General features: G+C 49.4%; 1 pseudogene across 1 annotated transcript; it reads right to left on the reverse strand.

The window, feature by feature from the left end:
* Nucleotides 1-13,396: 13,396 nt before the first annotated feature.
* Nucleotides 13,397-60,641, reverse strand: LOC147081975 (uncharacterized; annotated as a pseudogene). Its single transcript, XR_015076345.1, has 4 exons — nucleotides 60,407-60,641; nucleotides 54,587-54,753; nucleotides 31,816-33,088; nucleotides 13,397-15,092 (listed from the first exon to the last, which is right to left on the reverse strand). The product of XR_015076345.1 is annotated as an uncharacterized LOC147081975 (transcript).
* Between the last annotated feature and the right edge of the window lie 2,155 nt (nucleotides 60,642-62,796).

The following is a 62,796-nucleotide window of genomic DNA, read 5'->3' on the forward strand; positions in this document are numbered from 1 at the left end:
AGTCTTAAATGGCCGGCCCCTTATCCTGAGATTATGCCCATTCGTTCTACACACTCCAGCCAAGGGAAACAACCTCTCAGCATCTACCCTGTCAATACCCCTCAAAATCTTGTATGTTTCAACTTAAAATGTACATTTGCCCTAATTTTTCCTCCAAAAATGTATCACTTCACATATCTCTACATTAAATTTCATCTGACCTCTACCTGTTCAATCTACTAGCCCATGTATATCACATTGAAATCACTCTTCACAGTTTCCCACACTCCCTATTGTAGTCTCAGCTAGATATTTTGATCTTGTGCTCCATAAACCCAAGCCCAGATCATTTGTCTATATTGAGAAGAGCAATGGTCCCAACACTGACCCTGGGGGACACCACTGTTTACATCCCTCCAGTCTGAACATCCATTAACCACTACTATCTGTCCTTTACAAAACTTCCTATCCATGCTGCCCCACTCCCTTTAATACCGCGAGCCTTAACTTGTCCTCCCACTTTTAAAGGTTTGTGTATCTGAGCCGCTTGTTTCCTACAATACAACACTGTCAGTGACTACACTTCCAAAGTACTTCATTGGCTGTGAAGCACATTGCGACGTCCTGAGGTGGTGAAAGGTGCTATATAAATGCAAGTCTTTCTTTCTTGTAGGTTTTAGAGATATTAACATAACAAGGCTAAAATTCATTGACATCAAATGTCGTCTGTAATATGCATTATGGGAAAGAGACGTTTAGTCTGAGTTAGAAACTCAAACAGCTGTTTCACTGCAGACAGGTCGCTATGGCAACACTGATAAGACATTCCATTCACTGAATCGACTGGTTGGAATCTGTAATCAGATCAGGGGAAAGAAGAGAGTTTGTCTGTTATTAAACACAATATAAGCTCAAAGCAGAGTGAGTAGTAGAATAGATTAAATTATAATCTGTGCTGTTCATACGTATAATTGTGAAACTATAAGAAATAACATAATTAACAGCAGGCATGGTCCCACCCGACCGTCCCCTGACCCCAGCCCCACCCGATAGCCCCACTGACCCCGACCCAAACTGGCCCTCCACAGAGCCCGACCCCACCCGACCCAACCCGACCCTGACCCCACCCGACCGTCCATTGAACCCGCCCGACCCTCCATCGACCCCGGCCCACCCAACCCTCCACCGACCCCACCCGACCCTCCACCGACCCCGGCCCACCCGACCCTCCACCGACCCCACCCGACCCTCCACCGACCCCGGCCCCACCTGACCCTCCACCTACCCCGGCCCCACCCGACCCTCCACCGACCTGGTCCCACCCAACCCTCCACCGACCCCACCCGACCCTCCACATACCCCGACCCCACCCAACCCTCCACCAACCCCACCCGACCCTCCACCGACCCCGGCCCCACCTGACCCTCCACTGACCCCGGCCCCGCCCAATCAACCACTGACCCCATCCCCACCCGACCCTCCACTGACACCACCCAAACTTCCACCGACACCAACCCCACCCGACCCACCACCTACCCCGGCCCCACCCGACCCTCCACCGACCCTGGCCCCACCCGACCCTCCACCAACCCCTCCTGACCCTCCACATACCCTGACCCCACCCAAACCTCCACCGACCCCGGCTCCACCGACCCCACCCGACCCTCCGCCGACCCTCCACTGACCCAGGCCCCATCCGACCCTCCACCGACGCCACCCGACCCTCCACCTACCCCGACCCCACCCAACCCTCCACCAACCCCGGCACCACCCAACCCTCCACCTACCCCGACCCCACCCGACCCTCCACCAACCCCACCCGACCCTCCACCGCCCCCGGCCCCAACCGACCCTCCCCCGACCCCACCTGACCCTCCTCCGACCCCAGCCCGACCTGACACTCCACCGGCCCCACCCACCACCGACCCTGGGCCCACCTGACCCTCCACCGTCCCCAGCCCCACCGACCCCGACCACACCCGACCCTCCACCGACCCCACCCGACCCTCCACCTACCCCGACCCCACTCGACCCTCCACCGACCCCACACGACCCTCCACTGACCCCGGCCCCACGCGACCCTCCACCGACCCCACCTGACCCTCCAGTGACCCCACCCGACGCTCCACCGACCCCACCCGACCATCCACCAACCCCGGCCCCACCCAACTCTCCATCTACCCTGAACCCACCCGACCCTCCACCGACCCCACCCGACCCTCCACCAACCCCATCCCCACCCGACCCTCCACCGACCCCACCCGACGCTCCACCGACCCCACCCGAACCTCCACCTACCCCGAACCCACCCGACCCTCCACCGACTGCACCCGACCCTCCACCGACCCCAGCCCCACCCAACCCTCCACCTACCCTGACCCCACCCGACCCTCCACCGACCCCACCCGACACTCCACCGACCCCGGCTCCACCCGACCTTCCCGCCCCCGGCCCCAACTGACCCGACCCCGACCCCGTCCCCACCCGACCCTCCACCAACCCCAGCCCGACCCGACCCTCCACCGACCCCCGCCCCACCCGACACTCCTCCGACCCCGGCCCCACCTGACCCTCCACCGACCCCAGCCCCACCCGACGCTCCACCGACCCCGACCCCACCCGACACTACACCGACCCTGGCCCCACCCGACCCCCACCTGACCCTCCACCGACCCACACAACCCTCCACCGACCCCGACCCCACCTGACCCTCTGCTGACCCCGGCCCCACCTGACCCTCCACCGACCGTGGCCCCACCCGACCCTCCACCGACCCCGGCCCCACCCGACCCCACCCGACACTCCACCGACCCCACCCAACGCTCCACCGACCCCAACCACACCCGACCCTCCACCGACCCCGGCCCCACCCGACCCTCCACTGACCCCAGCCCCAGCTGACCCTCCACCGACCTCACCCGACCCTCCACCTACCCCGACCCCACCCGACCCTCCACCGACCCCACCTGACCCTCCACCGACCCCGGCCCCACCCGGCCCTCCACCAACCCGTGCCCCACCCGACCCTCCACCAACCCCGGCCCCAACCGACCCTCCACCAACCCCACCGACCCCGGCCCCACCCAACCCTCCACCGACCCCGACCACACCCGACCCTCCACCAACCCCGTCCCCACCCGACCCTCCACTGACCCCGGCCCCACCCGACCCTCCACCGACCCCAGCCCCACCTGACGCTCCACCGGCCCTGGCCCCACCCGACCCTCCACTGACCCCGACCCTACACCGACCCTGGCCCCACCCAACCCCACCTGACCCTCCACCAACCCCAGCCGACCCTCCACCGACCTCGGACCCACCTGACCCTCCACCGACCCTGGCCCCACCCGACCCTCCACCAACCCCGGCCCCACCCGACCCTCCACCGACCCCGGCCCCACCCGACCCTCCACCGACCCCGACCACACCCGACCCTCCACCGACCCCGCCCCCACCCGACCCTCCACCGACCCCGGCCCCACCCGACCCTCCACCGACCCCGGCCCCACCTGACCCTCCACTGACCCCGGCCCCACCCGACCCTCCACCGACCCCGGCCCCACCCGACCCTCCACTGACCCCGACCCTCCACTGACCCCGGCACCACCCGCCACCGACTCTGGCCCCACCCGACCCTCCACCGACCTCGGCCCCACCCGACCCTCCACCGACCCCGACCCTCCACCGACCCTGGCCCCACCCACCACCAACCCCGGCCCCACCCGACCCAACCTTGCCCCCAGCCCAACCCGACCCGGCCCACGACCGACGGGGAAAACCGAGTTATTAATTTCCTGAAATACTTTGTGATTGCTGTAATATTCAAGAGAGAAAATTATCTCAGCTCCGGACTTTGATTCAGTTTGTTTCTCTCTCTGTTTGTGTTTAGACTAAGCGACAATAAACTGGGAGATTCAGGAGTGAAATCACTGTCTGCGGCTCTGAGGAACCTGGACTGTAAAATACAGAGACTGGAGTAAGTACCAGACTGTGTGAGATTGTGTTTATAATAACTGGATGTCTGACACTGTACATTATTATTAGTATCAGTAATAGTGTTATTAATAAACTCTGGGGATTTACTCTGATTCCTGTTATTTCTCTCTCTGATCCCCAGGCTGAGTAGTGTCGGTCTCACAGATTCTTGTGCCGAGGATCTCGCCTCCGCTCTCAGTACAAACCGCTCACTGAGGATTCTGACCCTGGGATCAAAATCCTTCACAGACCGATCTGTCCCCGCTCTCCACTGCCTCATACTGACCTGCAGGAGTCTGGAGTGGATCGGGTGAGTGTTTGTGTTAATGTTTAATATAATAAATAAAATATTAATGGGATTCAGTCACTTTTCTGGGTAATATTTGTCTGTAATTATTATTGAAATATTAACCCCTGTCTCGCGGTTGTTCACACTGATGTTCAATCTGTTTATTTCCTGTTTAATCTTTAATCTGTTTTAGGCCATGGAGGAATCAGTTCAGTTCATCTGGAGAGAGACTCCTGAGGGCACTGCAGGAAACAAGACCCGGACTGAGTGTGTCTGTGTGAACATTAAAATTGATGATGTCACTGCTCCCATTGTGTGACCATTACAAGTGATGACATCACTGCTCCCATTGTGTGACCATTTCCGGCCGTCGATTTGATTTTAATATAATTTAAGGGTTTCCAGCTCGAGCTGATCGCGTCATCTCCCATTGTGAGGTCAGAGGCCCAGCCACAGGGTCACGTGACTCAACCGCTCCCAGGCTGCACCCCTTTCAAAATGGATGTGTGAGTGTGAGTGTCTGCAAATTGCAGAGTCTGTCTGAGTGTGTCTGTATGTGAGTGAGTGTCTGTGTGTCTGCAAATTGTAGAGTCTGTGTGAGTGTGTCTGTATGTGAGTGAGTGTCTGTGTGTCTGCAAATTGTAGAGTCTGTGTGAGTGTGTCTGTATGTGAGTGGGTGTCTGTCATCGACGACAAAGTCCAACACCACCTTCAGTGTGCCAGTGCAGCCTTCGGTCGCCTGAGGAAGAGAGTGTTTGAAGACCAGGACCTCAAACCTGGCACTAAGCTCATGATCTACAGAGCAGCAGTGATACCCACCCTGCTGTATGACTCATAGACATGGACCATGTACAGCATGCACCTCAAAGCACTGGAGAGGTACCACCAATGCTGCCTCCGCAAGATCCTGCAAATCCATTGGCAGGATAGGCGTGCCAACGTAAGTGTTCTTGCTCAGGCCAACATCCCCAGCAGCAAAGCTTTGACCACGCTCGATCAGCTCCGATGGAGGGGTCACATTGTCCGCATGCCCGAAATGAGACTCCCAAAACAAGCACTCTACTCGGAGCTCCGGCACAGCAAGAGAGCCCCTGGTGGGCAGTGGAAACGCTTCAAGGACACCCTCAAAACCTCCTTGAAAAAGTGCAACATCCCCACCGACACCTGTGAATCCCTGGCCCAAGACCGCACAAAGTGGAGGAGAAGCATCCGGGAATGTGCCAAACACCTCGCGTCTCTTCACTGGGAGCAAGCAGAAGCCAAGCACAGGCAGTGCAAGGAGCACACATCAACCCAAGCACCCCACCCACCCGCCCCTTCAACCACCGTCTGCCCCATTCAGCCCCTTGACCCTGCTCCGCCATTCAATGAGATCATGGCTGACCATCCAAATTCAGTACCCTGTTCCTGCCTTCTCTCCATATCCCTTGATCCCTTTAGCCTTAAGAAATATATCCAACTCCTTCTTGAATACATTTAATGAATTGGCCTCCACTGCCTTCTGTGGTAGAGAATTCCACAGGTTCACCACTCTCTGGTTGAAAAAAATCCTCCTCATCTCTGTCCTAAATGGCTTACCCCTTACCCTTAGACTGTAACCCCTGACTCTGGACTCCCCGACCATCGGGAACATCCTTCCAGCATCTAGTCTGTCTAGTCCTGTTAGAATTTTATAAGTTTCAATGAGATCCCCTCTCATTCTTCTAAACTCCAGCGAGTACAAGCCCAATCGACCCAATCTCTCCTCATACATCATTCCTGCCATCCCAGGTATCAGCCTGGTGAATCTTCGCTGCACTCCTTCCATGGCAAGAACATCCTTCCTCAGATAAGGTGACCAAAACTGCACACAATACTCAAGATGTGGTCTCACCAAGGCCCTGTACAACTGCAGCAAGACATCCTTGTTCCTGTACTCAAACCCTCTCGCTATGAAGGCCAACATACCATTTGCCTTCTTAACCACCTGCTGCACCTGCATGCTTACCTTCAGTGACTGGTGCACAAGGACGCCCAGGTCTCGTTGCACTTCCCCTTCTCCCAATCTATTGCCATTCAGATAATAATCTGCCTTCCTGTTTTTGCCACCAAAGTGCATAACCTCACATTAATCCACATTATACTGCATCTGCCATGCTTCTGCCCAATCACCCAACCTGTCCAAATCATACTGGAGTTTCTCAGCATCCTCCTCACAGCACACACGCCCATCCAGCTTTGTGTTGTCTGCAAACTTGGAGATATTACATCTAGTTCCCTCGTCTAGATCACTTATATATATTGTGAATAGCTGGGGTCCTATGACCGATCCTTACGGTACCCCACTAGTCACTGCCTGCCACTCGGAAAAAGAGTCATTTATTCTAACTCTTTGCTTCCTGTCTGCCAACCAGTTCTCTATCCAAGTCAGTACGTTGCCCCCAATCCCATGTGCCTTAACGTTACACGCTAATCTCTTATGCGGGACCTTATCGAAAGCCTTCTGATTACCACATCCACTGGTTCTCCATTATCTATTCTACCAGTTACATCCTCAAAGTTCCAGTAGATTAGTCAAGCACAATTTACCTTTTGTAAATCCATGTTGACGTTGTCCGATCCTGTCACTGTTTTCCAAGTGCTCTGCTATTACATCTTTTCTAATGGACTTTAGCATTTTCCCCACTACTGATGTCAGGCTTACCGGTCTATAATTCCCCGTTTTCTCTCTACCACCTTTTTTAATGGTGGGGTAACATTAGCTACTCTCCAATCCATGGGAACTGTTCCAGGGTCTATAGAATTTTGGAAGATGACCAGCAATACATACATCCAGAACCGGGGGTCACAGTCTAATGATAAGGGGTAGACCATTTAGGACAGAAATGAGGAGAATTTCTTCACCCAGAGATTGGTGAACCTGTGGAATTCTCTACCACAGAAGGCAGTAGAGGCCAATTCATTAAATATATTCAAGAAGGGGTTGGATATATTTCTTAAGGCTAAAGGGATCAAGGGGTATGGGGAGAAGGCAGGAACAGGGTAGTGAATTTGGATGATCAGCCATGATCGGATTGAATGGTGGAGCAGGCTCGAGGGGCCGAATGGCCTACTCCTGCTCCTATCTTCTATGTTTCTATATATGTTTACTATTTCTAGGGCCACTTCCTTAAGTACCCTAAGATGTAGATTATTATGTCCTGGGGATTTATCGGCCTTCAATCCCGTCAATTTCCTTAACAACACTTCCCTACAAATACTGATTTCATTCAGTTCCTCCCTCATCAGACCCTATGTCCCCCGACATCTTTGGGAGGTTATTTGTGTCCTCCTTTGTGAAGACAGAACCAAAGTATATATTTAATTGGTCTGCCATTTCTTTATTCCCCATTATAAATTTCCCTGATTCTGACCGCAAGGGACCAACGCTTGACTTCACCAATCTTTTTCTCTTCACATATCTATAAAAGCTTTTACAGTCAGTTTTTATGTTGCCTGCAAGCTTACTCTCATACTCCATTTTCCCCCTCTTAATTAATCCCTTTGTCCTCCTTTGCTGAATCCTAAACTGCTCCCAATCCTCAGGTTTACTGCTTTTTCTGGCCAATTTATATGTCCTCTCCTTGGATCTTATGCTATCCCTAATTTCCTTTGTTAGCCATGATTGAGTCACCTTTTTTGTTTTATTTTTATGCCAAACAGGGATGAACAAATTCTGTAGTTCATCCATGCAATCTTTGAATGTTTGCCATTGCCTATCCACCATCAACCCTTTGAGTAACATTCCCCAATCAATCCTACCCAACTCGTGCCTCAGACCATCATAGTTTCCTTTATATAAATTCAGGACCCTAGTCTCTGAGTCAACTACTTCACTCTCCATCTTAATGAAGAATTCTATCATATTATGATCGCTCCAACGCAAGGGGCCTCGCACAACAAGATTGCTAATTAATCCTTTCTCATTACATAATACCCAGTCTAAGATGGCCTGATCTCTAGTTGGTTCCTCGACATATTGGTCCAGGAAACCATCCCGTATACACTGCAGGAATTCCTCCTCCACAGTATTGTTACTAATTTGGTTAGCCCAATCTATATGTAGATTAAAGTCACCCATGATAACTGCTGTGCCCTTATTGCACGTGTCTCTAATTTCCTGTTTAATGCCATCCCCAACCTCCGCATTACTGTTTGGAGGTCTGTATAACACTCCCACTAATGTTTTCTGCCCCTTGGTATTTCTCAGCTCTACCCATACAGAATCCACATCATCAGAGCTAATATCCTCCCTTTCAATTGTGTTAATCCCCTCTTTAACCAGTAATGCTACCCCACCTCTCCCTTTTTGCCTATCCTTCCTGAATATTGAATACCCCTGGATGTTGAATTCCCAGTCTTGGTCACCCTGGAGCCATGTTTCTGTAATCCCAATCGTATCATAGTCATTTACCTCTATTTGTGCAGCTAATTCATCCACTTTATTATGAATGCTCCTCGCATTAAGACACAAGGCCTTCAGGCTTGTTTTTTTAACTCTCTTAGACCTTTTAGAATTATTATTTACTGTGGCCATGTTTGATTTAAACCCTTGATTTCTCTGACTGCCACCTTTGTTTTTCTCCTTCCTGTCTTTTGCTTCTATCCTTCTTTCCCTTTCCTCTGTCTCCCTGCTCAGGTTCCCAACCTCCTGCCATTTTAGTTTAAACCCTCCCCCAGAGCACTAGCAAACACTCCCCCTAGGACATCGGTCCTGGTCCTGCCCAGGTGCAAACCATCCGGTTTGTACTAGCCCCACCTCCCCCAGAACCGATTCCAATGTCCCAGGAATTTGAATCCCTCCCCCTTGCACCATTCCTCTAGCCACCAGTTCATCTGAAATATCCTTCTATTTCTACTCTGACTAGCACGTGGCACTGGTAGCAATCCTGAGATTACTACCTTTGAGGTCCTATTTTTTAATTTACCTCCTAACTCCCTATAGTCAGCTTTTAGGACCTCATCCTGCTTTTTACCTATATCGTTGGTACCTATATGCACCACGACAACTGGCTGTTCACCCTCCCCTTCCAAAATGTTCTGCAGCCGCTCTGAGACATCCTTGACCCTTGCACCAGGGAGGCAACATACCATCCTGGAGTCTCGTTTGCGGCCACAGAAATGCCTATCAATTCCCCTTACAATAGAATCCCCTATTACTATAGCTCTCCCACACTTTTTCCTCCCGTCCTGTGCAGCAGAGCCACCCATGGTGCCAGGAAGTTGGCTGCTGCTGCCTTCCCCTGATAAGCCATCTCCCTCACCAATATCCAAACAGATCAGGACTACAGGAGGTCAAACAAGACAAGTGCATTCCTGACCAGAATGGCTGGTGGCTCAGCCTCAGGCCCATTCTGGCTTTGTGTCCTTTCTGTTAGGACTCGTCCTTCTCATATTCAACACATATTCCAGGGCCATGTGATAGAAATGTTTAAAATGGTGAAAGATGGGATGGGGTCGATAGAAGCAGGCGGTTTCCAGTGATTGAGGGATCAAGACAAGGAGCCATAGATACAAGATTAAATGTAGGAGATTTAGAACAGTGATCAGGAAAACCTTCTTCACACGGAGAGTTGTGAGGCTGTGGAATTCACTTCCAGGGTCAGTGGTTGGGTAACAAGGTTCTGTGCTGACAAGTGGTCCTCATGTTTTTATCCAGGACAGGCCTCAGCCCAGTCATTTGCTCCAAATGTTGATGCAATGGTTCAAGCTGAGAGGTGCCAGGGATCGGGAGCAGCAGCAGCTGCGAATAAAATCTCACTGTAAATAATCACCGATATAGTTTATCTTCATTTATTCCTATTTTAATAACTTTTGCTGAATGTGGCCAATGCCAAGTGCCAGGATATCGGATCAGACCCATCATAGAAAATGAGTTTGACACCCCTGAGGTCGACAACATCAACTGGATTCCCCTCATCCACCAACCTAGCAACATCTTCACAAAACTCCAGCTAGTTTGTAGACGTGACCTTGTTTTCTGAAGCCGTGTTGAGTCTCTCTAACGGCCCCTTCCCTTTCCCCAGTGATCATAAACAGCATCTCTCAGGATCCCTTCAAGCATCTTCCCTGTGATCGAGGTCACACTGATGGGCCTGTAGTTCCCCGGCTCTGATCTCTCCCTGATTTGGAAAATGGGAACTACGTGAGCTGCCTTCCAATCTCAGGGAACAATCCCTGACTTTATGGAGCTGTTGATGATACGGGCAAGAGGCTCACAGAGCACCGTCCCATCTCTTTAAACACCCGTGGGTAGATATCATCTGGACCTGGAGCACCATCTAATTTCAGATTTCAGATTTTATCCAAGATGACAATCCCTTTCTATTTTAATATTGATGATGTTATTTTGTCACCAGCACATCCCACAGCTGGAATCTGAGCATCATCCACAGGAGTGTAGACTGACGTGAAATAGTCATTCAACAGCTGTCACAGCCTGGGAATCTGTTTCACTCTGTCCTGAACTGTCTTTCAGTGGCCTTAAACCATCTTTAATGGTCTTCTGACTCCTGACGTAGCTGGAAAAGCTTTTGCAATTATTACCACAATTGGGCAGCTTCTTCTTTTCCAAAGATCTCTGAGCTTCTCTAATGACTGCTTTTGTCTCCCTCAATTCTGGGTGATATTTGTCCCCATTCTCCTGTAAACTGAATTCATCTTGATCCAAACTGGGTTCAATGTAAGACAGTTCAGGGAGTCAGACATCATTCTCCCCTAGACCTACGCTGACAGGTAAAACCCCAGACAGTTCCTCAGTAAGGAGTCCTCTGGTTCCTCAGCATATATTTGTCAGAATACTGAAGCCCAGCTTCCTTACACTTCACTCCTGGAGGCCCCACTCCCTGAGCCTACAACCTTCAGCAGGGTCAGTGCTGGAGTTCCACAGCGCGAGTGATCCCAGAGTAACTGTCGGGATCGCACCCCCGTGGATGTTCCGGGTCATGTATTTTTAGTTATCCTGGTGTCTAACACACACACATCAATAAAACAGGGAATTCCTGGAAACACGCTGCAGGTCCTTCTTTATCTGGAGATCAAATGTCTGTTGTATAATTGTACCAGCAGTTAACAGGCTCCTGTGAACCCCTCCCTCTGCTATTTTAATGCCGACTTTAACCAATTTTATTTTAAATGGTTTTTTTTTAAATGAGTTAATGCCTGCCTTAAAATGGTAGACTCAGGACTGTCACACAAACATGTTAAATCTACATAGAATAATGACCACAGTCATTCTTAGACTGGAAACTTAAACCTGCCGTTTCACTTTCAGTCAGGAATAGATCGCAGTTTTACACCAAACTCTGATTTGACAGCATGTTTCCAGTTGTTGTTTGGCGCACTGACCTCTACCATGCAGAAGCTGAATGCCAACTCTCCGACACCTCCTCCTACCTCCACCTGGACCATGACCCCACTACCGAACATCAAACCACCGTTTCCAAGACTGTCACTGACCTCATCTCCTCTGGAGATCTTCCCCCTGCCACCAACCTCATAGATCCCCAACCCCGCACAGCCCGCTTCTACCTCCTTCCCAAGATCCACAAACAGGACTGCCCTGGTAGACCCATCGTTTCAGCCTGTTCTTGCCCCACAGAACTTATCTCTTCCTATCTTGACTCTATCTATTCTCCCCTTGTCCAGTCTCTTCCCACCTACATCCGCGACTCTTCAGACGCTCTCCACCACTTTTACAGTTTCCAGCTTCCTGGCCCCAACCACTTCCTTTTCACCATGGACGTACAATCCCTCTACACCTCCATCCCCCACCCAGATGGCCTGAGGGTGCTCCGCTTCTTCCTTGAACAGAGGCCTGACCAGTCCCCATCCACCACCACCCTCCTCCGCCTGACTGAACTTGTTCTCACATTGAACAACTTCTCCTTTAACTCCACTCATTTCCTCCAAATCAAAGGTGTTGCCATGGGTACCCGCATGGGTCCTAGCTATGCCTGCCTTTTCGTGGGCTATGTGGAACAATCTTTGTTCCAGTCCTACTCGGGTCCCCTCCCTCACCTCTTTTTCCAATACATTGATGACTGTATCAGTGCCGTTTCCTGCTCTCACCCCGAACTTGACAATTTCATTCACTTTGCCTCCAATTTCCACCCTTCCCTCACTTTCACATGGTCCATCTCTGACTCTTCCCTTCCCTTCCTCGACTTCTCTGTCTCCATCTCTGGGGATAGGTTATCGACCAATATTCACTACAAGCCCACTGACTTCCACAGCTACCTGGACTACACTTCCTCCCACCCCGCTTCCTGTAAGGACTCTATTCCATTCTCCCAGTTTCTCCGTCTCCGCCGTATCTGCTCCGACAATGCCACCTTCCACACCAGTGCTTCCGACATGTCTTCCTTTTTCCGCAACCGAGGATTCCCCTCTACCGTGATTGACACTGCCCTCGACCGTGTCAGTTCTATCTCTCGCACTTCTGCCCTCACCCCTGCCCCTCCCTCCCGGAACCACGATAGGGTTCCCCTTGTCCTCACCTTTCACCCCACCAGCCTCCACATTCAACGGATCATCCTCCGCCATTTCCGCTACCTCCAAAGCGATCCCACCACCAAACGTATCTTCCCCTTCCCTCCCCTTTCAGCATTCTGTAGGGACCGCTCCCTCTGAGACACCCTAGTCCACTCCTCTATCACCCCAAACAGCCCTTCCCCTTCACCTGGCACCTTCCCGTGCAAGCGCAGGAGATGTAACACCTGCCCCTATACCTCCCCCCTTCCCACTGTCCAGGGCCCCAAACACCCCTTCCAGGTGAAACAGCAATTTACTTGTACTTCTCGCAATCTAGTATACTGTATTCACTGCTCACGATGCGGTCTCCTCTACATTGGGGAGACCAAACGCAGATTGGGTGACTACTTTGCGGAATACCTCCGTTCAGTCCGCAAGGGTGACCCCGAGCTTCCGGTCGCCTGTCATTTTAATTCACCGCTCCATTCCCACTCGGACCTCACTGTCCTTGGCCTCTTGTATTGTTCCATGGAAGCTCAACGTAAACTCAAGGAACAGCAACTGATCTTCTGATTAGGCAGTCTGCAGCCTTCCAGACTCAATATCGAGTTCAACAATTTCAGATCATAACCTCGGCCCCTATTTCATTTTTTCTTGTATTTTTCCACTCCTTTCCCCCCCCCCCACTTTCCTTTTGTTTCTCTCTCACACCTGGCAGCTATCTCTTGCCCTGCCAGTACACTTTACACCTAATCTCAGCCTATCACCATCTCGTCTAGCTTCTAATACCTTTTATTGTCTCTTTTTTACTTCTTTTGTTTCTTTTATTCTTTTGTCCGATCACAGCCCTGCCTCCGATCTATCTTTTCTTTCCAGTTTTGAAGAAGGGTTCGACCCAAAACATCAACTCAAATTTCTGTCCACGGATGTTGCCTGACCTGCTGAGTTTTTCCAGCATTTTCTGTTGTTATCCAGCATTCACTGTTGTTCTTCCTGACTCTAAACACAGTTGTAAAGGAGTCTTCTGTTCCATGCCTAGGAGCTCTGAACCATGGAAGGGAGCGGCTGGGACACATTTCTTACTCGCCTCAAGATTAACCCACACGGCGACTTTGCTGTCAGTGAAGAGAGATGAGGGATCCACACAAAGGTGTTTAAACCAAAGCTGATTTATTTGACAAATATCCAGAATATTAAACTCCAGCCCAGTTACAGGGGTTATTAACATCAGCAGAAACAAACTCCAACTGTCAGAATGAATACGGTTCAGTCCTGGATGTGATTAACAGCAGCAAAAACAACAGAATCCAACCCCTGCTGTGACTTGTGAACTTGCTGGTGCCTCCGCAGATCATTTCTGCTTTTAAAGCTCTTCTCACAGACAGAACATTGAAAAGGTCTCTTATTGGTGTGAACATACTGGTGTGAAGTGAGGTGGGATGAGCGAGTGAATCCCTTCCCACACACGAAGCAGGTGAACGGTCTCTCCCCAGTGTGGGTGCGCTGGTGTACAGTGAGGTCAGATGATTGCTTGAACCCAGTCCTGCAGCGAGAGCACCTGAACGGTCTCTTGTCAGTGTGAACACGTTGATGGCATGTCAATTCCCCAGAACTTTTAAAGCACTTCCCACAATCTGGGCATTTAAAAGGTCTCTCATCAGAGTGAACTCGCTGGTGTGTCAGCAAGTTGGATGACTGAGTGAATCCCTTTCCACACTCAGAGCAGGTGAACAGCCTCTCCCCGGTGTGATTGTGTTGGTGTCTCAGCAGACCACTTCCGCTTTTAAAGCTCAGCTCACACTTCGAACATTTAAACAGTCTTTTATCAGAGTGAACAAGTTTGTGTTTCCGCAGGGTGGAAGAATGAATGAATCTCTTCCCACACATGGAGCAGGTGAACGGCCTCTCCCCAGTGTGAACACGTTGATGGCATGTCAATTCCCCAGAACTTTTAAAGCACTTCCCACAGTCCGGGCATTTAAAAGGTCTCTCATCAGAGTGAACTCGCTGGTGTCTCAGCAGGTGAGATGACTGAGTAAATCCCTTCCCACACACGGAGCAGGTGAACAGCCTCTCCCCAGTGTGACTGCATTTGATGTGTTTCCAGCTCAGACAGGTAATTGAATCCCTTTCCACAGTCCCCACATTTACAGTCCTCACGTTCCTCCATGGTGTGGGTGTCCTTGTGCCTCTCCAGGTTGGACTATCAGTTGAAGGCTCGTCTGCACACAGAACACGTGTACAGTTTCTCCCCGCTGTGAATGGGGTGATGTTTTTTCAGGCTGTGTAACTGGTTAAAGCTCTTTCCACACTCAGTGCACTGGAACACTCTCACTCGGGTGTGTATGTCAATGATTGTCTCTCCTGGTCACTGGGACCTTGAAGCTCCGCCCACTCATTGTTCCGGCACAAGTTAGTCGCGCATGCGCTGTGATCCCGCCCTGTCCAAGATGGCGGCCAGTGACCCCTTGACCCAGGCGGCTGGGCCTGTCACCGCGGGGCAAACACGAGGCCTGTGGGCTCTTATTCGGGGCCTGAGGCCTACCCTGGGTGTTTATGAGACTTTCCAGCCCACCAGCGGGTCCAATTCCTCCCCGAGCCCACAATCTCCTACCGCCTGCCAGAAGTGCATGCTCAGAGCAAGCCCTGTCCTGCGCCTGCACACTGGGCTCCTGTAGTCATTGATAGGGCACATTCTGCCGCGCGGTGGATTCTGGGTAAATGCCCCGCCATTGAAAATCCCCATTGGTGACAGAAATAATATTTTTGTCATCCCATTGAGCTTGTGGGTGCAGAGGCAATAAACTAAGTCAATCAAGAAATTATACAGAAACCTGACTGGGCGCCACTTTTCCGTCACCAAACTAAACTAAACTAAAGAATGAAGGTCTTGTCTCGAGTGGTCGACCCGTCCAGAATACTAAGGGACTGGGAGGTAGTCACTTATATACCTGGAATGGTGGGAGGAGTCAGCCGAGGCATGTCCAGACCTGTACCTAGTGGAATACACATACACATACAGACAGGTATAACAGTGGTTTACCACACCCCTCTAGTTCTTTTTGTAACTATTTTAAATCTGTGACCTTTGGTTACCGACCCACTTGCCAGAGTGAACAGTTTCTCTCTACTTGCTCGATCAAAACCCCTCATCATTTTGAACACCTCTATTAGGTCTCCGCTTAACCTTCTCTGCTCTAAGGGGAACAATCCCAGCTTCTCCAGTCTCTCCACATAACTGAAGTCCCTCATCCCTGGTACCATCCTGGTCAACCTCCTCTGCACCCTCTCCAAGGCCTTGACATCCTTCCTAAAGTGTGGTGCCCAGAACTGTACACAAGACTCCAGCCGAGGCCAAAACCCTGCAGCTGTACAAAACCCTGGTTAGACCACACCTGGAGCACTGTGAGCAGTTCTGGGCACCACACCTTAGGAAGGATATATTGGCCTTGGAGGGAGTGCAGCGTAGGTTTACCAGAATGATACCTGGACTTCAAGGGTTAAGTTACGAGGAGGGATTACACAAATTAGGGTTGTATTCCCTGGAATTTAGAAAGTTAAGGGGTGATCTGATCGAAGTTTTCAGGATATTAAGGGGAACAGATAGGGTAGATAGAGAGAAACTATTTCCGCTGGTTGGGGATTCTAGGACTGGGGGCAGAGTCTAAAAATTAGAGCCAGACCTTTCAGGAGTGAAATTAGGAAACATTTCTACACACAAAGGGTGGTAGAGGTTTGGAACTCTCTTCTGCAAACAGCAATTGATGCTCGATCAATTGTTAATTTTCAATCTGAGATTGATAGGTTTTTGTTAACCAAAGGTATTGAGGAATATGGGCCAAAGGCGGGTGTATGGAGTTAGGTCACAGATCAGCCATGATCTCATTGAATGGTGGAACAGGCTCGAGGGGCTGAATGGCCTCCTCCTGTCCTATGTTCCTAACTAGTGATTTGTAAAGGTTTAGTGTAACTTCCTTGTTTTTGTATTCACTGGCACTATTTACAAAGCCAAGTATCCCATACGCTTTCTGAACCGCCTCACCAACTTGCCGTGGCACTTTCAAAGACTTGTGAATATGGACCCCCAGGTCCCTCTGCTCTTGCACCCCCTCAAAATAGTCCCATTTAGATTATACGGCCTCTCCCTGTTGTTTCTCCCAAAGTGCATCACTTCACACTTATCCTCATTGAATGTCATCTGCCTTGTGTCTGCTCATTTCACAGTCTGTCTCTGTCCTTCTGAAGTCTGCTACTACTACACTCACAAAACTTGGCAACATAGTAAATAGTATCATCCGTAAACTTTGAAATTGTTCACCTATACCCAAGTCCAGGTCATTTATATATAACAAGAGAAGCAATGGTCCTAATTCCGACCCCTGGGGGAATCCACTGCATACTTCCCTCCAGTCAGAAAAACATCCCTCAGCACTGCTCACTGCCTCCTCTCCCTTAGCCAATTATATACCCAAATTACCATCGGCCCTTTAATTCCCTCTGCTTCTATTTTCAGAGTAAGTCTCTCATGTGGTATTTTATCAAATGCCTTTTGAAAGTCCATATATACAACATCTGCTGCACTACCTTCATCAACCCTCTGTCACTTCATCAGAGAACTCAATCAGGTTAATCAGACACGATTTACCTTTAACAAATCCATACTGGCTGCCCCTTATTAATCCATGCTTCTCCAAGTGAGAATTAATTTTGTCCTTGACAATGGTCTCTAGTCATTCACCCACCACTGTAGGGGTCGCATAATCCCCACAGCCCCCAAAGATCGGGAAATATTAATCCACATCGTGGACGAAGACTTGTGTGATTTAAATTGTCTCTGGGTTGGACAATGTTTTGAAACATACCCAGAACCGCAAAAGGCTGCGTTAAAAAGCTCGTAAGCTCGGCAGCACTTGGACACTGGAATCAAAGAACTTTGTGAAAATCGCACACTTTAAGATTGTACATTTTATTAAAAGATGTACTCTTGAGTTTTGGACTGTTTAAATTGCCCAGGGCATAAAAATGGCTGAACAGACTTCATGGAAACAGAATTTTAAAAGGCAGCAGAAAAGGACAGACAGGCTGTTAGCATATGAAAAGCTCAGCGCTGCCCTGTAGTAAGTTTGAATGGAGCCCGAGCTGTCAGTCACCCTGTGGTATTGGGCGGGTCCAGTAACCTACAAGCTGCTTGTTTACACTGGGAAGTAGCCCGTTTGAATCAGCCAATCATCGGACAGCAAGCACAATGGGTTGCTTACACACATCCATTCACTGAAATTGACTCTACTACGTGATGTCTCCATGTATGAATGGAGGAAGTTAAAAGCCCTTCTCCTGTGTATTCGGACTTTTCGGCGCAAAATTGCGCACGGACCTTTTCGGCGCGAAAACAGCAGGGACTCCCAGGGTATAAAGATTAAGCCCAGGAAGTCCTCTGCCCCCTTTTTTGTCTCTTACTCTTTGGACTGCAGGTGAGCAAGGTTTTGACCCACTAGCAAGACAATCTAGTGAGAAGGGGTGGTAATTTAAGGGAAATGTTGTTAAGAGTGTAGGTTAACATTGTAGCCATTTATCCCTCATTTTTGCTGTCTGCCTTCCCCTGTTAAGCAATTTTACCATGATTACTTTGATCGTGTGGTGTAGTTTCTTTAGTTTTAATAAAATTTGACTTTCTTGCATCCAGACCATTAGTCCATTTTTAATATATCATTAATTATAAGTTCCTCCAGTCAGAACTGGAGGGGGGGGGGTTTAGCGATTCGAAACTGCTGATTGGAATTGGTCACAGTGCAGTGGCAAAGGCTGCCTGACCAGGTCAATTACCGTAAACCAGGTAAAGGATGCCCACCTACACCACTGACATTAGACTGATTGGCCTGTAGTTACCAGGTTTAGCCCTCTTCCCTTTTTTTAAACAGGGTGTAACATTTGCAATCCTCCAGTCCTCTGGCACCACTCCCATATATCTGAGGGAGATTGAAAGATTGTGGTCGGAGCTTCTGCTATCTCCACCCTAGCTTCCCTCTGCAATCTAGGATGCATCCACCTGGACTGGGTGACTTGTTAACTTTGAGTGATGACAACCTATTTAGCACCTCCTTTCTATCCATTTTTATCCAATTTCTCTACTCCCCCCCTCCTCTACTGTGACATTAACTTCATCCTCTTCTTTTGTGAAGACAGATGCCAAGTACTCATTCATTACCTCAGCCACGCCCTCTGCCTCTGTATGATGAGCTCCTATTTGGTCCCTAATCGGCCCCACCATTCCTTTAACTATCCTTTTACTTTTCATGTGTTGATAAAAGATTTTTGGGTTCCCTTTTACATTACCCACTCATCTTTTCTTGTCTTCTCTTCCTTGTGTCAGCTGTGGCTCAGTGGGTAGCACACTTGCTCTCTGAGTCGGAAGGTTGTGGGTTCTAGTCCCACTCCAAGGACTTGAGCACATAAAGCTAGGCTGACACTCCAGTGCAGTGCTGAGGGAGTGCTGCACTGTTTCTGATGAGACTTTAAACTGAGGCCCCGTCTGCTCTCAGGTGGATGTAAAAGATCCCATGGCACTCTTTTGAAGAAGAGTAGGGGAGTTATCCCCGGTGTCCTGGCCAATATTTATCCCTCAACCAACATAACAAAAACAGATTACCTGGTTATTATCACAATGCCGTTTGTGGGAGCTTGCTGAGCACAAATTGGCTGCCGTGTTTCCCACATTACAACAATGACTCCACTTCAAAAGTACTTCATTGGCTGTAAAGAGCTTTGAGATGTCTGGTGGTCGTGAAAGGCGCTATATAAATGCAAGTCTTTCTTTCATATATCCTATTTCAATTTCCCCCCACTCTCTGTATTCTCCTGGTTTTTGACTGTATTCTGTACCTGACATTTGTCGTAAACCTCCTTTTTCTGTTTTATTCTAACCTCGACATCCTTTGTCATCCAGGGAGTTTGAGCTTTGGACGCCCCATCTTTCCTCCTTATGGGAATATGCTTGGTTTGTACCTGGTGTCAAATTTTGTTTTGTAACGCTCCCGTGAAGCACGTTGGGACATTTTACTACATTAAATACGTTCTATAAATACAAATCGTTGTTATTGTCTGAAACTAACAAATTCCACAGTGGAAAAATAACAGTATTTTTACTCCCAAATATTAAATCATAATTATAATCAACTTTATTGTCATTGTTAGTGCACAAGTGCAGTACAATGAAATGTAGGCTTGCGGCTCCCGAGAGTGTACATTTAGATTAAGACATTTAAACATTCAACATACATTTGGCTTGTAATACATTAACATAAACATAACCATAATAAAGTGCATTGGCAGATGTGCAGGCTTTAGAGTTTATTTGTGGAGTTCAGTCGGATGACAGCCCTGGGAAAGAAGCTGTTCCTAAATCTGGTCGTACGGGTGGAACAATATTTTGTTCCACAAGATTTATCTGCTTTTATTGATGAACTAGCTGGAGTGCCCGGCGGTGCCGAGGCTTTTTCGAGGGCATGTTGTTGTTGGAAGAGAGAGAGCGACTGGGGGGCGGGGAAGAGAGAGAGCGACTGGGGGGGGTGCAGAAAGAGAGCGACTGGGGGGGAAGAGAGAGAGCGACTGGGGGGAAGAGGAGGAGGGGGAGTGAAAGGGCAGAGAGGAGGGGGGAGGGAGTGAGAGTGGGGGGAGGGAGAGAGAGTGGGGGGGAGGGAGAGAGAGTGGGGGGGAGGGAGGGAGGGGGGGAGGGAGAGAGAGTGGGGGGATGGAGGGGGGAGGGAGAGAGTGGGGGGGAGGGAGAGAGAGGGGGGAGGGAGGGAGAGAGATGGGGGCGAGGGAGAGAGGAGGGGAGGGAAGAGGGGGGGCGGGGCAGGGAGAGAAGGGGGAGGGAGAGGGAGGGGAGAGAGGGGGGAGAGAGAGGGAGGGAGGGGGAAGGAGAGAGGGAAGGAGGAAGAAACCGGGCAGCCCAGACTAAAGATGGCGCTGTTCGGGCCCACATTGAAGTTCCGCCATGATCAAAGATGGCGGCACGAGGAAATTGTCGTGCCGCCAGGATCAAATATGGCGCTGTGGTGTCGCTGCATTGAACTGCTGCCAGGATGAAAGATGGCCGGGCCCAGTTGCCGGGGTAACCCTCCTCCCCTCCCGATCTCCAGAGCCGGTTGCCGGGTTAACCCTTGAGAGGGGCGGGACCGAGGAGAGGGGATAGGGGGCGGGGGCAGAAAGAAAATAAAGCTGTCTGCCAGCCTTCAGGGTGGGTGCGGCCAGCCTTGAAGGTGCGTGAAGAAGCCAGCGGCCATTTTCTCTTGTCGGATGGAAGCACGAAAAAAAAAAATGTTCTTAATAAAAACTGCAAAATTTCTTTACTTTTTAAAAAAAGTAGCTGCAAAGTACAAAATCGGAAATCTTCTAACTTTATATCTTCTTTCCTTAAAAAACTTTCGCCTTTTGAAAACCGAAAGTTTTTTAAGGAAAGAAGATATAAAGTTAGAAGATATAAAAACTGAATTATTTATTCTCTATCACTTCACTTACGTTGCAATAGTTGCTGCAGTCACTCCAGTGCTCGCGAAGACTAAAGTAACTTTTATTTACTCTGTCTTATTAAGCATCAGGCCCCGCCCACACGTCATAGGATTGGTCAACCATCACGTGATGGGGGAGACCGAAGCGGGGGTGAGGGGTGGGAGGAGCTTGCCACAAAACAATAGCCTAGGGTCCAGCATGGCTGGCAACAGACGCCCAGGCTTAGAGGCCTACCTGCAAAAACGGGGAAAGGTAGGAAAATTAATGAGATTAGATAAAAGATTTAGAAAGTAATTAACTTTTTTTAAAAACAATTTCTGAAAGTAATTAACATTTTTTAAAAAGAAATTCTGTTTTAAAAGGAACTTTTTTTTTTAAAGACGCAGAAAGCGGGAAAAAGAAATGAAAAGTTTGGAATCAAGATGGCGGCGACTCACCTCGGTTCAGAACGATAAGGCCCGCCCACACAGGCACCGATTGGTGGACCGTCAGGTCACCGAAGCGTAGGATTGGTCAATCATCCCGTCACTCGACCGTAGGAGGACCCGGCCGCATGCGCCAGGAACCCGCCGTACGATCGGTCGACCTCGACGTCACTCGATGCTAATGAGCGGATAATGAGCGGAATGTTGAACGTTTTTTGGATACCGCGGGCGCAATTTTTGTCCGGCCGAAACATAAATATGCTTAGGACGGTTCTGGAATCGTCAGCTTTCTTTCGACGTAACGCACGTGTAGGTACGCTCTATAACTTTTGAGTTAATTCAAGACAGACAGCAGACAGACAGACGGAATGACAGACAGAAGTATCCTTTTATATATATAGATTTAAAAAGTGTCTATTAAAACCTGAGCCAGTGTGTTGTGAGACAAAGAGCCTTGTGTCCAATGCGGGGAATAAAGGCCCACAGCCTCCCCTGGCCCCGGGCCCTGAACAAGGGTCTGGAGAAATTCGCTGCCCTGCGGATCAGACAATCAGCCGGCGCTAGTCCCGCCCCTCGGGCTCCCCGACTGGTTGGAGGACCCGCCGCCGGCTCGCTCCTCTAGCCCTGCCCCGCTCGCTCCCTATTGGTCGGAAGCTCCCGTCAATCACCCGGGCAGTGTGAGCTGAGCATGCGCGGACCTTGGCAGCTGCTGCTGACACATCAGGTGAGAGAGCTCAGGGAGCAGGTTAATGAACCCCAGGGAAGGCTGTGAGATTCTCAGCAGCTCAGCTCTGCTCGGTGCTGTGTGAACGGGCTGCTCCACACCCTGGCTGCTCACGGGGAATGCCAGTATGGAGGGCCCAGTGCAGAAGGCCCAGGGTGGAAGACCCAGAGGAGAGTGTCCTACGCGGGAGGCCCAGCACGGAGGACCCCAGGTGGGGGGCCCAGCATGGAGGACCCAGAGGAGAATGTTTATGTGCTAAACCATAAATGTATTTTGATGCTTTGGCAACATAAGATGTAACTTATCATGCCAATAAAGCGATTTGAATTGTGAATTGTGAATTGTGTCCTAGGCGGGAGGCCCAGCACGGAGGACCCCAGGTGGGAGGCCCAGCATGGAGGACCCCAGGCAGGGGGCCCAGGGCAGAGGACCCCAGGCGGGGGGCCCAGCACGGAGGACCCCAGCCGGGGGGCCCAGGGCGGAGGACCCCAGGCGGGTGGCCCAGCACGGAGGGCCCCAGGCAGGGGGCCCAGGGCGGAGGACCCCAGGCGGGGGGCCCAGCATGGAGGACCCCAGGTGGGGGGCCCAGGGCGGAGGACCCCAGGCGGGGGGCCCAGCATGGAGGGCCCCAGGCAGGGGGCCCAGGGCGGAGGACCCCAGGCGGGAGGCCCAGCACGGAGGACCCCAGGCGGGGGGCCCAGGGCGGAGGACCCCAGGCGGGGGGCCCAGGGCGGAGGACCCCAGGCGGGGGGCCCAGGGCGGAGCAGCTGGTCGACAGAAGCGGAGTCGGGAGATGCTGTGGGTGAGCATGCTGCACGGTTTCTAAAGTTGAAGAACGGTCTCCGGCCCGAATGAGTTCCAGCGGCCCCGTCTGTGCTTCGTCTGGTGGCAGCTGTGAGGCTTTGTTTCGGTGATGGGATCGGGTTTGTGCGCTGCCATTTTGGTGGAGGAAAGACAGACTGTTCCTATCTATAGTCTGGTGCTTGAACAGCCATAAGATGGGAAAAGAGACCGGGATACAAGTGAAACAGGAAAAAAGGAAAATAAAAGACAAAACAAGGTATATCAGCAAGGAATAACCAATGTCTTGATGGCTGGGTCCTGTGAGTGATTACAGCAAGAAGAAGGAAATTTGAGTACTCGTTTTCCTCTTTTACGGGATTTGAGAAAGTGGTCGGCTTCTTTTCTGTGGAAAGGTTGAAGACTGTGGATAAGGATTATGACATTATATGGTTGGATAACATCAAGTGAAGACCAGGAGTTATTAGAGTGCCAATAGGACTGGCGTTGAACTGGTATTACTTGTTTTTTGAAGAAGTTTCGGGTTCTGGTTAGAAGTAATTTACTTGAAGTCTTAAGTGATTTTTTGATATGGTTGTAGGACTTTGTATATTGTGGTGTTATTTAGTGTTAAAGCCTTCCTTAATCGAATGAACGAACGCACGCATGCGGATACAAATATATGCACACACACACACACATACACAATGGAACTTGTGTTCGATCGAATGAAGGGCCCTCACTCCCCAGGATGAAGGCCCACTTGGTGAGTGTGAAGCCTGCCGGACGGATGAACGAACGCACGCATGCACGCAGATAGAAATGGTACACATGTACACAGTCATGCACAATGGAACTTACGCTTGAGCGAATGAACGGACGAATGGAGGAATGAATGATTGAACGATGCCAGTTGGACTGGTGTGTACGGATTCTTGGTTTATTAAATAGTTGCAGTTTGTACTGTAAATATTATTGATTTACCTGTAAAATTTATTGTTGTATATATATTGTTGACCTTAATTAGTCAATGAATGTAATGGATTTACTATGCAACTGATGAGTTGTATAAGTACTGTTGCACTTGAATGTTAAATTTTAAAAAGGACAACAGGTTATACCAAGCAAAAATGAAGAGTTACTAGATTACCAGTAGGACTGGTATGTATTGTTTTTTACTACGGGTACCTGTATTGTTGACATTGGTTTTGTCTAGAAAAATGTATTATTGTATTTGTACTGTTAATCTCAAAGCTGTTTTTTTTTTTAAGGCTTAGCCTTATTGTGGTTAATGAATGTAATGGATTTATCATGTAATTGATGAGCTGTAACAAGTACTACCAGATTTAAATAAAAGAGAATAAATGAACCCCGGGATCCCTGATAGCCAGCCAGGAATCTTGTGCTCAATGGACAATTGATGGATATGAGGTGCCTCTTTAGAGAGAGACAAAGAGAGAGAGAAAGGGGGGTGGGAAGGAGGGAGGCCACAGGGGCTGGGTCTCCACTCAAGATGGTGGGTGGGTGCTCGCAGGGGTGCACTCTCCGAAAAATAAGTCTCTATTGATGGTCTTCTTGTGGGGGGAGAAGATGTCTTCACCTGGGAAAATAAAGCTGGAGATGCCCAGGCTCAGTCCACCACCAGGTCTGAACGATGTGATAAGTAAATGGTGACTTCGCCTGGGCAGCTCCTGCTGTCCCAGGTCAAGCAATAGGGAGGGGTGTTTGCTAGTGGTGTGTGGCCTAGTTTTTACAAGAGACACACACGCTCACACACACCCCTAGATGTTTTCTTCTCCTTTCCTCCCCCCACTTAAATACAAAGGCCTAGAAATTCAGTGGGCTTTGCGCCCAGTTACCGCCCAAAGAGGGCTACTGCGCCAGTAGAGGAGTTTGCGCTGAAATTCAGCGCTGCGGTAATGGCGGCGGCAGCCGGTAGCGCTGCGCCGGCACCGATGACGTCATCAGTGTGCGCAGTGCCCCGGTTCCGCCCCGCTACCGGCCCGAACCCCATATTTAGTTGCGGCCGCCTCTTCCGCAGCGGCCGCAAACAACATTCTGCAACTGGGGCCGTCCTGTAGCCTTAGTGGTGCGAGTTAAGGCGGAGGTGCGGCCGGCCGCTTTTTCGGCGGCCGCCTGCCCGCACCTCCTTCCCCGGCCTCCTCCACCCCCCCCCCCCCGCGGCATTGCCGGCTGCTTTCCGCGAGCCCGGCACTTCTCCGTGGTGCCGGGCTCATTTGCCGGCACTAGCGAGCGGCGATCTCCGAGTTGCAAGCACCTCCCCCTTAAGAGGAGGAGGCCTGCAGTACCGCAGCCTGCCGCTCCGCAGCGGGTGGCGCAGCGGCACCTACAGCGCTGAAATTCAGTTTCAGCGCCCAAAGCGGGGGCGGGCACACACTGGAATAGCGCCCGGTTCCGACTTGGGGCGCAAAAACTGAATTTCTGATGGGCGCAACTGGCTCTGCGCGCAGCGCTAACTTTTGGGCGCTAGCCAGCTGGCGGGGCCAAAGTGAATTTCTAGCCCAAAGTCTTTATGAGAGTGCACCATGAAACACCCACCTGTAGAAGTTTTCCAACGGCTCTCCCTCTTTCTGAACAGATGTAGGATGTTCGTTTTTCTCACCTCTCTCCCTCTCCTGTAATGGAGACCAGTTGGGGAAACAGTGATGGAATGGCTTCCCTTTGTTGTTAGCTCTGGTCTGGTCTCCTGGTCTCTCCTCTCCTCTCCTCTGGCACCCAAATAGTAGCTGCAGCAGCAACAGATGTGGTCTCTCCTCCTGGACACAGAGAGAGAGAGACCTCACCTGTCCTGTCCTCTCCTCTCTTCTGGCACAGCAGCAGCACAAGATTCCTGGCTGGCTATCAGGGATCCCGGGGTTCATTTTTTCTCTTTTATTTAAATCTGGTAATACTTGTGACAACTCATCAATTACATGATAAATCCATTACATTCATTAACCACAATAAGGCTAAGCCTTAAAAAACAGCTTTAAGATTAACAGTACAAAGACAATAATACATTTTTCCAGACAAAACCAATGTCAACAATACAGGTACCCGTAGTAAAAAACAATACATACCAGTCCTACTGGCAATCTAGTAACTCGTCATTTTTGCTTGGTATAACCTGTTGTCCTTTTTAAAATTTAACATTCAAGTACAACAGTACTTATACAACTCATCAGTTACATAATAAATCCATTACATTCATTGACCAATTATGGTCAACAATATAAATACAACAATAAATTTTACAGATAAATCAATAATATTTACAGTACAAACTGCAACTATTTAACAAACCAAGAATCCGTACACACCAGTCCAACTGGCATCGTTCAATCATTCATTCCTCCATTCGTCCGTTCGTTCGCTCAAGCATAAGTTCCATTGTGCATGACTGCGTACATGTGTGTCATTTCTATCTGCGTGCATGCGTGCGTTCGTTCATCCGTCCGGCAGGCTTCACGCTCACCAAGCGGGCCTTCATCCTGGGGAGCAAGGGCCCTTCATTCGGTCGAACATAAGTTCCATTGTGTATGTGTGCGTATCATTTGTCTACCTGTGTGCATGCGTGCGTTTGTTCATCTGTCCGGCAGGCCTCACACTCACCGAGTGACCCTCGTCCTGGGGAGCGGGCCCTTCATTCGGTCGAATGTAAGTTCCATTGTGTATGCGTGTGTGCGTGCATATATTTGTATCCGCATGCATGCGTTCACTAGAGCGTTCGTTCGATTAAGGAAGGCTTTAACACTAAATAACACCACAATATACAAATTCCTACAAGCATATCAAAAAATCACTTAAGACTTCAAGTAAACTACTTTTAACCAGAACCCGAAACTTCTTCAAAAAACAAGTAATGCCAGTTCAACGCCAGTCCTATTGGCACTCTAATAACTCCTCGTCTTCACTTGATGTTATCCAACCATATAATGTCATAATCCTTATCCACAGTCTTCAACCTTTCCACAGAAAAGAAGCCGACCACTTTCTCAAATCCCGTAAAAGAGGAAAACGAGTACTCAAATTTCCTTCTTCTTGCTGTAATCACTCACAGAACCCAGCCATCAAGACATTGGTTATTCCTTGCTGATATACCTTGTTTTGTCTTTTATTTTCCTTTTTCACTTGTATCCCGTTCTCTTTTCCCATCTTATGGCTGTTCAAGCACCAAACTATAGACAGGAACAGTCTGTCTTTCCTCCACCAAAATGGCAGCGCACAAACCCGATCCCATCACCGAAACAAAGCCTCACAGCTGCCACCAGACGAAGCACAGGCGGGGCCGCTGGAACTCATTCGGGCCGGAGACCGTTCTTCAACTTTAGAAACTGTGCAGCATGCTCACCCACAGCATCTCCCGGCTCCGCTTCTGTCGACCAGTCGCTCCGCCCTGGGCCTCCCTCCTGGGGTCCTCCGTGCTGGGCCCCCCGCCTGAGGTCCTCCGCGCTGGGCCTCCCGCCTGGGGTCCTCCGTGCTGGGCCCCCCTTTGGGGTCCTCCGCGCTGGGGCCCCTGCCTGGTGTCCTCCGCCCTCGGCCTCCTGCCTAGGACACTCTCCGCTGGGTCTTCCGTGCTGGGCCCCCGCCTGGGGTCCTCCGTGCCGGGGAGGCTGTGGGCCTTTATTCCCCGCATTGGACACAAGGCTCTTTGTCTCACAACACACTGGCTCAGGTTTTAATAGAGACTTTTTAAATTCATCAATAAAAGCAGATAAATCTCGTGGAACAAAATATTTAATATTTGGGAGTAAAAATACTGTTATTTTTCCCCTGTGGAATTTGTTAGTTTCCGACAATAACAACGATTTGTTTTTATAGAACGTATTTAATGTAGTAAAATGTCCCAACGTGCTTCACGGGAGTGTTATAAAACAAAATTTGACACCAGGTACAAACCAAGCATATTCCCATAAGGAGGAAAGATGGGGCGTCCAAAGCTCAAGCTCCCTGGATGACAAAGGATGTAGATGTTAGAATAAAACAGAAAAGGGAGGTTTACGACAAATGTCAGGTACAGAATACAGTCAAAAACCAGGAGAATACAGAGATTGGGGGGAAATTGAAAAAAAAGATATATGAAAGAAAGACTTGCATTTATATAGCGCCTTTCACAACCACCAGACATCTCAAAGCTCTTTACAGCCAATGAAGTACTTTTGAAGTGGAGTCATTGTTGTAATGTGGGAAACACGGCAGCCAATTTGTGCTCAGCAAGCTCCCACAAACAGCATTGTGATAATAACCAGGTAATCTGTTTTTGTTATGTTGGTTGAGGGATAAATATTGGCCGGGACACCAGGGATAACTCCCCTACTCTTCTTCAAAGAGTGCCATGGGATCTTTTACATCCACCTGAGAGCAGACGGGACCTCAGTTTAAAGTCTCATCAGAAACAGTGCAGCACTCCCTCAGCACTGCACTGGAGTGTCAGCCTAGCTTTATGTGCTCAAGTCCCTGGAGTGGGACTAGAACCCACAACCTTCTGACTCAGAGAGCAAGTGTGCTGCCCACTGAGCCACAGCTGGCACAAGGGAGAGAAGACAAGACAAGATTAGTGGGTAATGTAAAAGGGAACCCAAAAATCTTTTATAAACATCTGAAAAGTAAAAGGATAGTTAAAGGAATGGTGGGGCCGATTAGGGACCAAATAGGAGCTCATCATACGGAGGCAGAGGGCATGGCTGAGGTACTGAATGAATACTTAGAATCTGTCTTCACAAAAGAAGAGGATGAAGTTAATGTCGCAGTAGAGGAGGGGGGAGTAGAGAAATTGGATAAAAATGGATAGAAAGGAGGTGCTAAATAGGTTGTCATCACTCAAAGTTAACAAGTCACCCAGTCCAGGTGGATGCATCCTAGATTGCAGAGGGAAGCTAGGGTGGAGATAGCAGAAGCTCCGACCATAATCTTTCAATCTCCCTCAGATATATGGGAGTGGTGCCAGAGGGCTGGAGGATTGCAAATGTTACACCCTGTTTAAAAAAGGGAAGAGGGATAAACCTGGTAACTACAGGCCAATCAGTCTAATGTCAGTGGTGTAGGTGGGCATCCTTTGCCTGGTTTACGGTAATTTACCTGGTCAGGCAGCCTTTGCCACTGCACTGTGACCAATTCCAATCAGCGGTTTTGAATCGCTAAACCCCCCCCCCTCCAGTTCTGACTTGAGGAACTTATAATTAATGATATATTAAAAACGGACAAATGGTCTGGATGCAAGAAAGTGAAATTTTATTAAAACTAAAGAAGCTACACCACACGATCAAAGTAACCATGGTAAAATTGCTTAACAGGGGAAGGCAGACGGCAAAAACGAGGGATAAATGGCTACAATGTTAACCTTACAATCTTAGGAACATTTCCCTTAAATTGCCACCCCTTTACTTCTCCCTAGATTGTCTTGCTAGTGGGTCAAAACCTTGCTCACCTGCAGTCCAAAGAGTAAGAGACAAAAAAGGGGGCAGAGGAATTCCTGGGCTTAATCTTTATACCCTGGGAGTCCCTGCTGTTTTCACGCCAAAAAGGTCCGTGCGCAATTTCGCGCCGAAAAGTCCGAATACACAAGAGAAGGGCTTTTAACTTCCTCCATTCATACATGGAGACATCACGTAGTAGAGTCAATTTCAGTGAATGGATGTGTGTAAACAACCCATTGTGCTTGCTGTCCGATGATTGGCTGATTCAAACGGGCTACTCCCCAGTGTAAACAAGCAGCTTGTAGGTTACCGGACCCGCCCAATACCACAGGGTGACTGGACAGGGATGGATGGGCGGCGCAGACACGATGGGCCGAAGGGCCTCTTTCTGTGCTGTAAAACTCTATGATAACTGACCTGGACTTGGGTATAGGTGAACAATTTCAAAGTTTACGGATGATACTATTTACTATGTTGCCAAGTTTTGTGAGTGTAATAGTAGCAGACTTCAGAAGGACAGAGACAGACTGTGAAATGAGCAGACACAAGGCAGATGACATTAAATGAGGATAAGTGTGAAGTGATGCACTTTGGGAGAAACAACAGGGAGAGGCCGTATAATCTAAATGGGACTAGTTTGAGGGGGTGCAAGAGCAGAGGGACCTGGGGGTCCATATTCACAAGTCTTTGAAAGTGCCACGGCAAGTTGGCGAGGTGGTTCAGAAAGCGTATGGGATACTTGGCTTTGTAAATAGGGCCATTGAATACAAAAACAAGGAAGTTACACTAAACCTTTACAAATCACTAGTTGGGAACATAGGACAGGAGGAGGCCATTCAGCCCCTCGAGCCTGTTCCACCATTCAATGAGATCATGGCTGATCTGTGACCTAACTCCATACACCCGCCTTTGGCCCATATCCCTTAATACCTTTGGGTAACAAAAACCTATCAATCTCAGATTGAAAATTAACAATTGATCGAGCATCAATTGCTGTTTGCGGAAGAGAGTTCCAAACCTCTGCCACCCTTTGTGTGTAGAAGTGTTTCCTAATTTCACTCCTGAAAGGTCTGGCTCTAATTTTTAGACTATGTCCCCCAGTCCTAGATTCCCCAACCAGCAGAAATAGTTTCTCTCTATCTACCCTATCTGTTCCCCTTAATATCCTGAAAACTTCGATCAGATCACCCCTTAACTTTCTAAATTCCAGGGAATACAACCCTAGTTTGTGTAATCCCTCCTCGTAACTTAACCCTTGAAGTCCAGGTATCATTCTGGTAAACCTACGCTGCACTCCCTCCAAGGCCAATATATCCTTCCTAAGGTGTGATGCCCAGAACTGCTCAGTGCTCCAGGTGTGGTCTAACCAGGGTTTTGTACAGCTGCAGGGTTTTGGCCTCAGCTGGAGTCTTGTGTACAGTTCTGGGCACCACACTTTAGGAAGGATGTCAAGGCCTTGGAGAGGGTGCAGAGGAGGTTGACCAGGATGGTACCAGGGATGAGGGACTTCAGTTATGTGGAGAGACTGGAGAAGCTGGGATTGTTCCCCTTAGAGCAGAGAAGGTTAAGAGGAGACCTAATAGAGATGTTCAAAATGATGAGGGGATTTGATCGAGCAAGTAGGGAGAAACTGTTCACTTTGGCAAGTGGGTCGGTAACCAAAGGTCACAGATTTAAAATAGTTGCTAAAAGAACTAGAGGGGAAATGAGGAGAATTGTTTTCATACAGAGGGTTGTTAAGATCTGGAACGCACCATCTGAAAGGATGCTGGAATCAGGTTCCACAGGAACTTTCAAACAGTAATTGGACGAGTCCTTGAAGAGGACTAGTTTGCAGAGTTCTGGGGATAAAGCTGGGGTGTGGGACTAAATTGGACAGCTCTTTCAAAGACACGATGGGCCGAATCACCTCCTTCTGTGCTGTTAGATTCTATGATCAGTGTGAAGTCGCTGGTGTCTCTTCAACTCCCCGGAGCTTTTAAAGCTCTTCCCACAGTCAGAACATTTAAAGGGCTTCTTGTCCGTGTGAACTCGCTGGTGCCCCTTCAGGTCCCCGGAGCTTTTAAAGCTCTTCCCACAGTCAGAACATTTAAAGGGTCTCTCGTTAGTGTGAACTCGCTGGTGCCCCTTCAGCTCCCCAGAGCTTTTAAAGCTCTTCCCACAGTCAGAACATTTAAAGGGCCTCTCGTCAGTGTGAACTCGCTGATGTGTCAGCAGGTTGGATGACACAGTGAATCCCTTCCCACACATGGAGCAGGTGAATGGCCTCTCCCCAGTGTGAACTCGCTGGTGTACTAGCAGGTGGGATGACTGAGTGAATCCCTTCCCACACATGGAGCAGGTGAATGGCCTCTCCCCAGTGTGTAGGTGTTGGTGTGTCTTCAAACCCCTGGAGCTTTTAAAGCTCATCCCACAGTCAGAACATTTAAAGGGTCTCTCGTCACTGTGAACTCGCAGATGTACCAGCAGGTGGGATGAATCAGTGAATCCCTTCCCACACACGGAGCAGGTGAACGGCCTCTTCCCAGTGTGTAGGAGCCAGTGTCCCTTCAGCTCCTGGGGGCTTTTAAAGCTCTTCCCACAGTCAGAACATTTAAAGGGTCTCTCATCAGTGTGAATAAGTTGGTGTCGCTTTAGTTCCCCGGGGCTTTTAAAGCTCTTCCCACAGTTAGGACACTGAAATGGTCTCCCATCAGTGTGAACTCCCTGGTGTCCCTTCAGATACCGAGCGCTTTTAAAGCTCTTCCCACAGTCAGAACATTGAAATGGTCTCTCGTCAGTGTGAATAAGTTGGTGTCGCTTTAGTTCCCCGTGGCTTTTAAAGCTCTTCCCACAGTTAGGACACTGAAATGGTCTCCCATCAGTGTGAACTCCCTGGTGTCCCTTCAGATACTGAGCGCTTTTAAAGCTCTTCCCACAGTCAGAACATTGAAATGGTCTCTCGTCAGTGTGGACAAGTTGGTGTAGCTTTAGATCCCCGGGGCTTTTAAAGCTCTGCCCACAGTCAGAACATTGAAATGGTCTCTCATCAGTGTGGACAAGTTGGTGTTGCTTTAGTCCCTTGGGGCTTTTAAAGCTCTTCCCACAGTCAGAACATTGAAATGGTCTCTCCTCAGTGTGAACGCCCTGGTGTGTTTGCAGGTGGGATGAACAAACAAATCCCTTTCCACACACGGAGCAGGTGAACAGACTGTCCCTGGTGTGACTGCGCCGTTGAACTTCCAATGCAGACGGGGAACTGAATCCCTTCCCGCCGTCCCCACCTTTACCCAGTTTCTCCCTGGTGTGACGGTGCACGTGTCTCACCAGGTCAGGCGATCGGCTGAATCCGCGTCCACACACCGAACACGTGTGCTGTTTGCCTGCGTTGCGATCCCTGCTCTCTCCTTCCATGTGCAAAGGCCGATGATGTTCAGGTCCTGATGAATCCAGGGACTCTGTCAGATCTTGACGTGATGTTTGGTCTGAGCTTCCCGCCTGTAACTGCTCCACTTCTATAACCCTGTAAATTGAGATCAGAAAAGGATCAGAGGCAAACTGTTGTTTAATTTTCCCCTTTCCGAACCTAGGGGCAGTGAAGCTGATTTTCAGGCCCCAGCTGCTGCACAGGTTGGTTGAAAGGATCAGCAGTAATGGCGGCTGTAATACCCACAAGGCCCCGGCTCTGCAGAAAGTGCTCTGTTGACTGAGTCCCGCGCATGTGCTCATGGCCCCGCGCTCTCCCTCCTGCTCTACAATCGCCTGTCCCGATCGGTCTGCAACACGCATGCTCAGCACATTGGAACATCGGGCGTGCATGCGGAGCCACAACATCTGGTACGCGTGAGCGGCTCAGGTGGGGGCGAGTCGGTGTTTTGCCTCAGCCGCCAGGGAGGTGCGCATGCGCAGGACGACCCAACATTCTTCCTGTCAGCAATCACTCCCTCGTTTCTTTAATAAAAACAGAAAATGCTGGAAATACTCAGCAGGTCAGGCAGCATCTGTGAAGAGAGAAACAGAGTTAACGTTTCAGGTCGATGACCTTTCGTCAGAACTGCTTGCTCTTTAGTGTCAGCCAGTGGCTCAGTGGGCAGCACTCTCGCCTCTGAGTCAGAAAGTTGTGGGTTCATAGTCCCACTCCAGAGACTTGAGCACAAAAATCCAGGATGACAGTCCAGTGCAGTGCTGAGGGAGTGCGGCACTGTCGGAGGTGCCGTCTTTCGGATGAGATGTTAAATTGAGGCCCTGTTTGCTCTCTCAGGTGGATGTAAAAGATCCCATGGCATTATTTCAGGAAAGAAAGACTTGCATTTATATAGTGCCACCAGATATCCTAAAGTGCTTAACAGCCAATGAAGTACTACAATGAAGTAGTCACTGTTGTAATGTGGGAAAGAGCAGGGGAATTATCCCCAGTGTCCGAGCCAATGTTTATCCCTCAATCAACATAAAAAAATGATAGGTTATCTGGTCATTATCACATTGCTGTTTGTGGGAGCTTGCTGTGCGCTAATTGACTGCCGCATTTCCTACATTACAACAGTGACTACACTGCAAAAGTACTTCATTAGCTGTAAAGTACTTTGGGACGTCCGGTGGTGGGGAAAGGCGCTATATAAATGCAAGTCTTTCTTTCTTCACTGGTCTCACCAGCGACCTCTTCTGGCGGTTGGTTGATTGACAGACGAGAGTCCGCGCATGCGCACAGGGAGCGGCGGTTTGGGCCGAGTCCGGCACAGCGACCCCTCCCGGTCACCAAGGGTAATGACCGCGCATGCCCAGAGGAGACCAACCCCCCTCCCCTCACTCAGAGCTACGCCTGCGCACTCGGATCCTACCGGACGGAGTCGGCGCGGGGCCATTCCGGGGAAAAGGCCTTGGTGTCAGTTCCAGAGTCGCAATCGGTGACGCGAAGTGAGTTTTCTCCGCTCCGATTGGGTGGAGAATGCTGCGGGGTGGATCGGGAGAGAATCGATAGAAATAGAAAAACCTCAGAGTCCGCGAGGCCCCGGACCGAGCGGCGGCACTTGGACGGTGCACGTGATCTCCTCGGGGACACGTCACCCGGGCCCGCGGCCTGATTGACGGGAGCTTCCGACCAATAGGAAGCGAGCGGGGCGGGGCTGGAGGAGCGAGCCGGCGGCGGGCCCTCCAACCAATCGGGGAGCCCGAGGGGCGGGACTAGCGGAACCCAGTGGGCGGGGCTGGAGGAGCGAGCCACCGGCGGCTCCTCCAACCAATCGGGGAGCCCGAGGGGCGGGGCTGGAGGAGCGGGCCGGCGGCGGGTCCTCCAACCAATCGGGGAGCCCGAGGGGCGGGACTAGCGCCGGCTAATTGTCTGATCCGCAGGGCAGCGAGTTTCTCCAGTCCCTTGTTCAGGGCCCGGGGAGGCTGTGGGCCTTTAGTCCCCGCATTGGACACAAGGCTCTTTATCTCAGGCATAGGGTGACGTCGCACTGAAACTTTCCGTCCTCCTTTACAAAGATGGCTGCCATTAATCTGGGCCTGTAAGGGGAAGAAATCCCCGGAACTGCAAACAAGGGATCTTCAGCTTATTATTGGGGGCTTGCCTCCTGCACGAGTTGTTTATGAAGCCTCCCCACCCACCTACCGGTCCATTACTCCCTCCGTCGCGATTTTTACCCGCTGCACCATCGCGCTCCCGGCTTCAGCGCCTCTCCATCTCCAGTAACGCACTGCCCATGCTCAATATACCGGCCCCTCCTGCGCCTGCGCGCTGGGCTCTTGTCGTCTGGGTGCGGCACGTGGTCCACCGCGGGGAATGCTGGGTAAAAGACCAGATTAGTGAATGGAACATGATTTACTGTGATCAGATTGAGGACTGAACCATGTTCATTCTAGTAGTCATGGTTTGTTTCTGCTGATCTTAATAACCCCTGTATCTGCGCTGGAGATTAATATTCTGTTTAAATAGTGAATAAATAAAGCTCGAGGAACAGCACCTCATCTTTCGATTCGGCACTTTACAGCCTTCTGGACTCAACATTGAGTTCAACAATTTCAGACTTTAACCCTTACTCCCATTTTTCATGCTGTATGATTTTGCCATCCCCATTTGCAACATTTTCCAAGACTCGGTTTCACAGCCACATCTCTTTCCTCAGCACCTGTCTCCGGTTCCAACTTATTCCACGTGGATTCCAACTGAACTTCCACCCTTCCTGTTTCAGATCCACCCAGGATAACTTTCCTGCCTCTTACCTTAGTAATATCTGTTACATCTCCAGCTTTTTCCAGTTCTGATGAAGGGTCCCAGACCTGAAACGTTAACTCTGTTTCTCTCTCCACGGATGCTGCCTGGCCTGCTGAGTATTTCCAGCATTTTCTGTTGTTATTTCAGTGAATAAATAAGCTTTGTTTCAAACACACAGTGTGTCAAATATTTGATTTCTCCATGATAAGAGAAGACGAATTGATGTTCTGTTCCAGACTGTTTAATTTTCGGGCCTTTTCTTACTCTAGATTATTTCCGTTCTCATCTCGTTCGCCTTCTACCACATCAAACCCCAAGCTTGCTCCGTTTACATAGAAACATAGAAACATAGAAGATAGGAGCAGGAGTTGGCCATTCGGCCCCTCGATCCTGCTCCGCCATTCAATGAGATCATGGCTGATCATCCAAATTCAGTACCCGGTCCCTGCCTTCTCCCCATATCCCTTGATCCCTTTTGCTCCAAGAAATATATCTAACTCCTTCTTGAATATATTTAAAGACTTGGCCTCAACCGCCTTCTGTGGTAGAGAATTCCACAGGTTCACCACTCTCTGGGTGAAGAAATTCTTCCTCATCTCTGTCCTAAATGGCTTACCCCTTATCCTTAGACTGTGACCCCTGGTTCTGGACTCTCCGACCATCAGGAACATTCTACCTGCATCTAATTTGTCCAGACCTGTCAGAATTTTATAAGTTTCGATGAGATCCCCGCTCATTCTTCTGAACTCCAGCGAGTATAAGCCCAATCGACCCAATCTCTCCTCATACGTCATTCCTGCCATCCCAGGGATCAGCCTTGTGAATCTTCGCTGAACTCCTTCCATGGTAAGAACATCCTTCCTCAGATAAGGCGACCAAAACTGCACACAGTACTCAAGGTGTGGTCTCACCAAGGCCCTGTACAACTGCAGCAGGACATCCTTGCTCCTGTACTCAAACCCTTTTGCTATGAAGGCCAACATACCATTTGCCTTCTTCACCGCCTGCTACACCTGCATGCTTTACCTTCAGCGACTGGTGCACAAGGACACCCAGGTCTCGTTGCACTTCCCCTTCTCCCAATCTATTGCCATTCAGATAACAGTCTGCCTTTCTGTTTTTGACACCAAAGTGGATAACCTCGCATTTATCCACGTTATATTGCATCTGCCACGCTTCTGCCCAATCACCCAACCTCTGGGATCTCAGAAAACACCATGAATATACAACTGGTGGATTTGACTGCTGTTTTACAATCATAATTCTCCATTTGTGTGTGTGCCCGTGCATTATAACTATCAATCAGCAGCCTTTCCTTTCCCCACTGTGGAAATGTAAAAGCGATTGTTAATTCAGTACCAGTTTGAGTCTTTGTAAAATTCAGTACTTTGCTGTTTCACTAACGCTGCCACTAGTGTAATAAACACACAACAGCAACAGAGGGGCAAGGAGAATGTATGAGAAATGATTAGTGGTAACATAATAGGGAACACTAATGCCTTTTATAAACATATAAAGCGTGACAGAATAGCCCAAGGAAAGGTGGGGCCGATTACTGACCAAAAAGGCAATCTTGTGGAAGCAGAGGACATGGCTGAGGTACTAAATTAACACTTTGCCTCTGTATTCACTAAAGGAGAGGATGCTGCCAATCGTACAGTAGAGGAGGAGGTGGTAGAGAAATTGGACAGGATATAAATCGATTAGGACGATGTACTAAATTGGTTGGCAGGGCTCAAAGTAGAAATGTCACCCGCTCTGCCACAATCTTCCAATCCTTAGATATGGGAAAGGTGCCAGAGGACGGGAGGGCTGCAAACGTTACTTCCCTGTTCAAAAAAGGAGAGCGCGATGAACCAAATAACTACAGGCGACTCAGCTTAACATCGGTGTTATTTCCGAAACACAATTAACCGTCACTTGGAAGAACATGGGTTTATTAGCGACAGACAAAATGGATTTTATTTAAAGGCAAATCAAACCTGGCTGACTTGAATGAGCCAATGGATGAAATAGGAGAGGGTTGATGAAGGTAGTGCAGTTGATGTTCTGTTTCTGGACTTTCAGAAGGCCTTTGATAAAGTACCTCATAATAGACTGGTGAACAAAATTGGAGCCAATGATATTAAAGGAGCAGTGGAAGCGTGGATACTAAATTGGTGAAGGGACAGAAAACAGACAGTAGTTGTGAACCGATATTGTTCACACTGGAGGGAAGTTTACAGTGTCCCCAGGGGGCGGGATTAGGACCACTGCTCTTTTGGATGTATTTTAGTGACGTGGACTTAGGTATACAGGGCATAGTTTAAAAGTTTGTCGATGACACAAATCTCGGAAAAGTCGTAAACCGTGAGGAGGACAGCAGAAGACTTCAGGAGGAAATAGAGACACTGGTGAAATGGGCAGACACATGGCCGGTGAAATTTAATGCAGAGAAGTGTGAAATGCTGCATTTTGGAAGGAAGAATGAGGCGATGCAATTTAAACCAACTGGTACAATTTAAAGGGGTTGCAGGAACAGTAAAACTTGGGGGTGTAGATACAGAAATCTTTGACGGTGGTAGGACAGGACGATAAGGCTTTTAAAAACGTATATGGGAGCATTGGCTTTATAAATAGAGGCACAGGAACATCGGAACAGGAGTAGGCCACTCATTTGTTCCAGCTTGTTCCTCCATTCAATTCGATCATGGCTGAGCTGTATCTTAACTCCATCTCCCCGCCTTGGTTCCATAACCCTAAATACCATTGCCTAACACAAATCTATCAATGGCAGTTTGTCATTTTCAATTGACCGAACCTCAACAGCTTCTTGAGGGCGAGTGTTCTAGATTTCCCCTACACTGTGTCTGAAGAAATGCTTTGTAACATCACCCCTGAACGGCCTCGCTCTGCGGTTAAGGTTACGTGGACCCCTCGTTCTCTCTGCCCATCCACAGTTCCTAACTTCTAACATCACCCCTGAACGGCCTCGCTCTGCGGTTAAGGTTACGTGGACCCCTCGTTCTCTCTGCCCATCCACAGTTCCTAACATCACCCTTGAACGGCCTCGCTCTGTGGTTAAGGTTACGTGGACCCCTCGTTCTCTCTGCCCATCCACAGTTCCTAACTTCTAACATCACCCCTGAACGGCCTCGCTCTGTGGTTAAGGTTACGTGGACCCCTCGTTCTCTCTGCCCATCCACAGTTCCTAACTTCTAACATCACCCCTGAACGGCCTCGCTCTGCGGTTAAGGTTACGTGGACCCCTCGTTCTCTCTGCCCATCCACAGTTCCCAACTTCTAACATCACCCCTGAACGGCCTCGCTCTGCGGTTAAGGTTACGTGGACCCCTCGTTCTCTCTGCCCATCCACAGTTCCTAACTTCTAACATCACCCCTGAACGGCCTCGCTCTGCGGTTAAGGTTACGTGGACCCCTCGTTCTCTCTGCCCATCCACAGTTCCTAACTTCTAACATCACCCCTGAACGGCCTCGCTCTGCGGTTAAGGTTACGTGGACCCCTCGTTCTCTCTGCCCATCCACAGTTCCTAACTTCTAACCATTTAGAACATTCTCTGATCGATCCTTTTTAGGTCCAACGTGAATGAGCTCATTTCTTTCTGAAGTGAGGGGAGTGCGACAAACTCGCTCAATCCACTCCAGGAGGGTGGGTTCTCCGGCGTTCTGAATGTTATTTAATATTGGTGTCGCGAGTCTAACGCCCTCGAACGTCTATGTGGACACGGTGTCAAGATGTAATGAGAGTGGGAGGAGGCTCCCGTGGAGTATAAACACAGCATAGACCACTAGAGCCGAATGGACTGTTTCTCTGCTGCAGTTTCGATGTAAATCTAATCTGCCCCGAACTGTCACAAACTCCAATCTCTGTGACTGTGACCATGGTGTGTAACCCTTCCTTGTCCATCATTCACCTTCCCACAGCATTCGATATAGTCTCATCTGGCATTCTTTTCCATGTCATGGCCTCCACTGTCCATCCCATAAAACTGATCCTCATGTGCTTCCTGTCCTAGCTCCCTGATCGCAGATCGCAAATCTCCAGCAATGGGTTAACTTTTGTCTTTCTATCAACACCTATATTGTAGGCCAATATTGAACCGATGATGCTGCTTCTGGTGCATAGTAACCGATTACTGTAGCGCCGGAGGCAGATTGGATTGTTTCAATATCTGCTTCTTGGGATTTGCTGGTGGATTGAAATCTCGGTGCCGAGATCGCCTCATCAGGCACCTCCATTGACGAGGCGAGGCTGCATCATAGACCCATAATATGATACAGCACAGGAGGTCATTCAGCCCATCAGGCACCTCCATTGACTGGGTGAGGCTGCATCATAGACCCATAATATGATACAGCACAGGAGGTCATTCAGCCCATCAGGCACCTCCATTGACTGGGCGAGGCTGCATCATAGACCCATAATATGATACAGCACAGGAGGTCATTCAGCCCATCAGGCACCTCCATTGACGAGGCGAGGCTGCATCATAGACCCATAATATGATACAGCACAGAAGGAGGTCATTCAGCCCATCAGGCACCTCCATTGACTGGGCGAGGCTGCATCATAGACCCATAATATGATACAGCACAGGAGGTCATTCAGCCTATCAGGCACCTCCATTGACGAGGCGAGGCTGCATCATAGACCCATAATATGACACAGCACAGAAGGTCATTCAGCCCATCAGGCACCTCCATTGACTGGGCGAGGCTACATCATAGACCCATAATATGATACAGCACAGGAGGTCATTCAGCCCATCACACCGGTGCTGACTCTTTGGAAGAGCGATCCCATTATTACCACTGCCCCCCTCTTTCCCCATAGCCCTGTAAAAGTTTTCCCTTCAAGTATTTATCCAATTCCCTTTTCAATGTTACAACAGAATCTGCTTCCTCCACCCTTTCGGGCAATGCATTCCAGATCTCACTAACTCGCTGTGTAACACAATGTTACCTCACCACCCTTTCGGACAATGCATTCCAGATCACACTAACTCGCTGTGTAACACAATGTTACCTCACCACCCTTTCGGGCAATGCATTCCAGATCACACTAACTCGCTGTGTAACACAATGTTACCTCACCACCCTTTCGGACAATGCATTCCAGATCTCACTAACTCGCTGTGGAACACAATGTTACCTCACCACCCTTTCGGACAATGCATTCCAGATCTCACTAACTCGCTGTGTAACACAATGTTTCCTCACCACCCTTTCGGGCAATGCATTCCAGATCACACTAACTCGCTGTGTAACACAATGTTACCTCACCACCCTTTCGGACAATGCATTCCAGATCACACTAACTCGCTGTGTAACATAATGTTACCTCACCACCCTTTCGGGCAATGCATTCCAGATCTCACTAACTCGCTGTGTAACACAATGTTACCTCACCACCCTTTCGGACAATGCATTCCAGATCTCACTAACTCGCTGTGTAACACAATGTTACCTCACCACCCTTTCGGGCAATGCATTCCCGATCTCACTAACTCGCTGTGTAACACAATGTTACCTCACCACCCTTTCGGACAATGCATTCCAGATCTCACTAACTCACTGTGTAACACAATGTTACCTCACCACCCTTTCGGACAATGCATTCCCGATCTCACTAACTCGCTGTGTAACACAATGTTACCTCACCACCCTTTCGGACAATGCATTCCAGATCTCACTAACTCGCTGTGTAACACAATGTTACCTCACCTCACCTGTGGCTCTTTTTCCACTCACTTTAAATCTGCGTCGTCTGGTTACTGACCCCTTCTGCCAATGGAAACAGTTTCTCCTTATTTACTCATCAAAACCAATCATGAGTTTCAACAGCTCTATAAAATCTTCATTTAACCAACTCTGCTCTAAAGAGAACAAACCAGCCTCTCCCCAGAACTGAAGTCCCTGATCCTTATTACAATTCTCTCAAATCTCTTCTGCACCATCTCCAAGGCCTTGATATCCTCCCTAAAGTGTGGTGGCCAGAATTGAAAACCAGACTCCAGCTGAGGCCTAACCAGTCTGTTATAACAGTTTAACATCACTTCCTTGCTGTTATTCGCTATTCCTCCTGTAATAAAGCCGAGGACATCGCTCATGGTGTCAGCACTTGACTAATGAGCACTGTAGGAGGCGAGGACATTCACCACTGCTCCACTAATATTAACAGTGGGGTCACTTTAAGCAGATTGGTGACACAATATCTTTAGGGGTCTTACAATATCTGGAAACCTCTTAAATACATAACTGGTTTGATCTGACTGCTGTTTTACAATTATAATTCTCCACGTGTGCACGTGTCCCGCTGTGTGTCTAACAAACTCTCAGTCAGCGTCCTTCCCTTTCCCCACTGGGGAAATGTGAAAGTGATTCAGTCCCGGATCAGTAATTTCTCCAAACTTAAGTTGATGTTATTCGCCGGCATTAAGTTATAACCCAATTTGAGACCTTGTAAGATGGAGTTTTCTGCTGTTTGACACACGCAGACTCTGGTATAATAAACACACGACAACAACAGCAGCACCGTAGGGAATCAAGCTGAATACAGAAAGTACAGAGGAGAAATCAAAAACAAACTAAGAGGGGCACGGAAAAACTGAGGAAAGATTAGTGGGAATAGAATAGGGAACATTAAAATCTTTCTTAAACATGTAAAGCCTAAAAGGAGAGTCAATGGAAAGGTGCGATGATTAAGGAGCAAAAGCGCAATCTTCTGGTGGATGCAGTGGGCATGGCTGAGGTACTGAATGAGTACTTTGCATCTGCCTTCACTAAAGAAGAGGATGCTGCCAATGTTACAGTGAAGGAGAGGGTGGTAGTGAAATTGGACAGGATATAAATAGACCAAGAGGATGTAGTGAAACAGTTGACAGCGCTCAAAGTGGAAGTGTCATGGTCTGGATGGGATACATCCTGGGTTACTGAGAGAAGGAAGGCTCTGGCCACAATCTTTGAATCCTCCTTGGATAGGGGAGTGGTGCCACAGGACTGGGGATTTGCAAATGTTACCCCCTCGTTTAAAAATGGAGCATGTGGTAAACCAATGAACGACAGGCGAATCAGTCTGGCGCCGGTGTTCAGGAACCTTCTGGAGATAAATCAATGAGAACCTGCTAAGATATCATCCCTCCTTACAGCAGTAATTGACTCCTTGATTAATATTGCAACACCCACTCCTCTTTTACACCCCTGTCTTGTCTGAAGATTCTATACCCTGGAATACTGAGCTGCCAGTCCTGCCCCTCCCTCAACCATGTCTCTGTGATAACAATATCATACTCCCATGTGTTCATCAACACCTTGAATTCATCTGCTTTACTCGCAAGACTCCTTGCATTAAAATAAATGCCATCCAGCCTTGCCATGCTCCCTTGTGCCGTTACATATTTGCTCTGCCTTGCAGGCTGACCTGTTTTTTCCTCTATATTTGGCTGTGCATCACCCTCTACTGTAGCTCCACTCTGTATCCCATCCCCCTGCCAAGTTAGTTTAAACTCCCAACAGTACCAGCAAACCTCCCTGCAAGGATGTTGGTCCCGTTCCGGTTCAGGTGCAAACCGTCCGACTTGTACAGGTCCCACCTTCCCCAGAAGCAGAGCCAGTGATCCAGGAAACTAAAGCCCTCCCTCCTGCACCAACTCTTCAGCCATGCATTCATCTGCTCCATCCACCTATTCCTATAATAATCACTACCACGTGGCACTGGGAGCAATCCAGAGATTACAACCTTTGAGGTCCTGCTTTTTAATCTGCTACCTAGCTCCCTAAATTCTTGTTGCAGGACCTCATCCCGCTTTCTACCCATGACCTTGGTACCAATGTGAACCACGACCTCTGACTGTTCGCCCTCCCCCTTCAGAATGCCCTACAGCCGTGCAGTGACATCCCTGACCCTGGCACCAGGGAGGCAACATACCATCCTGGAGTCACATCTGCAGCCACAGAAACGTCTATCTGTTCCCCTTACGATAGAATCCTCTATCACTATTGCTCTCCCACTCTTTTTGCTCCCCTCCTGTGCAGCTGAGCCACTCGTAGTGCCACGGACTGGGCTCTTGCTGCATTCCCCTCAGAAAGCATCTCCCCCAGCAGTATCCAAAACGGAAAATCTGTTGGAGAGAGAGATGGACCCAGGGGACTCCTGCACTGCCTTCCTAGTTCTTTTACTCTGTCTGGCAGTCACCCATTTCCTGTCTGCCTGTGCATTCTTTACCTGTGGTGTGACGACCTCGTTAGACAAGCTATCCATGAAGAACTCAGCTTTGCGGATGCTCCACAGTGACTCCAGCCGCAGCTCCAAAACGCAGATTGCGAGTAGCTGCAGCCACTTCCTGCACACATGTTCGCCCTGGACACCAAAAGTGTCCCTGACCTCCCACATAGCACAGGAGGAGCACTCCACACTGCTGAGCTGCTCTGCCAAGTCCTACCCTTAATTTACACCTTTTAAATATTAAATACACTAGGGACCTTACTTCCCTTTAAACACTACTTACGCTAAACTAGAGACCTTACTTTTACTTTAATGACTGGACTGTAGAAATACTCACCAGGTCCTACTTACCAATCAGCTCCTTCCCTGGTTGTGATGTCACGTCAGCGGTTTTGCAGTTGTAGTTTGGCTGCTGCCGCTCTCAGATTCTTTCCTGCAGTCCTGTGACGTCACTCCTTGATTTTGCTGTTCTTTTGGAATTCGCCGGATATGTATCGGCCTCCTCACTGCTGCCAACTCCTCGCAGGTCCGCGTTGTCCTCCCGCTGTTCAGCGAACGAGGCCCGACCAGAGCGGACCTGCGAGCGAGCAGCTGAGGAGTTTCAAAAACCAGCAGCAGTTGGGGAGCAGCGGCTGATTCAGCGAACGAGGCCCGACCAATTCAACAGCAGGGGAGAGAGGTAAAAAGTAATCAAATTGTGACGTCACCAGGAAGCAGGTAAGTGATTGGTTGGTGAGTATTTCTCTTTTTAAACTTTAACTCTGGTTTATAGTTTCTAAGGTCTCTCTAGTGTAGCAGGGACTGTTGGTAAACCAGTTAACTGTAGTGTAATTAGTGGGATTGATTAATTAATTGAATTTTAAATTAAATCAAAGGGTAAGTCATGGCAGGACAGCCGGGCCCCGTGATATGCTCCTCCTGCAGTATGTGGGAACTCAGGGACACTTCCTGTGTCCCTGACAACTACATGTACAGGAAGTGTATCCAGCTGCAGCTACTGACAGACCGCATTGCAGCGCTGGAGCTGCGACTGGATACATACTGGAGCGTTCATGATGCTCAGGACATCGTGAATAGCACATTTACGGAGTTGGACACACCGCAGGTAGAGGTTGGACAGGAAGAAAGGGAACGGGTGACCAACAGGCAGAGTACTAGGCGCAGGCAGGTAGTGCAGGGGTCCCCTGTGGACATCCCCTTCTCCAACAGATACACCACTTTGAGTGCTGTTGGGGGGGGGGGGGATGGCTTATCAGAGGAAGGCAGCAGCAGCCAACTTCCTGGCACCAGGGGTGGCTCTGCTGCACAGAATGGGAGGAAAAAGGGTAGAGCTATAGTAATAGGGGATTCAATTGTAAGGGGAATAGATAGGCATTTCTGCGGCCGCCAACGAGACTCCAGGATGGTGTGTTGCCTCTCTGGTGCAAGGATGTCTCCGAGTGGCTGCAGAACATCTTGGAAGGGGAGGGTGAACAGCCAGTTGTCGTGGTGCATGTAGGCACCAACGATATAGGTTAAAAGCGGAATATAGGGAGTTAGGAGATAAATTTAAAAACAGGACCTCAAAAGGTAGTAATCTCAGGATTGCTACCAGTGCCACGTGCTAGTCAGAGTAGATATAGAAGGATACTTCAGATGAATATGTGGCTAGAGAAATGGTGCCAGGGGGAGGGATTCAAGTTCCTGGGACATTGGAACCGGTTCTGGGGGAGGTGGGACCAGTTCAAACCGGACGGTTTGCACCTGGGCAGGGCTGGGACTGATGTCCATGGGGGAGTGTTTGCTAGTGCTGTGGGGGAGGGTTTAAACTAAAATGGCAGGGGGTTGGGAACCTGAGCAGGGAGACAGAGGAAAGGGAAACAAGGATAAAAGCAAAAGATAGGAAGGAGAAAAACACAAGTGGCAGTCAGAGAAATCAACGGTTTAAATCAAACATGGCCACAGTAAATAATAATTCTAATAGGTCTAAGAGCGTTAAAAAAACCAGCCTGAAGGCTTTGTGTCTTAATGCGAGGAGCATTTGTAATAAGGTGGATGAATTGGCTGCACAAATAGAAGTAAACAAATACGATTTGGTTGGGATTACAGAAACGTGGCTCAAGGATGGCCAGGACTGGGAACTCAACATCCAGGGGTATTCGATATTCAGGAAAGATAGGCAAAAAGGAAAGGGAGGTGGGGTAGCATTACTGGTTAAAGAAGGGATTAACACAATTGTAATGAAGGATATTAGCTCTGATGAGGTGGAATCTGTATGGGTAGAATTGAGAAATACTAAGGGGAAAAAAACGTTAGTGGGAGTGGTTTATAGACCTCCAAACAGTAAGGCGGAGGTTGGGGATGGCATTAAAAGGGAAATTAAAGAAGCGTGCAATAAGGGCACAGCAGTCATCATGGGTGACTTTAATCTACATATAGATTGGGCCAACCAAATTAGTAACAATACTGTGGAGGAGGAATTCCTGGCGTGTTTACGGGATGGTTTCCTGGACCAATATGTCGAGGAACAAACCAGAGATCAGGCCATCTTAGACTGGGTATTATGTAACGAGAAAGGATTAATTAGCAATCTTGTTGTACGAGGCCCCTTGGGTCGGAGCGATCATAATATGATCGAATTCTTCATTAAGATGGAGAATGAAGTAGTTGACTCGGAGACTAGGGTCCTCAATTTAAATAAAGGAAACTACGATGGTCTGAGGAGCGAGTTGGGTAGGATTGATTGGGGAATGGCGCTCAAAGGGTTGACGGTGGATAGGCAATGGCAAACAAAGACCGAATGGACGAACTACAGAATTTGTTCATCCCAGTTTGGCATAAAAATAAAAAAGTGACCCAACCGTGGCTAACAAGGGAAATTAGGGATAGCACAAGGTCCAAGGAGAGGGCATATAAATTGGCCAGAAAAAGCAATAATCTTGAGGATTGGGAGCAGTTTAGGATTCAACAAAGGGATTAATTAAGAAAGGGAAAATAGAATATGAGAGTAAGCTTGCAGGGAACATAAAAACTGACTGTAAAAGCTTTTATAGATATGTGAAGAGAAAAAGATTGGTGAAGTCAAGCGTAGGTCCCTTGCAGTCAGAATCGGGGGAATTTATAATGGGGAACAAAGAAATGGCAGACCAACTAAATACATATTTTGGTTCTGTCTTCACAAAGGAGGACACAAATAACCTCCCAGAGATGCCAAGAAACATAGGGTCTGATGAAAGGGTGGAACTGAAAGAAATCAGTATTTGCAGGGAAATGGTGTTAGGAAAATTGATGGGACTGAAGGCCGATAAATCCCCAGGGCCTGATAATCTACATCCCAGGGTACTTAAGGAAGTGGCCCTAGAAATAGATGCATTGCTGGTCATCTTCCAGAACTCCATAGACTCTGGAACGGTACCCATGGATTGGCAGGTAGCTAATGTTACCCCACTATTCAAAAAAAGTGATAGAGAAAAGGCGGGGAATTATAAACTGGTAAAGTGGACATCGGTAGTGGGGAAAATGCTGGAGTCCATTCTAAAAGATGTAATAGCAGAGCACTTGGAAAGCAGTGACTGGATCGGACAAAATCAACATGGATTTACAAAAGGTAAATCATGCTTGACTAATCTACTGGAATTTTTTTTGAGGATGTAACAGGTAAAATAGATAAGGGAGAACCAGTGGATGTGGTGTATTTGGACTTTCAGAAGGCTTTCGATAAGGTCCCGCATAAGAGATTAGCGTGCAAAATTAAGGCACATGGGATTGGGGGCAAGGTATTGACTTGGATAGAGAACTGGTTGGCAGAGAGAAAGCAAAGAGTTGGAATAAACGGGTCGTTTTCCGAGTGGCAGGCAGTGACTAGTGGGGTACCGCAAGGATCGGTCCTAGGACCCCAGCTGTTCACAATATATATTAATGATCTGGACGAGGGAATTGGATGTAATATCTCCAAATTTGCAAACGACACAAAGCAGGGTAGGAGGGTATGCTGTGAGGAGGATGTCGTGAAACTCCAGCACGATTTGGACAGGTTGGGTGATTGGGCAGAAACATGGCAAATGCACTATAATGTGGATAAATGTGAGGTTATCCACTTTGGTGGCAAAAACAGGAAGGCAGATTATTTTAATGGCAATAGATTGGGAGAAGGGGAAGTGCAAAGAGACCTGGGTGTTCTTGTGCACCAGTCACTGAAGGTGAGCATGCAGGTGCAGCAGGCGGTTAAGAAGGCAAATGGTATGTTGGCCTTCGTAGCCAAAGGGTTCGAGTACAAGAACAAGGATGTCCTGCTGCAGTTGTACAGGGCCTTGGTGAGACCACACCTTGAGTATTGTGTGCAGTTTTGGTCGCCTTACCTGAGGAAGGATGTTCTTGCCATGGAAGGAGTGCAGTGAAGATTCACCAGGCTGATACCTGGGGTGGCAGGAATGACGTATGAGGAGAGATTGTGTCGATTGGGCTTATACTCACTGGAGTTTAGAAGATTGAGAGGGGATCTCATTGAAACTTATAAAATTCTGTCAGGCCTGGACAGACTAGATGCAGGAAGGATGTTTCTGATGGCCGGGGAATCCAGAACCAGGGGTCATAGTCTAAGGATAAGGGGTAAGCCATTTAGGACTGAAATGAGGAGGAATTTCTTCACCCAGAGAGTGGTGAACCTGTGGAATTCCCTGCCACAGAAGGCAGTGGAGGCCAATTCATTAAATATATTCAAGCAGGAGTTGAATATATTTCTTAAGGCTAAAGGGATATGGGGAGAAGGCAAGGACAGGGTACTGAAATTGGATGATCAGCCATGATCTCATTGAATGGCGGAGCAGGCTCGAGGGGCTGAATGGCCTGCTCCTATCTTCTATGTTTCTATGTATTTATGCCTCCTCGCTGCTGCTGCCAACTCCTCGCAGGTTCTCTTTAGAGCAGAAAATGTTAATTGGGAGATTTAATAGAGGTGCTCAAAATCATGAAGGTGTTTCCATAGAGTAAATAAGGAGCAACTGTACCCACTGACAGAAGGGTCGGTAAACAGAGGAGACGGATTTAATGTAATTGACAAAACGCCAGAGGTGAGGTAAGATAAGATTGTTTTTAGGCATCGTGTTATGATCTGGAATGCAATGTCTGAATGAGTGATCGGAGCAGAGACAATAGTAACTTTTAAACCTGAATTAGTGAAATACACGAAGGGGAGAACATTAGCAGTGCTCTGGGCACAGAGCAGGGGAGTGGGACACATTGGCCTGCTCTTTCAAAGAGCCGGTACAGGCCCGCTGGGCTAAATGGCCTCATTCTGTGCTGTCTGGTTCCCAGTTTCTATGGTATCAACCTCTAACTCTTTGTTCCTAAGCGTGTAAACGATAAATGTACCTGAATGCTATTTACAGAAGCAGACCTTCAGCGTCTGAAATTGCATTGGGAAGTTTAATTCTGTTAACCAGCAAACGATGACCGAAAATTGATAAAAAAGGGAGAAAATCGACTGAGTGTACCAGCAAGAAACATTTAAAAATTGTAGGAGCTTCTGAAAGTAAGTAAACATGGAGAGTAGCAAAAGTAAACATTGGTCCCTTAGAGGCTGAGACAGGAGAAATTATAATGGGAAATGAGGAAATGGCAGATTTTAAACAAATATTTTGTATCGGTCTTCACAGCAGAAAACACAAATAACGCACCAAAAATAGCAGGGAACCAAGGGACTAATGAAAGGACTGACATCAATTACTTTAAGTTCCTTAGAGGAAAAAAAGTACTTGAGAAACTAATGGGACTAAAATCTGACAAATCCCCAGGACCGGACGGCCTACATCCTAGGGTTCTACAAGAGGTGGCTGAAGAGAGAGTGGATGCATTGGTTGTGATCTTCCAAAATCCCCTAGATTCTGGAACAGTCCCAGTGGATTAGAAGGTAGAAAAAGTAACCCCGCTATTCTAGGAAGGGGGAAGAGAGAAAGCAGGGAACTACAGGCCAGTGAGCCTGGCGTCAGGAAAATGCTGGAATCCATTATTAAGGGAGGGGTAAGAGGGCACTTAGAAAATCATATGATCAGGCGCAGTCAACATGGTTTTATGAAAGAGAAATCATGCTATTAGTGTTTTTTGAGGATGCAACTAGCTGGATAGATAATGGGGAACTGGTGGATGTAAAATATTTGGATTGCCAAAAATAAATCAAAAAAGGTGACTCAACCGTGGCTAACAAGGGAAATTAGGGATAGCGTAAGATCCAAGGAGAGGACATATAAATTGGCCAGAAAAAGCAGTAAACCCAAGGATTGGGAGCAGTTTAGGATTCAGCAAAGGAGGACAAAGGGATTAATTAAGAGGGGGAAAATAGAATGAGTAAGTTTGCAGGGAACATAAAAACTGGCTGTAAAAGCTTTTATAGATATGTAAAGAGAAAAAGATTGGTGAAGTCAAGCGTAGGTCCCTTGCATTCAGAATCGGGGGAATTTATAATGGGGAACAAAGAAATGGCAGACCAATTAAATACATACTTTGGTTCTGTCTTCACAAAGGAGGACAAATAACCTCCCAGAGATGTCAGGGAACATAGGGTCTGATGAGAGGGAGGAACTGAAAGAAATCGGTATTTGTAGGGAAATTGTGTTAGGGAAACTGAAGGGATTGAAGGCCGATAAATCCCCAGGTCCTGATAATCTACATCCTAGGGTACTTAAGGAAGTGGCCCCAGAAATAGTAGATGCATTGCTGGTCATCTTCCAGAACTCAATAGACTCTGGAATAGTTCCCATGGACTGGAGGGTCGCTAATGTTACCCCACTATTCAAAAAAGGTGGTAGAGAGAAAACAGGGAATTATAGACCGGTAAGCCTGATATCGGTAGTGGGGAAAATGCTAGAATCCATTACAAAAGATGTAACAGCAGAGCACTTGGAAAACAGTGATATGATTGGACAGTCAACATGGACTTACAAAAGGTAAAACGTGCTTGACTAATCTACTGGAATTTTTTGAGGATGTAACTGGTAGAATAGATAAGGGAGAACCAGTGGATGTGGTGTATTTGGACTTTCAGAAGGCTTTCGATAAGGTCCCACATGAGAGATTAGCATGTAAAGTTAAGGCACATGGGATTGGGGGCAAGGTACTGACTTGGATAAAGAACTGGTTGGCAGACAGGAAGCAAAAGAGTTGGAATAAACGGCTCTTTTTCCGAGTGGCAGGCAGTGACTAGTGGGGTACCGCAGGGATCGGTCCTAGAACCCCAGCTATTCATATATATATATATAAATGATCTAGACGAGGGAACTAGATGTAATATCTCCAAATTTGCAGACGACACAAAGCTGGGTAGGCGTGTGTGCTGTGAGGAGGATGCCGAGAAACTCCAGTATGATTTGGACAGGTTGGGCGATTGGGCAGAAGCATGGTAGATGCAGTATAATGTGTATAAATGCGAGGTTATCCACTTTGGTGGCAAAAACAGGAAAGCAGATTATCTGAATGGCAATAGATTGGGAGAAGGGGAAGTGCAAAGAGACCTGGGTGTTCTTGTGCACCAGTCGCTGAAGGTAAGCATGCAGGTGCAGCAGGCGGTTAAGGCGGCAAATGGTATGTTGGCCTTCGTAGCGATAGGGTTTGAGTACAGGAACAAGGGTGTCCTGCTGCAGTTGTACAGGGCCTTGGTGAGACCACATCATGAGTATTGTGTGCAGTTTTGGTCACCTTATCTGAGGAAGGATGTTCTTGCCATGGAGGGAGTGCAGCAAAGATTCACCAGACTGATACCTGGGATGGCAGGAATGACGTATGAGAAGAGATTGGGTCGATTGGGCTTATACTCGCTGGAGTTTAGAAGAATGAGAGGGGATCTCATTGAAACTTATAAAATTCTAACAGGACTAGACAGACTACATGCTGGAAGGATGTTCCTGATGGTCAGCGGGTCCAGAACCAGGGTTCACAGTCTAAGGATAAGGAGTAAGCCATTTAGGATAGAGATGGAGGAATTTCTTCACCCAGAGAGTGGTGAACCTGTGGAATTCTCTACCGCAGAAGGCAGTGGAGGCCAATTCATTAAATATATTCAAGAAGGAGTTGGATATATTTCTTAAGGCTAAAGGGATCAAGGGATATGGGGAGAAGGCAAGGACAGGGTACTGAATTTGGATGATCAGCCATGATCTCATTGAATGGTGGAGCAGGCTCGAGGGGCCGAATGGCCTACTCCTGCTCCTATCTTCTATGTTTCTAAGAGGCATTTGATAAGGTGCCACATAAAAGGCTGCTATGCAAGATAAGGACTCATGGGGTTGAGGGTAATATATTAGCTACAAGGACAGGTTGGAGAAGCTGGATTTGTTTTCATTAGAACAAAGGAGGTTGAGGGGTGATTTGATCGAGGTGTACAAGATTATGACGGGTTTGGATAGACTAGACAGGGAAAGGCTGTTCCACTAATGGATGGTACGAGGACTAGGGGACACAGATTTAAGGTTTTGGGCAAGAGATACAGGGGGCGAATGAGTGTAAAAACCTTTTTACACAGCGAGTGGTGAGGACCTGGAACTCGCTGCCGATGGAAGTGGAGACACTCAATGTTTTCAAGGGGAGACTGGATAGGCACTTGAGGGAAATAAACTTGCAGGGCTACGGGGATAGAGCGGGGGAATGGGACTGACTGGATTGCTCTACAGAGAGCCGGCACGGACTGGATGGGCCGAATGGCGGCCTTCTGTGCCATTATGACTATTAGCATTGATAGAGGATTGGTTAACTGACAGAAAACAGAGTGTAGGGATAAACAGGACATTTTCAGCTTGGCAGGCTAGTGGGGTGCCACAAGGATCAGTGCTGGGGCCTCTGCTATTTACAATCTATATTACTGACTTAGATGAAGGGACCGAGTGCAATGGATCCAAGTTTGCTGCTGATACAAAGCTAGGTGGGACAGTAAGCTATGGGGACACAGAGCCTGCAAAGGGATATGGGCAGTCTAAGTGTGCGGGCAGTAAGGTGACAGATGGAATATAATGTGGGGAAATGTGTGCGTATTCACTTTAGTAGGAAGAGTAGAAAAACAGAACCTTTTTTAAATGGTGAAAAATTATTAAATGTTAGTGTTCAGAGAGATTTAGGTGTTCTCGTACAGGAGACAAAGTTAGCATGCAGGTACAGCGAGCAATTGGGCAGGCTGATGGCATGTTGGCCTTTATTACAGGGGGTTGGAATACAACAGTGAGGAAGTCTTGCTACAATTGTACAGGGCTTTGGTGAGACAACACCGGAGTACCGTGCACAGTTCTGGTCTCACATCGATAAAGGATGGGATAAAGACAGTAGGGAGAAATCATCTTAGCTCCAAAAATAAAGTAAAAAAATCAGTTTGGATGGAGCCAAGAAACAGCAAGGGGCAGAAAACATTGGTTGGAGGTGTTTATAGGCCCCCCAAACTGTAGTTGTAATGTAGGGCGGCGTATAATTCAGGGAACTAGAGGTGCATGTAGCAAGGGTAATATATTAATCATGGGGGATTTTAAGCTATGTATAGATTGGGGAAACCAAATCTGCAGTAATAGTGTGGGGACATCATCTGAGTCAATGGGACTCTCTGACCTTTCTCCCCAGTCCATCTCCAGGACCAGTGTGTATCTGAGTCAATGGGACTCTCTCGGACCTTTCTCCCCAGTCCATCTCCAGGACCAGTGTGTATCTGAGTCAATGGGACTCTCTGACCTTTCTCCCCAGTCCATCTCCAGGACCAGTGTGTATCTGAGTCAATGGGACTCTCTCGGACCTTTCTCCCCAGTCCATCTCCAGGACCAGTGTGTATCTGAGTCAATGGGACTCTCTCTGACCTTTCTCCCCAGTCTATCTCCAGGACCAGTGTGTATCTGAGTCAATGGGACTCTCTGACCTTTCTCCCCAGTCCATCTCCAGGACCAGTGTGTATCTGAGTCAATGGGACTCTCTCTGACCTTTCTCCCCAGTCTATCTCCAGGACCAGTGTGTATCTGAGTCAATGGGACTCTCTGACCTTTCTCCCCGGTCCATCTCCAGGACCAGTGTGTACCTGAGTCAATGGGACTCTCTCTGACCTTTCTCCCCAGTCCATCTCCAGGACCAGTGTGTATCTGAGTCAATGGGACTCTCTCTGACCTTTCTCCCCAGTCCATCTCCAGGACCAGTGTGCATCTGAGTCAATGGCACTCTCTGTGACCTTTCTCCCCAGTCCATCTCCAGGACCAGTGTGTATCTGAGTCAATGGGACTCTGACCTTTCTCCCCAGTCTATCTCCAGGACCAGTGTGTATCTGAGTCAATGGGACTCTCTGACCTTTCTCCCCAGTCCATCTCCAGGACCAGTGTGTATCTGAGTCAATGGGTCTCTCTCTGACCTTTCTCCCCAGTCCATCTCCAGGACCAGTGTGTATCTGAGTCAATGGGTCTCTCTCTGACCTTTCTCCCCAGTCTATCTCCAGGACCAGTGTGTATCTGAGTCAATGGGACTCTCTCTGACCTTTCTCCCCAGTCCATCTCCAGGACCAGTGTGTATCGGAGTCAATGGGACTCTCTCTGACCTTTCTCCCCAGTCCATCTCCAGGGCCAGTGTGTATCTGAGTCAATAGGACTCTCTCTGACCTTTCTCCCCAGTCCATCTCTGGAAGCTCTTTGAATCGGAAGAGTTCTCTCCGGTTGGTGCTCTCACAATCCTGTGTTGGTTCACCTGCTGTCGTTCCTCAGTCTGCAATCCCGGTTTACTCTCAGCTGTGAACCTCTCTCAATCACTCAGTCTTTCACCGGGAGATCTAATTATGGCAGGACAGAAAATAACAATATCAACAGTGTGAAGTAATGTAATATAGACATTTCTTCCGCTTCATAAAAATAAAAGTTTGGGTCCGAGTGCTTCTGTCTGATGTTCTCCCTTTTCTCAGAGCCCCGCCACGCCCGCCTGGGCTTCCAGCAAATCACCAAAGTTCTGGATAGAAATGTACAATTTCCCGGTGCTTTAGGCAAACCGAAGCTGGGGCAATCTTTCCCAGGTAACACACTGACTGATCTCACTGGGCCCATCCTCCCCGGGTTACACACTGTCTGATCTCACTGGGCCCATCCTCCCCGGGTTACACACTGTCTGATCTCACTGGGCCGACCCTCCCCGGGTTACACACTGTCTGATCTCACTGGGCCCATCCTCCCCGGGTTACACACTGTCTGATCTCACTGGGCCCATCCTCCCCGGGTTACACACTGTCTGATCTCACTGGGCCCATCCCCCCCGGGTTACACACTGTCTGATCTCACTGGGCCCATCCTCCCCAGGTTACACACTGTCTGATCTCACTGGGCCGACCCTCCCCAGGTTACACACTGTCTGATCTCACTGGGCCCATCCTCCCCGGGTTACACACTGTCTGATCTCACTGGGCCCACCCTCCCCGGGTTACACACTGTCTGATCTCACTGGGCCCATCCTCCCCGGGTTACACACTGACTGATCTCACTGGGCCCATCCTCCCCGGGTTACACACTGTCTGATCTCACTGGGCCCATCCTCCCCGGGTTACACACTGTCTGATCTCACTGGGCCCACCCTCCCCGGGTTACACACTGTCTGATCTCACTGGGCCCATCCTCCCCGGGTTACACACTGACTGATCTCACTGGGCCCATCCTCCCCGGGTTACACACTGTCTGATCTCACTGGGCCCATCCTCCCCGGGTTACACACTGTCTGATCTCACTGGGCCCATCCTCCCCGGGTTACACACTGTCTGATCTCACTGGGCCCATCCTCCCCGGGTTACACACTGTCTGATCTCACTGGGCCCATCCTCCCCGGGTTACACACTGTCTGATCTCACCGGGCCCATCCTCCCCGGGTTACACACCGTCTGATCTCACTGGGCCCATCCTCCCCGGGTTACACACTGTCTGATCTCACTGGGCCCATCCTCCCCGGGTTACACACTGTCTGATCTCACTGGGCCCATCCTCCCCGGGTTACACACTGTCTGATCTCACTGGGCCCATCCTCCCCGGGTTACACACTGTCTGATCTCACTGGGCCCATCCTCCCCGGGTTACACACTGTCTGATCTCACTGGGCCCATCCTCCCCGGGTTACACACTGTCTGATCTCACTGGGCCCATCCTCCCCAGGTTACACACTGTCTGATCTCACTGGGCCCATCCTCCCCAGGTTACACACTGTCTGATCTCACTGGGCCCATCCTCCCCGGGTTATACACTGTCTGATCTCACTGGGCCCATCCTCCCCGGGTTACACACTGTCTGATCTCACTGGGCCCATCCTCCCCGGGTTACACACTGTCTGATCTCACTGGGCCCATCCTCCCCGGGTTACACACTGTCTGATCTCACTGGGCCCATCCTCCCCGGGTTACACACTGTCTGATCTCACTGGGCCCATCCTCCCCGGGTTACACACTGTCTGATCTCACTGGGCCCATCCTCCCCAGGTTACACACTGTCTGATCTCACTGGGCCCATCCTCCCCGGGTTACACACTGTCTGATCTCACTGGGCCCATCCTCCCCAGGTTACACACTGTCTGATCTCACTGGGCCCATCCTCCCCGTGTTACACACTGTCTGATCTCACTGGGCCCATCCTCCCCGGGTTACACAATCATAGAAACTTACTGCACAGAAGGCTGCCATTCGGCCCATCTTGTCCGAGCCGGCTGACAAAGATCTATCCACTCTAATCCCACTTTCCAGCACTTGGTCCATAGCCTGGTAGCTTACGGCACTTCAAGCAGTTTTTAAACGTGATGAGGTTCTCTGCCTCGACCACCCTTTCAGGCAGTGAGTTCCAGACCTCCACCACCCTCTGGGTGTAAAAAACTCACCTTAAAACCCCTCTAATCCTTTGACCATCTGCTTTAAATCTATGCCCCCTGGCTATTGATCTCTCCACTAAGGGAAATAGGTCTTTCCTATCCACTCTATCTGGGCCCCCAATAATTTGATACACCTCAATCGAGTCTCCCCTTGGCCTTCTCTGTTCCAGAGAAAACAACCCCAGCCTATCCAATCTTTCCACATAGCAAAAATTCCCCAGCCCAGGCAAAATCCCCGTAAGTCTCCTCTGCACCCTCTGGTGCAATCACATCCTTCCTGTAATGTGGTGACCAGAACTGCACGCAATATTCTGGCTGCGGTCTAGCCATACAGTTCACTCATTACCTCCCAGCTCTTATATTCTATGCCTCGGCTAGTAAAGACTTTTCTCCCCAGTCCATCCACTAGACGGTGCAGAGCAGATGTAATTTTTTTCACCCAGAGGGTGGTGGGGGTCTGGAACTCACTGCCTGAAAGGGTGGTAGAGGCAGAGACCCTCAGCACATTTAAAAAGTACTTGGGTGTACACTTGAAGAGCCGTAACCTACAGGGCTGTGGAGCAAGAGTCTGCAGGACAAGTTCATGGAATCCATTCGGGACAGTTTCCTGGAACAAAATGTCATGGAACCAACAATGTTAGAACTTGTATTGTGTAATAAGACAGGGTTAATTAGCAACCTCATAGTAAAGGATCCAGTGGGGCAGAGTGATCATAATATGTTAGAACTTCACATTAATTTTGAGAGAGTGACTTGCCTAAGTCCGAAACTAGTGTCTTAAACTTAAATAAAGCCAATTACATAGGTGTGAGGGGCGAGTTGGCTGAGGTAGATTGGAAAAATAGATTAAAAAGGTATGGCGGTAGATAAGCAGTGGCTAGCATTTAAAGAAATATTTCATAATTCTCAACTAAAATACATTCCATTGAGAAACAAAAACTCCACGGGAAGTGATCCAACCATGGCTAACTAAAGGTAAGGATAGCATTAGATTGACAGAAGCTTATAATGTTGCAAAGAATAATAGTAAGCCTGAGGATTGAGAGAGTTTCAGAAACCAGCAAAGAGTGACCAAAAATTGATAAAAAAGGGGAAAAAATGCAATGACAGAAAACGAGCAAGAAATCTAAAAGCAGATTGTAAGGTTTGCTACAAGTATGTAGGAAGGAAGAGAGTAGCAAAAGTAAACATTGGTCCCTTAGAGGCTGAGACAGGAGAAATGATTGTGGGGAATAAGGAAATGGCAGAAACGTTAAACAAATATTTTGTATCTGTCTTCACAGTAGAAGACACAAAAAGCATATCAAAAATGGTGGGGAACCAAGGGTCTAATGAGGGTGAGGAACTTAACGTAATTCATATGAGTAGCGAAAAAGTACTTGAGAAACTAATAGGACTGAAAACCGACAAATCCCCTGGACCCGACGGCCTACATCCTAGGGTTGTAAAAGAGGTGGCTGAAGAGATAGTGGACGCATTGGTTTTGATCTTCCAAAATTCCCTAGATTCTGGAATGGTCCCAGCGGATTGGAAGGTCGCAAATGTAACACTGCTATTCAAGAAAGGAGGGAGAGGAAAAACAGGGAACGACAGGCCAGTTAGCCCGACATCAGTCATTCGGAAAACACTGGAATCCATTGTTAAGGAAGTGGTATCCAGGCACTTAGAAAAATCATAACATGATTAGGCACAGTCAACATGGTTTTATGAAAGGGAAATAGTGTTTGACAAATTTAGAGTTTTTTGATGATGTTACTAGCAGGGTAGATAAAGGGGAACCAGTGGATGTAGTATATTTAGATTTCCAAAAGGCAGTCAATAAGGTGTCACATAAAAGGTTATTGCACAAGATTAGGGCTCATGGGGTTGGGGTAATACAGTAGCATGGATCAAGGATTGGTTACCAGACAGAAAACAGAGTAGGGATAAACGGATCTTTTTCAGGTTGGCAGGCTGTAACTAGTGGGGTGCCGCAAGGATCAGTGTTGGGGCCTCAGCTATTTACAATCTATATTAATGACCTAGATGAAGGGACAATGTGTAATGTATCCAAGTTTGCTGACAATACAAATCTAGGTGGGACGGTAAGGAGAACAAAGACTCTGCAAAGGGATATAGATAAGACTGAGTGGGCAGTAAGGTGGCAGATGGAGTGTAATGTGGGGAAATGTGAGGTTATTCACTTTGGTAGGAAGAATAGAAAAACAGAATATTTTTTAAATGGTGAGAAACTTTCAAATGTTGGTGTTGAGAGAGATTTGGGTGTCCTCGTGCAAGAAACACAGAAAGCTAGCGTGCAGGTACAGCAAGCAATAAGGAAGGCAAGTGACATATTGGCGTTTATTGCAAGGGGGTTGGAGTATAAGAGTAAGGAAGTCTTGCTCCAATTGTACAGGGCCTTGGTCAGACCACACCTGGAGTACTGTGCACAGTTTTAGTCTCCTTATCTAAGGAAGGATATAATTGCCTTGGAGGCGGTGCAACGAAGGTTCACTAGATTGATTCCTGGGATGAGAGGGCTGTCCTATGAGGAGAGATTGTGTAGAATGGGACGATACTCTCTGGAGTTTAGAAGAATGCGAGGTGATCTCATTGAAACATGCAAGATTCTGAAGGGGATTGACAGGGTAGATGCCAAGAGGTTGTTTCCCCAGGCTGGAGTGTCTAGAACTAGGGGGCATAGTCTCACAACGTGGACCACTTTCCAGCCTCGGGAGCCTACTGTCAACAAGGACAGACGTCGATGACGAAGTCCAACACCGCCATCAGTGTGCCAGTACAGCCTTCGGTCGCCTGAGGAAGAGAGTGTTTGAAGACCAGGACCACAAACCCAGCACGAAGCTCATGGTCTACAGAGCAGCAGTGATACCCGCCCTGCTGTATGCCTCAGAGACATGGACCATGTACAGCAGGCACCTCAAAGCACTGGAGAGGTACCACCAACGCTGCCTCCGCAAGATCCTGCAAATCTATTGGCAGGATAGACGCACCAACGTTGGTGTTCTCGCTCAGGCCAACATCCCCAGCATCGAAGCTTTGACCGCGCTCGATCAGCTCCGATGGACGGGTCCACATTGTCCACATGCCCGATACGAGACTCCCAAAACAAGCGCTCTACTCGGAGCTCCGACACGGCAAGAGAGCCCCAGGTGGGCAGAGGAAACGCTTCAAGGACACCCTCAAAAGACTCCTTGAAAAAGTGTAACATCCCCACTGACACCTGGGAATCCCTGGCCCAAGACCGCACAAAGTGGAGAAGAAGCATCCGGGAAGGCAGCAAACACCGAGTCTCCTCGCGGGAGCAATCGGAAGACAAACGCAGGCAGCGCAAGGAGCGCACGTCAACCCAAACACCCCACCCCCCAAAGAACCACCCCCCACAGCCCGCTCCCCCCCCACAGCCCGCTCCACCCCACCCCCTCACCCAAACACTCGCCCCCCACAGCCCGCTCCACCCAAAGAACCACCCCCCACCCAGGTGCCCGCTTCCAGCCCCCCGGGCCCGGCGCCCGCTTCGCCCCCAGGTTCCCAGAGATTGCCTGAGAGAGGCCGGCGCTGCTGTAAATGCCGGAGATTCTCTGATCCACACTCACCGCACCATCCGCCGCTCCTCAGTCCCGCCGCCATTTTATCTCCTGCCTCAAACCGGAGCCTCATCCGGGGACTGCGAGCAGCAACGAGCATGCGCACTGCGGCCACGCAGCCCGCGCTTAAAGTTCCTCACTGAGTCCGTCTCTTCTATTGGCTGCGACTCGTAGATTGACAGCTGCGCTCACCAATCGCAGCCCGCAACGCCTCGGGGCCCCGCCCACTGTGTTGAAAGACCGCCGCCAGCTCCGGGGTCACTGCCCCATGTCCGGCCAGTTATATGCCATTTGCGTGGAGCCTTTCCTGCGCCTCTTGCGGAAGAGGTTGGCGGGATTGGCTCTGCGAGGGCCGGGCGTGGAGGTGGTCCTCTCGGCTTACGCCGATGACGTGCTCCTCGTGGTCACGGATCCCGTTGACTTGCGGAGGATGCGGGAATGCCAGCAGATTTACTCGGACGCATCCTCCGCCAGGATCAACTGGGGGAAATGTTCTGGACTCCTGGTGGGTCAGTGGCAGGTGGACTCTCTGCCGGAGGAGTTCGGGCCCTTCGCCTGGAGTACAACGCACCTCCTCTACTTGGGAGTCTACCTCAGCCCGGCCGAGGACGCCTGGCCGGCGAACTGGCACGAGCTGGAGGCCAAAGTCGCCGCTCGCTTAGGACGCTGGACAGGATTGCTCCGAGTGTTGTCCTACAGGGGTCGGGCGTTGGTCATAAACCAACTGGTGGCCGCCATGTTGTGGTACCGGTTGGTTACTCTGATCCCCCCCCCTGCGTTTGTCGCCAAGATACAGAAGAAGCTCGTCGACTTCTTCTGGAACAACAGGAGACACTGGGTCGCTGCCGCGGTTCTGAGTCTCCCGCTTAGGGAGGGCGGTCAGGCGTTGGTGTGCCTCCGCACCCAGGCTGCGACTTTCCGTCTTCAGACGCTGCAGAGATACCTGTACGTCGAGAATCCTCCAAGATGGTGTGCGCTGGCGACGTATTTTTTCCGCCAGCTGCACGGCCTCAATTACGACACGCAGCTCCTGTTTTTGGAGGTGAGCGGCAGGCGTGAGAGCCTGCGGGAGCTGCCTGTCTTTTACCAGGAACTACTATGGGTTTGGAATCACGTCGCCTCCAGGCGGAGCTCTCCCCCGTCAGGAGCGGCGGCTGTCCTCCGGGAGCCGCTGTTCAGGAATCCGCACCTCCACGTCCGCGAGTTCGGGTGGCTGGCGGAGCGCAGGGCTGTGCCTGGCAGGGTGACTAGAGTCGGGGACCTACTCGATGGCAGAGGAGCGGGCTGGATGGCGCCAGAGGAGCTGGCGCGACGCATGTCGTGGGACGACATCCGGCTCGCGGTCAATGCCATCGGGGCGGTGAAAGCGATGTTGCCCCCCGGCGCCACGAGGTGTGTCGAGGCGGCTCGGGCACGTGGGGAGATCCCGTCCGAGCTTACTCCCGTTCGGACGGAATTCCTTATCGGCGCCTTGCCCCGAGACTCCCCTCGGGGATCGGCGCCTCACAACTTGAGCCGTCTCGAGGAAATACCCTCCGTGCTTTTTCATTCTGCGCGGAGGGGTTTCCTGTACGGGCTGCTCTTGCACACCTTCCACTTTGCCATCTTCGCCTGCCGTCCGGACACGCCGTGGCGTGCCGTTTTACCTCCGGACGGAGGCGGAGGTCCCCAATGGGGGGCTCTCTATGCGGGAGTCCTCCCCTGTTCTATCGGGGATTTGGCCTGGAGGGTGTTGCACAGAGCAGTTCCGTGCAATAGATTTTTAAGTAGGTTTACGGACTCCCAGACCGCCTGTTTGTTTTGCGGTCTGGAGGAGTCCGTCTTTCACGTTTACACGGGGTGTGAGAGGTTGCAGCCCCTCTTCCATTTTTTGAAGGGGCTGCTCCTCAAATTTTGGTTGCACTTCAGTCCCACGCTCCTGATCTACGGTCACCCCGTGCGGAGGGGAGCGGGAAGGTCGGAGGACCTCCTCGTGGGCCTGCTCCTGGGCCTGGCCAAGAAAGCCATTAATTGGTCCAGGCAGCGGGCGGTCGAGGGGGTCGTCCGGCCGGATTGCCTCCCTCTCTTCCGCGGCCACGTTCGCGGCCGGGTGGCCCTGGAGATGGAGCACGCGGTGTCCGCCGGCGAGCTCGAGCTCTTTCGAGACCGGTGGGCGCCGCGGGGACTGGAGTGCGTAGTTGGGTTAAACCACCAGATTTTAATTTAATGGGTTAAGTTTTGTTTTGGGGTTTATTGGATTGGGTGTATTTGTTTAATGTTTTTGTTTTATTGATTTAAACAAAAGAGGAGCTCCGGGGTCACGTGGCTCCTGATCGGCCGTTCAACCGCCTCAGCGCGCGGGTGAGGTCATAGCCCCGCCCACCCGCGAGCCCTTGTTGCCCAAGGTGCCGGCCGGCTGG

The sequence above is a fragment of the Somniosus microcephalus genome, unplaced genomic scaffold, assembly GCF_052327205.1.
Source record: "Somniosus microcephalus isolate GS21.2 unplaced genomic scaffold, FLI_Smic_1.0 scaffold255, whole genome shotgun sequence".
Classification (NCBI taxonomy): Eukaryota; Metazoa; Chordata; class Chondrichthyes; order Squaliformes; family Somniosidae; genus Somniosus; species Somniosus microcephalus.